General features: G+C 45.0%; 2 protein-coding genes across 2 annotated transcripts in view; one reads left to right on the forward strand and one right to left on the reverse strand.

Moving 5' to 3' along the window:
• Window positions 1-8,107: 8,107 nt before the first annotated feature.
• Window positions 8,108-38,959, forward strand: UPK1B (uroplakin 1B). Its single transcript, XM_077479713.1, has 8 exons — window positions 8,108-8,217; window positions 24,837-24,917; window positions 27,292-27,492; window positions 29,903-29,977; window positions 32,467-32,589; window positions 34,113-34,292; window positions 34,700-34,783; window positions 36,010-38,959. Exons 2-8 carry the CDS (start codon window positions 24,852-24,854, stop codon window positions 36,058-36,060), a joined length of 780 nt encoding a protein of 259 aa, XP_077335839.1. The 5' UTR covers window positions 8,108-8,217; window positions 24,837-24,851; the 3' UTR covers window positions 36,061-38,959.
• Window positions 38,960-60,270: 21,311 nt separating this feature from the next.
• ARHGAP31 (Rho GTPase activating protein 31) overlaps window positions 60,271-72,089 on the reverse strand; it is a 324,984-nt gene continuing 313,165 nt past the window's right edge. The window contains exon 12 of the mRNA XM_077479714.1: window positions 60,271-62,647. Within this exon, the coding sequence (XP_077335840.1) occupies window positions 60,458-62,647 (2,190 nt within the window). The 3' untranslated portion in view covers window positions 60,271-60,457. The remainder of the gene's footprint in view (window positions 62,648-72,089) is intronic.

Below are 72,089 nucleotides of genomic sequence, written 5' to 3' on the forward strand. Positions count from 1 at the left end.
GTAGACAAGTGTCATTTCTTCAGTGTTGTCACATGAAAAGATAGAATAAAATATTTTCAAAAATGTGAGGGGTGTACACACCTTTGTGAGATACTGTGTGTGTGTGTATATATATATATATAGTATATATTTACAGTATATCGATATAAATTATGTATTAATGAATACAGAGCAGCATCAATTCAGCTTTAAATGTGACAGAGAATGAAATATATTTTTTGTAATTTTATATACATTATAATGTGCATTCTATGTCCTGGTAAGTCCTGCGTCAGCCGCTCCCAATAACAAAGCTGTAAGAGCACTATTAAAGCAGAATGGCGCACACAGCAGACGTTAATGCATTCATAAATAAATAAGTTGCTCACAGTGTTGGCCATTTAATACCTACGAAAAGGGGCCACGGGATAACAGCGGAAGGACCGTATAAATATTTATAAAGGCACGAAACCCAGCGGAGGAAAATCAAAGCTGACAAAAAGCAGTTTCTGCCCTTAATTGCGTTGGCGTCCTGTAAAATAAAAAAATGTTTTATTACATTTCACTTCCCTCCGTATAGAGAAGATTACAGGAGGCGGCCCGGGTGACCGTCTCTGCTCCATGAAGGCCTTTTAAAGGAGATCTCTGCTGTAGCCCGCCATCTCTTTTATAACCCAACTCATCGATCCATCTTCAGCTGAACCAGGATCACACTTAAGGGAATATTTATATCGATAATATATTATTTTAATATAAAATATTAATAATTTGTTATATTAATAATTAAATATAATAATTTTTAATACTTTTTTTTAAAAAATATATCATATTTTATATTTATTTTTATTGATAATTTATTATTTTACTATAAAATATTAATATTTTATTATATTAATAATTCATATAACAATATGTATACTTATTTTTCAAAAATATATCATATTTTATATGTATGCTTATTAATAATATATTATTTTGAATATAAAATATTATGTTATATTAATATAATAATAATATTTATACTTATTTTTCAAAAATATAATATTTTATATTTTTATTGATAATATATTATTTTAATATAAAATATTAATAATTAATATAATAATAATATTTATACTTATTTTAAAAAAAAATATATTATTTAATTATATTAATTATTAATATAATATAATATTAATATTTTATATTAAAATAATATATTTTATGATATTAATAATTAATATAATAATATGTATACATTTTTTTCAAAAATATATCATATTTTATATTTATGTTTATTGATAATATATTATTTTAATATTAATATAATAATAGTATTTATACTTATTTTTAAAAAATATATATTTTATATTTATTTATATTGATATTAATATTGTATATAAAAATAATATATTATTTTATGATATTAATAATTAGTATAATAATATTCATTCTACTTTTTTTTTTAATATATCCATATATACTCTAAAGACATGCTGGTAGGTTAATTGACTTCTGTCCAAAATTGGCCCTAGTATATGAATGGGGACCTCGGATTGTGGGCTCCTTGAGGGTAGGGACCGATGTGAGTGTGCAATGTACAGGGATAGGGAAAATTGTAGACACCTCACTCAGGTTGAACTGGATGGACTGGTGTCTTTATTCAAACTTACTAAAAATGTAACTATATATAATATTTTATATTTATTTATATTTATATTGATAATATATTATTTTAACATACAATATTAATATTTTATTAATATTAATCTTATATATATAATATTAATATATTAATATTAATATTATAATACTAATAATAATATTGATGCTTATTTATAAACTAAAAAAAAAAATCATATAACAATTCACTCAGTGAAAGTGCATGTTCATCTATTCAGTGCAATTGTGGAATAAGAAGAAGCTTATTAGTCTATTTCCTGTGCTGGTCAAATGTTTTTCATTGATTTAAAATGGAAAATACCACATTTGGCAACTAGATGGCGATATCTCCATAGGAAATTCTTATAATACTTAGCACCATCTAGTGTCCCAAAAAATAAAAAAAGAGTGGCGTTTCTTGTTCTCCACTTTAAAATGTAATTATATTGTAGCTCACCAGTCATTGGATATGGTGGCTGCCTTTGTTTTCTTCTTCAGGCCCACTCCTCCGCTTACAAAGGCATTTTAATATTTGCATAACTCCTCCCAAAAGCCAGCCCACTGCTTGCATTAGGACTGAGGGCTGTTGAGAGGAGTACTGAGGCCGGGGGCCGCCAGCCCCTCCCACTAGCCATGGTCTGCCTGCATTGTATAGAAAAGCACAAAGACCCATTGATGACACAGAGAGCCCCACAAATGCCTCAACACAATGTGATTGCACTTCAACACATGTATGGTAACACACCCATCAAGTTTGTATGGGCTCTTGGAGATCTCCATCAAATGAATGGGTTGCCATACAACAACGCACATTAGACATGTGCAGAACGAAAACATTTTTTAGTTTAGTTTCGTTATTTACATAAATTTGTTTCGTTAAATTAGTTGAATCTGTTTGAGTCATTTTCGGAATTCGTTTTGTTTATTTATATATTCAATTTGAAAAGTTTTCAATTTCAAATCTTTTTCCAATTTCCAAAGAGAATAAAATAGAATAGAAAATAAAGGAACAGAATAGAAATAAAAATAGAATAGAATAGAAAGGAATTTAACAGAAAATAAAATAATGGAGTAAAACAGAACAAAATAGGATAGAAAATAAAAGAACGAAATAGAATGGAATATAGTAGAAAGGAATAGGATAGAATAAAAAAAATAAAAATGGATGAGCTCAGGCGTGTTCACATGGACCACGTGCAGAGCCCGCCAGGAAGTCGGCGCAGTGCTGCGCTAATCACAGGCAGTGAGACATTGCCCGATCTCTGCAGCCGCACATCGGGGCAATATCTCACTGCCTGTGATTAGCGCAGCGCTGTGCCGACTTCCTGGCGGGCTCTGCACGTAGTCCATGTGAACACGCCTGAGCTCATCACACATACACACATATATATATATATATATATATATATATATATATATATAAATTTAATAGATCATAACCATCTTCTGAAATTCAAAATAGAAAAAAAAACAATAGAATAGAATAGAAATAATATAACCATTTTCCAAAATTCAAATAGAATCAACTTGAATTTGAATAGAAAAGAAAATAACACAACAGTATAGAAAAAAAACAGAAGAGGATAGAATAGAATGAATATAACCATCTTCCTATTCTAATCTATTATTTTCTATTATATTCAAATTGATTCTATGTGAATTTGGGGAAATGGTTATATTCTTTCTATTCTATTCTATTGTTTTTATAATGATATTCTTTTCTATTTGTTTATTCTTTTCAATAAAATACTAGATTAGAATAGGAAGATGGTTATATTCAGTCTATTCTATTGTTTTTTTTTAAATGATGTTATTTTGTATTTGTTTATTTTATTCAATTCTTTTCTATTATTTTATTTTCTATTCTATTCTTTTCTATTCTTTTCATATTTGTTCTATTCAAAATTCGAATTTCGGAAGATGGTTATATTCTTTAGAAAAAACAACAGAATAAAATAGAAATATAACCATCTTCCGAAATTTGAATTTTGAATAGAACAAATATGAAAAGAATAGAAAATAAAATAAAATAATAGAATAGAAAAGAATTGAATAAAATAAACAAATACAAAATAACATCATTAAAAAAAAACAATAGGATAGAATAGAATGAATATAACCATCTTCCTATTCTAATCTATTATTTTCTATTCTATTTGAATTGATTCTATTTGAATTTTGGGAAATGGTTATTTTCTTTCTATTCTATTGTTTTTTTTTTAATGATATTCTTTTTTATTTGTTTATTCTATTCAATTATTTTCTATTCTATCATTTCATTTTCTATTTTATTCTCTTCTATTCTTTTCAAATTTGTTCTATTCAAAATTCGAATTTCGGAAGATGGTTATATTCTTTCTATTCTGTTGTTTTTTCTATACTATTTTGTTATTTTCTATTCTATTCAAATTCAAATTGATTCTATTTGAATTTTGGGAAATATTCTTTATAATATATTCTATACAAATTTTTTTTATTCCATTCTTTTCTATTCTATTATAGTCTATTTTTTTTATATTCTATTCTTTTCTTATGTATTCAAATTCAAATGTATTCTATTTTAAATGAGATTTTCAGAAGATGGTTATATTCTATGTTATTCTATTCTATTTCTTTCTATTATATTCTAGTTTATTCTGTTGTTTTGTTTTCTATTCTATTTTGTTCTGTTTTACTCTATTATATTATTTCTTCTTTTTTTTTTTCTATTCTTTTCCTTTATTTTCTATTCTATTTTATTCTCTTTGGAAATGGGAAAACGATTTGATTTCGAAAACTATGCAAAGTCAAATTTTGTCAGAATTATTTTCATTATTTTGGATTCGTTTAAATTCGGCACTAGCGTAATTCGTAAATTCGGATACATACTTTTCCCAAAAAAACTTAAAATTCGCCGGAATTAAAATTCAGAATGAAACGAACCGCACGTCGAAGCATGTGATTGATAACAGGACCAGGACACCGAGGTTTAGATGCACCCTTAGGGAGCCCATTTAAAATTTAATGGTGGCCCTAACACAACGCACACTAACGCACCTCAACTGAAGTGTGTGTATTCAACGCACCCGGACGCCAGGGTTTAGACACCACCCTTAGGGGGCCCTTTCAAATAATTGGCTGGTGCCAACACAACGCACATTAACGCACATCAATTAAAACACCCAGATGCCCAGGTTTGATCGGGCCCTCAGGGAGCCCCCCCCCCCCCCATACAATGAATGGGCTGGCCTAACACAACGCACATCGCTGCTGTAACATCTGGGTGGGCTCCAGACGCTCTGCGTCCCGAGCCCACCCTATTTTGAAGCCTATTAGAGCCTCTGGCTCTAAGCAGGTGCTTTAAAAAAAAAAAAACCCGCCCCCGCCGATGTAATTCACGCACACGCTGTCCTGAAAGGGGCCGGACTCATGGATAGGGAGCGGCGGCCGTGGAGAGATTCATTCATTCATTAATAGCATGAGCTCTATCTATTCATATAGTGGATAGAGGGGGTAGCGCCCGGGGCGCCCCCTAGAGGACGGGCCGCCTGCTGTAACGTAATACACCATGATGCCAGGGTTAGAAAGGAGCCCCATCAAATGAATGGGCTGCCATAACACAACGCACATTAACGTGCTTAGTAACGCATGTCAACGCACGTGCATGAACACAATGCACCAGGACGCCGAGGTGTGAACGGGTTCTTAGAGGGCCCTTTGAAATGAATGAGCTGCTCTAATACCACGTACGTTAAATGTGAAAAGTAACGCATGGCAACTCATGTGCATTAACACAATGAACCAGGCCTCCCCCCCCCGGGCTCCAAGGTTAGAAAGTGCCCATAGGGAGCCCTTTCAAATGCAGTCCAGTGCATTTATTTTTCTGCATCACAAACGCATGGATAGTAAGTTATATGGTTTTCAATGGCACAGTTCACACCAGAGCTTCCAGTTCCAGTTCCAGAAAAAAAAAAAAAAAACGTAGAACATGTGGCATTTTTCCTGCACTGGAATGCTGTAAAACGCATCAAACATGCAGTGGAACCCACATGTCCTTATTTAAGACCAGTTTACACCATAGAAATGCAGTCTGGATGCATTCTAGATTGTTTTCTGCATGCGCATTTTTGATGCAGTGCAGTGCATTCCCCCCCCCCCCCCCTCTTTTTTTCTTAAAGTGGAGTCCCACCCAAAAATGGAACTTCCACTTTAAGGGAGGTGACCCCCTCACATGCCACATTTGGCATGTCATTTTTTTGGGCGGGGGGCGCGACCCACTTTCCAGCTCCCACTTCCTACCGCGGCACCGGAAAGGAAGATCAGCTCTCCCCTCTCCCTCTTGTCAATCATCTGGGACACGTGACAAGTCCTAGATGATTGCGCAGCTAATCACGGCGCGTAGCGCGGCTCACGCACGCGCAGTGGGTGCCCAGCTGCAAAGCCACAGCCAGTGCGCCCACAGTTACAATGCCGGTGTCCTATCATATAGTGTCCCCCATCGGATAGTGTCCGCTGTCTACTGCGTATGCGCAGTACACAGGACGCACAGATTATGAAAATATCCGAAGATGAACGGCGCCTGCGCTGTGAGTCCAGGTTCAAGCCCCACCATCCAAGTGGACATAGAGCTAGAATAAAAAGAGCCGAGCGCAGAGAGGCCGTGCCCCGAAGCGTGGCGAGCGAAGAAAGCCCGCGAGGGGCCCTCTAATATCAGCAGCCCTATGTCCACCGTTCATCTTCGGAGATTTTCTGAATCTTCTTCTGCTCCGTACTGCGCCTGCGCAGTACAGGGCGGACACTATCCGATGGACAGACGATATATGGCAGAACACCGGCGCCACAGCTTCGTTCCCCCGCACCCCTGGACCCTGGGACAGGTAAGTGTCTGATTATTAAAAGTCAGCAGCTGCAGTATTTTTAGCTGCTGACTTTTCATTTTTTTATGCGGAACTCCGCTTTAACTTTAAATAAGAACATGTGCGTTCCAGTGCATTTTTTGGTGCTCTCCAGTGCGTTTTTGATGCATTTTGCAGCGTTCCAGTACAGTCCAGTGCAGGAAAAATGCCGCAGGGTCTACTTTTTTTTTTTATGGAACTGGAACGCACTGGAACTGCAAGCACTGGTGTGAACTTTGCCGTTGAAAACCATATAACCTACTTTCTATGCGTTTGTGAAGCAGGAATTTTTTTTTTTTTTTATAATAAACGCACTGGACTGCATGTGGTGTGAACTGGCCCTTAGGGCCGTCCACTCATTTGAAAGGGCTCCCTGTGGGCACTTTCAAACTTTGGAGCCCTGGTTCATTGTGTTAATGCACATGAGTTGCCATGCGTTGCTCAGTGCAGGAAAAATGCCGCAGGGTCTACTTTTTCTGGAACTGGAACGCAATGGAACTGTAATCACTGGTGTGAACTATGCAAATGAAAACCATAGAACCTACTTTATATGCGTTTTTGATGCAGGAAAAAAAAAAAAATAGGCAGTGGACTGCATGTGGTGTGAACTGGCCCTCAAAGTTAAGAAAAAAAAAAAAAAGAGGGGAAAAAAATGCGCTGGACTGCAAATATGCACCAAAACGCATCGAAAACACACTGGAACGTATCAAAAATGCATCAAAAACACGCATGTAGAAAAGCATCTGGAACCCATGCGGACTGCGTTTCCATGGCGTGAACCGGGCCTAACACAACACTAATTAAGGCACATCAACTGCAGTATGTTAACGCAATGCCCCAGGATGCCCATGTTTGAATGGGCCCCCCCATCAAATGAATGGGCTGGCCATAACACAACGCACATTAACATGTGAAATAATAACGCATGTCAATGCAGATGCAAGAACACGGTGAACCAGGAATGCCCATAGGGACCCCCTTCAAATGAATAAGGTGGCCCTAACACAACGCACGCCAACACATGTCAACTGTTAACGCAATGTAGCAGGACGCCAAGGTTTGAATGGGCCCCTTAGGAAGCCCCCCCCCTCCATGAAATGACTAGGCTGCCATAACACAACGCACATTATCGTGAGAAGTAACGCATGTCAACACGCATGCATTAACGCAATGAGATAAGCCCTTAGGGAGCCCATTCAATAAATGGGCACAATGCATTTTAACGCACTGTAAAAGTGTGAACCCAACCTTAAAAAAAATAAATTAATTAAAAAATGATCAGCATGACAGCCAGGCAACTAGCATTTTCAGCATTAGAGGTCAGCAATGCCCCCCCCCCCCCCGCCACCCCCGGTCATACACCTGTATAGATTTCCTCTTAGTCTGTACAGTCGCGCCCCGTATCCATTGTTTTTTTTTTTCCCCGTAGTCGGGGCAGCGTTGCCCTATCACTCAGTGAGTCACTCTCTAGCGGTGCGAGTTCGCTTTTAATGCGACATTCCTGCATAATAGTCAGATAGCTGAGATGCCTCCATCCACCTGAGACCAGAAACAGGTTGAGCAAGGTGAAGGGAGGAGGAGATCTGCCCGGGCCCCAGCCAATCACAGCCCTCCCTGAGCCAAGGCTGAGAGATCTTTAAAGAGTTGTTTGGAGGAAGGTTTGCAGAACAGGTGGATGTGATCACAGCCAAGGAGCCGAGCGCAGCAAGTCTTTGGTGGGCTGGTAAGGCTCAAAATTTATTATACACATCGATAGAAAAGAGATCTGATGACTTATAATACGATCGATCGAGAAGGTTTTATATCTATAGATTATAGAAATATTTTTTTGATTAAAAAGAATCTAAGGGCAGAAATGGGATTCTTAGTAGATCGTTCAAACATCTAAGATTTGGTAAAGATTGGGTGGTCAAAAAAAACAAAAACATCTAAGATTTGGTAAAGATTGGGTGGTCAAAAAAAAACAAAAAAACATCTAAAATTTGGTAAAGATTGGGTGGTCAGAACAAAACCTCTATGTGGTGTAAGGCAAGCAAGTCGTAGGTAGTAGCAAGACGTTTTTATCTGGGTACAGCGTACACCAGCCTTACTCAACTAGGGTTCCTTCATCAATGAGCACCTTCTGTTTCTCCGGTAAGTAACCACTGACCCCCAATTTTATCTTTTTAGCTATCTGTAAGGGGGGTTCTTCCTAATGGCCCTAAATGTAAAGTGGATTTTTTTTTTTTTTTTTTTTTTTTTGCTTTTGACCATCACACTAATGTACCGTGAGCACTAAGTATAGTAATAATTAGCAGGGGTTCTCTGAGACCAGAAGGGTATTTCAAGGTTTCCTCCATATTTTAAAAAAAGTTTGAGAGAGGCTGGCTTACACCATAGCAAACCATTTGGTTATCGGCACCAAAACCGGATGTATCATCTTCGGTAAACAGGTGTATTCCCTCCTGGCTGGAATCTTTCAAACCTTTTCCGATTCCGACCACTCGGGTCAGGGACCTTGGCATCATCTTTTTGACTCTAGGTTGAACTTGCTCCCTCAGTTAAATCCAAGTGGTGAGCTCAGGCCACTTTTATCTGAGGTTGACGTTTCGCTTTATTGCAGACTCTGACAAGATCGCACATGGTCAATGCCATTATCAGCAGGCGACTGGACTACTGTAATGCCCTGTTCCTGGGTCTGCCTGCTTGTAACATCTACAACAGGGGTGCCCAACCAGTGGCCCAGGGGCCACATGTGGCCCGCGGAGCCCTCTGATGTGGCCCGCGACCTCCTGTGCTGGGATGGCTGGTTGGTAAGCTTGGATCACTGATCCATCATCCTAGAGCCTCAGTGTTGTGAATTAATCCAGCCGTGGAGAAAGCAAGCGGCTGTGGTGCAGAGCCACATAAAGCGATGCTTCCTGTATAGTCCTGACTCCTGTCACAGACCGAGTGCTACCAAATAAGGCCATATCTGTTCTGCAGTGGGTACTGGACTGCTTTCAAACTGATCCGCAGGTGCACCACCTACCTCGGAGGGCCCATAGAGTAGAGTGGATTGTATCCATGTCTGCTCTCTATAGGCAGAGTGGACACAGACCTGTCATCCGCCCGCTCCACTCATTGTGGCCCGCGACTGGTTACCAAGTCACTTAAGTGGCCCTCACTCTTCGAAAGATTGGGCATCCCTGATCTACAAGCTCCAGTTGATTCAGGATGCCGCGGCAAGGTTACTGACGGGTGTTGGTCGTTGTGACCGCGTCACTCCAGCCCTTAGAGCCCTGCATTGGCTGCTCGTGAAAGAACGGGTTCTGTTCAGAACGGGACGTCTTGTCTATAAGGCATTGCATGTATGTGACCCAGAGTATCTGAAGGAAAAATTTTGTCAAGTATGTGCCTATCCGATCCTTGAGATCGGCGAACTTGGCCATACTGAAGATTCCAACATTTTTAAAAAGAAAACGTGCGGAGGGAGAACGGGTGACGTACAAGGAGCTGAATTTTGGAACTCCTTGCCTCTGAAACTGAGACTTGAGAATGAAATTGAAGACCGTACTTTTTGTACAAGCTTTTGGAGTCGCCTAATTTTAATTGAGGTGTGGTGGACAGACTCCCTGGCTTTTATGTTGGTTCTCTTAAGGTCTTTTAATGTCAAAGTCTTTTTGTTTTGCGCATCGAGGACTTCGGATAAGACTGTGTAGGTTAAGCATTTTAATAAATGTAGTCTCAGGTTTCCACCCCATCCTTTTAAACTCAAACACCTTTTTGAACTACACAGGTTCTCAGGCTAATTAAATGCAGATAAGGCACCAAGTGAGTTTAATTGCCACCTTAATCAGCCACAGAACCTGTGTAGTTTAAAGGGATGAGGGGGCAACCCTAAGTGCCCGTTCACACAGGGGCGACGCGACTTGCAGCGTGACTCACAGACGCGACCTGCACACGACTTCAGCGGCGACTTGCAAAATGACTTCTGTATAGAAGTCAATGCAAGTCGCCTGAAGTCGCCCCAAAAATAGTACAGGAACCTTTTTCTAAGTCGGAGCGACTTGAGTCGCTCCTATTAGAACGGTTCCATAGTACAGAATGGAGCGCGACTTGTCAGGCGGCTAAGTCGCCTGACAAGTCGCGGTAGTGTGAACGGGCACTAAATGTAGTCTAATCCATAGACCACTATTAACTATGTAGCCCACACCATAGATTGTCCATTCTCAACCAGGATTCTGTAGGACCCTGAAGTTCCTCCGGAGATTGATTGGGGTTCCTTGACCAGTGAGAAATTGATCTCCCCAACTTTGATGGCTACCAATATACAGGGAAGTTTCCCACTGACCCTTTTTTAATGTAAGGGGTCATGTCTACATTGACATCCAGTGCATGGAGGGGGGGGGCTTTTTCACAATGATCCTCAGTGTGTGGGAACATTTCTTCAGTGACCAGCAATCTAAGGAGGCATTTTTCCATTGACTAATGTAAGGAGGACATTTTTATTTTTTAATGGGCAAGAGGGCATAAAAGGACCTCTTATATGGTTTGTTTCTTCTCCGACCATTATATCATGTAATGTTTCTTATTCAAGTATAGAGCAAGGGAATGTTGTAAAATAATTGGCTCTAGGTGATAAATGCCCCCAGGTATGCCAAATTCTTATTGTAATTTTAAAAATTTCAACTTTTTCACCATGTTATGTAGGTAAAATAAATTTTAGGAGGGGTTCTCTAAGACCTCAAAATGACTTCAAGTGCTTCTCTAGGCTGCAGTGATGGTGAACCTTGGCACCCCCAGATGTTTTGGAACTACATTTCCCATGATGCTCATGCACTCTGCAGTGTAGTGGAGCATCATGGGAAATGTAGTTCCAAAACATCTGTGGGTGCCAAGGTTCTCCATCACTGCTCTAGGGTAAAAAGGTTGAAAGATGCTGCTATAGGGAGCCGTTTGATAGTCATAGTAGCTTACGCCATAAAAAGACATTTTATTGCAGCATATTCTACAGAGAGCAAATGGCTTGTAGCGTTTCGCATAGGGCGCCATTTTTCATGTATTTGATGCCATGGAGCGCCATTTGCTAGAGGTATAACTTGCGCCATGGAGATTTAATTTGTGTGTTTAGTTGTACTGCTAGAATCTAGACCCCTTTTACATTGGGGTGTTTTTCAGGCGCATTTGGGCTAATAATGGCACCTGAAAAACTCCTCCCCTGCAGTTGATGCGCTGGCAGGACGCTAAAAAAACTCCTGCAAGCAGGTGTATGCACCGCTGCTAAAGTGCTGCTACTCATTAAAATGAATGAGCAGCGCCACTGAACCGCCAGCAAATCGCTGCTGCAATGGTGCTTTGCGGGTCGTTTTAACGCTTTTTCAGCGGTGCTTTACCGTTGTTTCTGCGGAGGTTTTCAGCCGCTAGCGAGGAGCTTTTAACCCCTGCCATCGGCCGAAAACTGAAAGTAGGTTTGTTGGTGTGACCCCAAAAAAACTTGTTCTAGGGACAATGAAGGCGGCTATCTTATTCTTGAAAGGCTAGTTGCCTCGCTTGTTGTCCTGTTCAGTATTATCTGAGTTGGGCCTCTTGCATGAGTTCCAGGGGCCGTACTATGTTCTATGTGTAAAAAAAAAAAAAAAAAAAAATGTGGGCGTATTCCACACCCAGTAGCCATATGGCATATAACCTTGGGCATGGTCTGCGTCCAGTACTGGCATATAAGCAATTTGATTTCTATAGGGCGCTGTGGCCCCTGGAAATGGGGGGGGGGGGGGGAAATACACCCAAAGTTTATGTAGTATGGCCTCGGGCACCCGTGTACAGGAGGCCTTACTGACCTGGAAGAAGTATGCAGGACAGGAACATGGAGTGCTAGAAACCCAAAGTTGGATAGCGGGTTTCTCCTGTGCTCTGCAATATTATTTTTGCATGCAAACTCATAGCTCCCAACTGTCCCTGATTTCGAGAGACTGTCCCTAATTTGGAGCAATGTCCCTCATTCCTCCTCACTTGTCCCTCATTTTGGTCTGATCTATATAGCTGTATATAAAAATGCACAATGTATCTATCAAAAAGTGTTCCCAGTGCTAAACCTTTCATCCAACTTCTAAAATTGCCACCTAATGGCGATAGAAAGAGAGGTGTTCTGTAGTCCTGTTGCAGGGTGACAACACTGATCCTCTATAGATACAGTTCAGATATTATTATATTATAATTCTTATAAGTGTTACTGGCAGGATCATCATGTGAAAAATTAAAGGGAAGCCTGAAAAGAACTAATACAGCTCCCATATGTAAGGACTGGTGGTGTTTTGTTTTTTTGGGGTTTAGATGCATCATAATTTACATCATAATTTACAGCCTAGACCAGTGATGGAGAACCTTGGCCCCCCCAGATGTTTTGGAACTACATTTTCCCATGATGCTCAACTTCACTTCACTGTAGAGTGCATGAGTATTATGGGAAAAGTAGTTCCAAAACATGAGGGGCCAAGGTTCTCCATCACTGGCCTAGACCTTCTCTTGATCTCCCTGAGCCTGCGTGGGTTTCCTCCGGGTACTCCGGTTTCCTCCCACACTCCAAAGACATGCTGGTAGGTTAATTGGATCCTGTCTAAAATTGTCCCTAGTATGTATGAATGTGAGTTGGGGACCTTAGATTGTAAGCTCCTTGAGGGTAGGGACTGATGTGAATGTACAATGTGTATATGTAAAGCGCTGCGTAAATTGATGGCGCTATATAAGTAACTGAAATAAATAAAATGAATAAATTGACATTCCCCTTTGTGGCTGTTTTGCATTGCTTTGCAGTTGGGTCCAGGTTGCCTTGCATCCAACATACAGCTGTGCTTTAAAAGAGTGTAGATGACATTTTTGTTGGTGTCTATAATACGGATCGGAATCTCAGAGATGTTCACTATTTTTGTTTGACTGGTTAGCGCCATGACTTATTTTATTTTTTATTTTCCCCACTGCGCCCAGGTGATAGTTTGCCAAAGGCAAAGGAGTGGCCAAAGGCCTAGGAGTGGCATCCAATGGCCATTCTGCAACCTCTCTGGGTTGTAGGTTGAGAATGAGTCTTAAGGTGTAGCTCAAGCCTTGGGATTTATTCCAAAAGCCTCAACGTCAGCAACTATGAAATCAGTATAGAGAGATTTACATCAGTTTAATTTTTATATTTTAATTGTATTATTGCCACGTTGCCTGCCATACGTTGCAGATTGTCACCTGCTGTGTCACTGGTCTTTTGCTGTGTCCCAGAGTGAAGTTAGGCAGCAGAGAGATAATGTAATCTCTCTGCTGCCCACTGCTTCCTGCACAGTGCAAAACTGCAGAGATGCAGGGCAGTGAGAGATGTCATCTCCCTGCCCGCCAGCTTCCTGATTGGCCAGCAGCCCGCTCACACACTGAGCTGCCCCCTCCCCCCGCGGACCGCTTGCCTGCGCTGTCACCCGCAGAACCCACCCCCAGAACCACTCGCCTGCACTGTCACCTGTGGAACCGCCGGTCCGTGCTGTCACCCGCCACATTCTCGGAGGGGGCAGTTGCCCTGTTGCCTTCCCCCCCCCCCCCGATCTGCCCCTGAGTCTGCCAATGCCTGGGGTTGAAAATGCATTCTTTATTAATACATCATATCTAGTAATAGTTGGCCACATTCAACTAGACTTGTTCTGTGATGTTGGCTTGGAAGGCCCCATGTACAATGTAATCTCCTTAATTTAGACTGACTACTGCTCGCTATACCATGACCTGGATAAATGAGAACCTTCACTGGCATTGTTGGTACATCTGCAAAAAAAAATAAAAAATCCTGCACATACACTTTATTTATTTATTATTTTTTTGCAACCGTGTGCTCCAGTGCCAAGCCCTTCCCTCCCGAATCCAACAGTTCAGTACAGGTGCCTGTCTTGGCCACTAGGAGGCCTTTGGAGATGTATAGAGGTGAATGGAGGATTAGGATGTGATGGTTCCCCAACACACGTAACATGGTTTGGTGACTTAAACCCCCATACACACTATCGGTTCTTCTGCTGAGTTTTTTTCCTTCAGATTTACCAAAGCCATATAATATGAGGTCAAACCTTAGGAGTTTCAATTTGTATGCAATCAGGCAGGCCCTTGTACTACATGGTTTTGGTAAATCCTGAAGGAAAAACTCAGCAGAAAATCTGATAGTGTGTATGGGGCTTTATTTGCCTATGCCTGCTCTGTTGGAAGATGCCATTGTTCAATTTGGAAGATGGTTCAATTTTAGTTAAAAACTGAGCTCATGGCTGGATAATTATGTGCTTGGAAACCGTAGACCTGTGAATAAACATGGTCTGGTATTTGGCTCAAACCCTGGAAAACTGGATAAGCAAGGAACACTGGTGTCTCTGCTGAAGGAATAGAGATAATCAATAACCGTTTGACGTCTTCCAAGACCTAAAAGCAGCAATTCTTGAGTGGATTGACAACCTAAAATGGTCATATGAAGCTGTCTGGCTCTAGTCTATACCTCCACTCCCTGGTCTGTGACCTCTCCAAGCCATTGGCAAAGGTCTCAATGGTGTGGCCTGGAGCATATCAGTTAGTGCTAGCAAGGATATAAGAGCATTGTTGGCTGAGACCTCCTGGATCTTTTAAAATTTTGTACAATTTTACATTTTTACTACCCTGGGGGAAACTTGAGAAGTTAAAAATATTAATAGCTTTTAATTCAGTTTAAACTTTTGGGCTTTCCTTCAGCACTGGAGACTGATCCATTCTCCCTCTCAAGCCCCATACAGTATCAGATTTTCTGCTGATTTTCTTTATTTTTTTTTGTAAAATTTTATTTTATTTTTATATTTTTTTGTCTTCAGATTTACAAAAAACATATAATATGAGGTCAAACCTTAGGCATTTCAATTTGTATGCAGTCGGGCAGGCCCTTGTACTACATTGGTTTTGGTAAATCTGAAGACAAAAAACAAAAGAAAATCTGTGTGTATGGGGCTTTAGAACCGGCGATAGTTCCATGACAGTACCTGCCTCATGCAGAGTGGTCTGCCTACTTTGCCACTACCGCCAGCTTGGTGAGGGTCGCATATTGGCCTCTTGTTTTTTTTTTTTTTTTTTTTTTTTTTTTTTTTTGGTTAGGGGCCCTACCTGACACATCTGGGGGTTTCACTTTTTAGAAATTCAATTGACAACTTAAGCCGCGTACACACGGACGGACTGTCTGGCCAACTAAGTCCGTCAGACAATCCGACGGACAGTCCGTCCTACTTTTGAATGAACGGACTTGACCACACACGATGAACAGACAGTCCGTTGAAAGCTTGCGCGATGACGTGTACAGCACGTACGACGGGACTAGAAATACGATGTCCAATACACTGCAATGCAACCTTCGGCCGTGTAAATCCTTTCTGAGCATGCGCCATACTTAGTCCGTCCAACTTGCCTACTCACGAGCGGACTGTCCGCTGAAACCAAAGTTGGACGGACAATATTACGGAAATTCTGAAATACTTAGTCCGCCAGACTGTCCGCTGAAAAAGTCCGCTGAAGCCCACACACGAGCGGACTGTCCGCTGAAATGTGTTTCAGCGGACTAAGTTGGACAGACAGTCCGCCCGTGTGTACGCGGCTTTATTTTAATTTTTGTTTTTGGATCAAGTGGGGAAAGGTTTCGAATTTGTCATATTAGAGAGATTTCATCTCCTTATGCTACTGACAACGTTTTAACACAGTGGTTCTCAACTCCTGTCTTCGGGACCTAATAACGGGCCAGATTTGAAGTATTGCCTTGAAGTGATGCAGACTAGAATACTGCAATCACTGATATCATCTGTGGTGCATTTCAGTTCTCTTGCAAACCTGGTCTGCTACTGAGGAAAAAAGTTGAGAACCGCTGTTTTTAACCAGACAGGAAGTGGGGAGAGGAAATCTGTAGTGAGGTCAACAAAAGTCACTGCAGTTCTAGTTTTCCTCTACTGTACTAATAGTGTGTTTTGTCTGTCCCTGTTGAAAATTGCCAACTACCATTGTTGACCTCTCCTAAGAATGCCTGTTCCCTGGCCTTTGTGGTGACCCTCCTTGCTTCAACACTAGTTTCTGACTGCTAACAGAGATGGGGATTAGGGATCCTGACTCAACATTGTGCTAGCAGCAGATGGGGAAGTTGATGTACTGCTACCAGAACACAGCAATTGTGTACTATATGTAGCTGGTGAAAAAGTTTGGGCCAGCTTGGTCACAATTATTTTACCGTGAACGTTACTATGGAACTAAGCTTTAAACACTCTCTTCAATCCAGAGAGACTTTCTTCCAAAGTTCTCCATTAAAGTGTATGTAAAGCCAAAACTTATATAACATTTTTTTTAATATTATTGTATATGTCCTCTCTAGTGCTAACCAGGAAATGACTGACTGAGCTGAAAAAGACCTAGAGTGTTTTCCAGTAACCAGTCTTCTATATTTAACAAAGTATGAAAAGCCCAGGGCGTAGCTCTGTACATGAGAAGACTATTCATGGTGGCGGTGAGACACAAAACAACCATTTTATATTCTAAGACTTGTCAACTCCAACCTTTTTCAAGAAAACAAAGATATGGACAAGTATGACGTGCAGCTAATGGCTAGAAGCAACGTACTGGATTTCGGTTGGGCTCAGTTCACACTTATCTTTGTGTAGCAACTTAAACCAAATACAGAGTCGTGTGTGGTGTGGTGTTTTTATTTTAATTTTTTTTCTCAGTAAGGCAGCTAGCAAAGGAAGCAATATAAGCCAATCCCAATAAATATGTATATAAGTAAATATTGAATTGCAGGTTATGTAGTGTCACTCTGGAAACGAGAAGCAATACTTGTAGCTTTGGTGTGTTTATATATTTGTTTTTTTGTTAGGGGGATTAAACTTGGATGAGGAAGGGGTTATTATGGGATGCCCACTTGATCAGTAAGAAATCTTCAGGGACTCAACTATACACAATTTTCTTCTTCTACATCTCCCAGGGAATAGCTAGCACCTACACTATGGTCTGACAAGCATAATCGGACCATGGCAGATGCCCTTTGCAGGCGGGGATTGATGGCCTCTCTAGTAGTGTAGCAGAAAAGGGGTCCCAGTGCTCACCTGTCATAATTTTTATTTATTTTTTCCCCCTGTGGCTACTGATCCCAGAACCACCTCTTCAGGCATTGCCAGCACACCTGGCTGCAGTTGCCCCTTTCTCTAGCCCTTCTGGCTACTTCTCAATCCTCCCAGAGTGAACCTGCATCCATCCCAGACTGCTTGCACCCAGTCCATTCAGGCATTCCTCTCAGTCTTCGCAGTTCTGACTGTAAAGCCTCATACACCAGGGACGGATTTAGAGTCTAGTCTCGGGAGGGGAACTGCTAGAAAAATGTTTTTTGGGGGCAATTTATCGGGGAAATGGCTGGTATTGGCACTTCAATCATCTCGGCACCATGGTTATTATGGTGTCCAGGATGATTGAAGTGCATTATTTCTATTATTACATTGTAATATAAAATTAAATGGTTCAACTCACCATAATGCAGAATCAGTGGGAGCCCTGAGGGTGTCACTTTCCATGTCACTTGTCACCAAATGCGTATTGTCACTTGCCACACGTTGCGGATTGTCACTTGCCACAAAGCGTGCCACACGTTGCAGATTGTCACTTGCCATGTCACCTGCCACACATTGCGGAATGTTCCCAGAGTGAAATTAGGCAGCAGAGAGATAATGTAATCTCTCTGCTGCCCACTGCCTCCTCGCACAGTGAGGGCGGAACTGCAGAGATGTGAGAGATGTCATCTCCCTGCTCAAACACTGAGCCGACCAGCTGTCCCAACCTTACCCGCCCGCGCTGTCGCCCGCTGAGCCGCCCGACGGAACACTGCGGAACCGCTCGCGGGCTGTCAGACACGGACCCGCTCGCCAGATCACGCGCGGAGCCACCCGCATTCTCGGAGGGGGCAATTGTCCTGTTGCCACTTTCCCTTGGATTTTTGTACAAAGGGTGTCGGCCCCGAACTTGCATTGCATACACACTTTCTTCAGACTTTTTCAGCCAACTTTCAGCAAATCACGTGGTTTTTCTGCTCTTTACCGCCACCTTTGGTCAACTTCTGTATTGTTGTCTGTCTGATCTTTTGCATTGGCTCTGAGCATGCGTGTTTGTACTTTGTACAAAAGTCCTATGGTTTTCTGTACACACGATCAGACTTTGCTCCATCGGACTTTTGTTGCCAGAAAGTTTGTCCGTTCGCACAGCCAACAAAAGTCCGATTGAAAACCAAAAAGGTTTGTCCTATGGAGCGTACACACAGCGATTTGTGGCTCCAAAACAGCTAATTTGCATGTTTGTTGTCAAAAAGTCTGATCGTGTGTATGGGCCTTAACACTCCCCAGCCCTCCTGGCTGTCTTCCTCCCTGGAGATTTGCCCAGCAGTGTTCTCCTTCTTGCTCCCATGCCCCCTGGTCAGAATCCCTCCATGTGTCATAAGGGGTCCCTTTTGCCCCTAGCCCAGGCCTGAGTTCAGGATCTCTTTTAAAAACCACATTGGCAATAATGGTTCCTATATCTGAATGGGCACTGTAAATATACTACTGCTTAGGTTAGTTGTAACTGGGTAGGTGAAGGGCCACTGTTCTATAGATTTGGGGGCAGATCCAAAAACTGGAATATAAATAATTTTACAGTTGGGCCCATAAATATTGGGACATCAACACAACTCTAATCTTTTTGCCTCTATACACCACCACAATGGATTTGTAATGAAACGAACAAGATGTGCTTTAACTACAGACTTTCAGCTTTAGTTTGAGGGTATTTACCAAATCAGGTGAACGGTGTAGGAATTGCAACAGTTTGTATATGTGCTTCCCACTTTTTAAGGGACCAAAAGTAATGGGACAATTGGCTGCTCAGCTGTTCCATGGCCAGGTGTATTTATTTTCTCATTATCCCATTTACAAGGAGCAGATAAAAGGTCCAGAGTTTATTTCAAGTGTGCTATTTGCATTTGGAATCTGTTGCTGTCAACTCTCAATATGAGATCCAAAGAGCTGAAAAAACAAACCCACCAGAGAGATAGCAGAAACATTAGGGGTGGCCAAATTAACTGTTTGGAACATCCTTTAAAAAGAGCGAGTGCACCGGTGAGCTCAGCAACACTGAATGACCACGGAAAACAACTGTGGTGGATGACCGAAGAATTCTATCCCTGGTGAAGAAAACACCCTTCACAACAATCTGCCAGAATACTCTCCAGGAGATAGGTGTATGTGTCAAAGTCAAAAATCAAGAGAAGACTTCACCAGAGTGAATACAGAGGGTTCACCACAATATGTAAACCATTGGTGAGCCTCAAAAAGCAGGAAGGCCAGATTAGAGTTTGCGAAATGACATCTAAAAAAGCCTTCACAGTTCTGGAACAATATCCTACGGACAGATGAGACCAAGATCAACTTGTACCGGAGTGATGGGAAGAGAAGAGTATGGAGAAGGAAAGGAACTGCTCATGATCCAAAGCATACCACCTTATCAGTGAAGCATGGTGGTGGTAGTGTCATGGCGTGGGCATGTATGGCTGCCAATGGGACTGGTTCTCTTGTATGTATTGATGATCTGACTGCTGACAAAAGCAGCAGGATGAATTCTGAAGTGTTTCAGGCAATATTATCTGCTGCTCATATTCAGCAAAATGCTTCAGAACTCATTGGACGGCACTGCACAGTGCAGATGGACAATAACCCGAAGCATACTGCGGAAGCAACCAAAGAGTTTTTTTTTTAAGGGAAAGAAGTGGAATGTTATGCAATGGCCAAGTCAATCGCCTGACCTGAATCCGATTGAGCATGCATTTCACTTGCTGAAGACAACTGAAGGGAAAATGCCCCAAGAACTGAAGACAGTTCCAGTAGAGGCCTGGCAGGGCATCACCAGGGATGAAACCCAGCGTATGGTGATGTCTATGCATTCCAGACTTCAGGCTGTAATTGACTGCAAAGGATTTGCAACCAAGTATTGAAAAGTGAAAGTTTGATGGATGACTGTCACATTACTTTTGGTCCCTTTAAAAAGTGGGAGGCACATATACAAACTGTTGTAATTCCTACACCATTCACCTGATTTTTCAAATTCGTTGTGGTGGCATATGTATAGAGACAAAAAAGATTAGAATTGTGTCAATGACCTAATATTTATGGACATTACATATTATATACACACTGTGCCAAGTGTTTGTGTCCCCATTCACTTGACTAGGTCTTGTTTGGTGGCCGTACTGCCAAGCGTGATGGTTCATTTTTGCCGTGCTGTAATGCAAAGCACCATAGTATGTGTATACTCGCGTCCGGCGCAACCGTTTGGGGCCAGCTAAAAAATACATCTCAACCGCCCTGCACCTGAAAGTGTAAATGCTGCTGAACAACAAGTCCCAGAAAGATGAAAAGATAACTCCACCGGTGAAGTTTAGAAATATCAAGTGACTGGTGACAGACCCTCCACCTTCAATCTAAGTTCTACGCTCAACTCCGAGCATGGACCCCTGAGCTAACAAGTAGTCATGCACTCGGGTCCCACATAAAAAGTAGGCAGCAAAAACAGGTCAGTTTTAAACTTCTCCTCCAGATCGATAACGTCAGTGGGGACATCAAACCGTGTAAAGATTTAAAAAAAAAAAGAGGAAAAAAAAAAATAATAAAAAAAAAAAGAGATCGAAGTGCTCACTGTGCAACAGGTTAAAATTTTATTAAGGTCCAATACGGACTACTCGCATGAATAAGATCAAATACAGGCACATAGCATAAGATTGTGCTGAGTGTTTCCAAGTATGGCAGCGGGTGACGTCATCCGTGCGTGTCTCCTCCCCTGGGACAGGATGACGTCACCCGCTGCCATACTTGGAAACACTCAGCACAATCTTATGCTATATGCCTGTATTTGATCTTATTCATGTAAGTAGTCCGTATAGGACCTTGATAAATTTTTAATTGGTTGCACAGTGAGCACTTGGATCTCCCCTCCTTTTATCTATATACGGCTTGATGCCCCCACTGATGTTATTGATCTGGAGGAGAAGTTTAAACTGACCGGGGTCTTTTTTTTTTTTTTTTTTTTCTGCCTACCTGTTAGCCCAGCCTGGGTCCATGCTCCTGAGGTGAACGTAGAACTTAGATTGAAGGTAGAGGGTCTTTCACCATTCTTTTTGATATTGCTGATATTCACCGGTGGAGTCCTCTTCTTTCTGGGACTTGTTGTTCACCAGCATATTGGACTGTGTTTTATTGTGCTGCACTTCATGTTTTATTTTTTTATTAATAGTTTTAAAAATGTTTTTTTTTTTTTTGCCATTTTGTTATGGATTTTTGTGAAAGTCCTTTAGTGTTCAGCTTACATTCTGGTGGGGGGGTTATTTTTGCGGTGATTGCACATTCTATTTTACAAGCGTATACTAAGCTTTTCAGAAAGTGGACTTCAATAATTTGCCCATGGTGGTCACTTCTAGATCTGGGTATGCGCACACAATGGCTGCTTGGCTCCTACACTTATTCATCACCCCCCCCCTTTTTTTTTTTATCCACCTGGAACACAATATCACCTCCAGGGGTGTTGTACAACAATGAGACCTTCACTGGTGGTAATGTCATTGTCCTTCTGGTGAAATCTTATGAGAAGACTCTTCAGTCAATTGCAATCTTTTGTGTTCCCTGGAGATTGGCTCCTGGGGAGTACAGGGTAGTCAGCGTGTCATCCTCGCCAAGGAGCGGAAGATTGGGGGGGGGGGGGGGGGGCGCCATGAGGTTAAAGCTTAAGTTTGTGTATGGCTGTTTTCTACATGGTTACATTTAGTCCAACTTGGACCAATGTATGGACCACACCTGTGTACTAAGCACTGCTTCTCCCGTGAGCTCACTAGCTTCAAGGTCCTGTGCTAAGTGGCTTAGTGAACACCGGAGGTCACCAGCTTGGCACAGGTGCCATTTAGCAAATGCTTTGCATTTTCTGAATGGATAAACTGGGGTGGTGACATCACGATAATGGCTCCCTGTGATGCCTCATGCTGTTTGGGTAGCAGTCCACACGTTGCACTACAAAGCCCTGGAGTTAGTAGCCTTCATAATTCTCACAATGGTAAGAGCTCAACATGAATATGCTAACCAATGAGAAACCCTTATTACTTCTGCGACACCTTTTTTGGAAGAAGCCTCAGATGTTTCTCATTGGTCAACACAGTTGTTTGCTTTCCATTGCAAGTAATGCTGAGGGACACTCGCTCCAGGGCTGTGAAATCTGGTCAGGACTTTTTTTTTAATGCACGGGCACTGCCCATTATGATCTTGCATAACATACTTGTGTGGAAAGTCACACTTTTTACCAAGCTGTCCCAGGATGGCTATATCCCAAGCAGAATCCCAGGATGCAAGGACAGAGGCAGCCTGTCACTGGGATAAATCTACCATCAGAATGATCTCTTTCCTCTCTGCTGTCATCCTGGTCTTTTTGGTAGGAATGGCTGCCTGTATGGTACCTCTGCTGGTTTGATAGGGGTCCTGAGAAGCCTTCTCAATAGGAAAGGAATCTGAATTGGTGTGCACATAAGGTGTGGGTTGAGTGTACTCTCTTGGTGTGGAGAATTCCAATGTGCCTGGTGCCTCTTAATTTGAAAAGTGCTGTCTGGTTATAGGTTGGGAATGAAGAGAACCTGTGGTGTTTGTGACCCCAGCCCCGCCCCCACCCCCCCCCCCCAGGATTTGGTCACCCCAGGGGTCCTCTTAGTAATCCTTTGGGCCTAGCAAACCCACTGTTTGAGCACAAGGTCATGTGGGGTCAGGGTAGAGTCCTGCTTCTTGGGGAGGTGGACTAGTGCACCTTTTTTTTTTTTTTTTTTTAGTACAGTTAAGGTGTTTTTATTTTATTTTTTTTTGCGTACCACCGCAGGTTCAGGAAAAGTTTGTATGCATAAGGATGAAATGTAATGGCCAATTTTGGTCCATGTAGCTTGCTGACGCTACATAGTCAGCAACATTCCACCATAGCTCTCTGTGCATGGTTTACCCCACCATGTAGAGAGTATCTCCGGAATGTGGTGATAGGTGTTGGCTACCTTTTTCATTTCGGGTATGTAGGAATGCTGTAAGACTGGTCACTAAGCAGGTCCGGGGTCTCGCCTAACTGCTTTCTGCACAGCAGGTTGGTCAAGAAGTCCATGAATTGTTCTCTACATAAAGCTGCATGTCGTTCAATATTTACTTTTTTTCGATTTTGTATTATTTTTATTTATTTTTTTTCCCACGTTGTACGCTTTCCCGCACCAATCTAGCGCCTCCTACTTTAGGATCTACCGATTGCTTGTTGTTTGGGTCAATGTGCACAGGCATGGTGCTCCTATGTGGCCAGGCAAAAGGCTGCTGGACTCTTCATAAAGCTGGCCATGCACCACCAGATCTTCGAACAAACATTTTGTATGATAATTTTGAGTACATTCCATGACTTGATGAATGTTGTTTGAAAGTACTTCAAAATGTTGTTTTTAACAATTATGAAATTAATGAAATTTTCCCAAATGAAAACCACATTCACTGTTTAGAAATGTGTTCATTTGAGAGAATTTCCATCTCTCTTCTTCGCATTTTCTCATCGATTTTGTCAAAAACTAACATCTATTGAAAATCCACAAATGTTCCCAAAATTCTACGAGTGTATGGCCAGCTGTAGGCTGGATTCACACCTATGCAGTGTTAGTGCTTTTTGCATTTTGCAGATTTGCACTACAGTCCATTTAACTTGGTTTCCTATGGAACACGTTCTGTAGTGCAAAAAGCACTAAAATTGCATAGGTGTGAATCCAGCTTAAGGGGGCCCAACAGATCCAAATATTCACACTTTCTTTCCTGTACTGACTTTGCAAGCCACCAGTGGTTATCGCTAGGCCTTCATGCACCTCCTATGAAGAACGGAGGTTAAAGCGAGCAATCCCACATGTTTGGGTGTATGAAGGTCCACAAACTGGCAGATTACAGTTTTGGTCTGCAAACTTGAACACGCCTATATTGGTGCATCTTGTGGTGACCTCTACTCTTCATAGAACTGAAAGAATATCTAAAGTAACTTATGGGATTTATGGGCGCACTCCAGTAACAAATTAAAAAATTGAACTGTGGGATGTATGGATAGTATTCTTCAGTAAACCCTTAGCATTGGAGATTGTGTCCCTTTTTTAGTCTTTTCTTTCTATTGATGACTTGTGGATGATTGGGAGCCCACCGTGACGCCTCTCCTTGAAGTTACAGATACAAGAGGAGTGACTCCCCCTACTAATGGGGGGGGGGGGGGGGTGTAATTGTATTTCTTTGATTACCACAACTCAGTGTCTTTATGTTCTTCCATGTTTTATAGGTATCTCTTGGGACAATGGCAGGAGACTCAGGAGTTCGCTGTTTTCAGGTTGTCCTCATTTTTGGCAACGTGATAATTGGGGTAAGTAGACTTTTTGTCCATCGGTATTGTAAGGAAGACACATACAGGATGTGGCCTGGGGTAAGAAGTCTCTGGGGAAGCAAGCAGTAGCTTGCTAACTTTTAAAGGACCAGTGGACCAGTTCACCCAGATGTAGTATATTATTATTTTTTTATTTTATTTTTTTGCTAGAAGGGGGACTGGTACTGGTAGGATATGTTAGACTCTTGGTTTCTTACAGTATGTCCTGAAGACTCCATTGTCCTAATTCTGGTCTCTGTTCTGTACACCTGGAAGCTTTCGGTGTTTTCTGCTCACAGTTGTCCTGGCTCCTCCTGTTGGTCATGATTCTAAAGAAAAATCCAGCAAACAGAATGAGAACACCTCATAATGGCCTCAGAAGATGAGACTGCAGACCTCCAATATTGAAATATCAGTCCGGGTTGGGTGGACTGAAGCTTTTTTCTGTCTGCTGTAGTCTTTTTCAGTCATAAAACCATAAACTGTTTGTTTAATTTATATATATATATATATATATATATATATATATATATATATATATATATATATATATATATATATATATATATATATATATATATATATATAAATATAAATTTTTTTTTTTTTTTTTTTTTTTTTTAAACCTAAAATTATATCTCTGCATAATCTGTTTATTAAAGTTTGGGTATCCAGGCCAAGTTTTTAGCAGTGGCCGGTTAACCTGAGTTTACGTTAAACCAACATTTAGTCAAAAAAAGTTTCCCTCTATAGCAGTAGGCATAACGCTTACCTGTAACAAATTATGCCCCACATCCTGCAGGCTGCTGATTCATGAAGAAATCTTCTTCACAGGGTGCCTGGTCCTCTTCCTTGTGCTGAATTTCTAACATAGTGGGGGTTAATAGCTGTAAGTCTTTGGGCCGAACTGCATTCAAGACCATTGGAGTGGAACATGAGGGGGGGGATCCCTTCATCCACTGAGAAAAGTGCATGTATTGTTTTATGTAGCGCCTACCATGACTTTCCACAAGTCTAATGGTGACTACCGGCGGTAGGGAAGGCTGGCATACATCCTCAAGGTAGAGGTTTTTGGGCATGGTAGGATATGAACCAGAAAGGAATGTTGGGTGTCAAGTCACTTATGCTTAAACAGAAGAGAAGCTTATTTCTCAGAACAGGAAAAAATATGGGAGAGGGGGGGAATAGGGAACAGGACATCCTAAGTAACAATCAGTAAGTGACAGATTGGCAAAAAAATAATGTTAAGGAAGGCAGACGGCAGCACAGGAATAAGAACCTTTAAGCTTACCCAGCACATCTGTACTTTGTAGGACAAGCTGTCTCCTCTAGCAACTAAACTTTACTCGCTGCTTCATGCACTGATTCTCTTGGATGAGTTCCCTCTGAAGTCCTTCCAGCCAGTCCATAGCCTCCAGCTCATGAAAAGTTCCCACTGGTGCTTCTTTTAGAACTCCATTCCTCTAGAATCGCTTCTGGATCTTTAGCAGGCTTTTCTCTGCATGAACTTGAACACCCGGATAGGCCTAGCACTCGGCAGCCACCTGGATAATCCCCAGGCTTTGGGCCTAGCAGCCAGGGACTCTACATACACCATCCACCCAGGCCAAAGCCCTGGGGTGGGAATACCTGCCTGATCACCTGACTTCATTCCTTTTTAAATAACCTTTTCCAGCATGCTTAGCCGCAAATGTGATTGGTTAAGAAAGGTATGTTTATCATAACCTGAACTTCACTGTCGCTCATCATTCTAATATTAAAGCCAACAGCACCATGTACTGACAGAAGGGAGAAGCCACAACTTAAAATGGAATTTAACAGAAGTCATGTAATCACTAAAAACTACAAACTGGCCAGGTTGACTACCACCTGGCACACTAAATTTACCTGTAGCCCTATTCTAGGGACAAGAGTGCTACAGTTAAAATTAATATATAATTTGATCTATGAATGGAGGGAAGTCGGATGAATGGCAGGAGTCCCTCTTCCATTCAGACATTATAAATGTTTGTGTAAATCATGTATGGGATTAGCCCACTAGATAAGGGGAAGGGTCTATCAGACTATTTAGCTTGAAATTCAGTCCAAAAACCCAAAGCTAATAACTGCCTTGATGGAAGTTCAATGCCAGGAAGAGGACCGGGCACTCTGCAAAGAATTTCTACATTAAGAATTGCGTAACCTACCTGTAACTGCACAAATTTTTTATTAAACTTCAGCTGTAATTTGTCAGTTTTGACAAAGTCTGAAAACTAGAAACGTGCACATCTTTAGTTCATTGTGAAACTGTGCCTAAAGGACTTGGAAAGGCATTTTGCAGCCATGATGTGGTAACAAGAAATTTTGGCCTCATTGTTTCTCTTTGTGCCCTCAGCTTGCCGGACTCGCCTTGACAGCGGAGTGCATATTTTTCGTGACAGACCAGGATCGTCTCTACCCATTGCTTAATGCCACTGATAATGATGACCTCTTTGCAGCTGCCTGGATTGGTATCTTCACTGGTTTCTGCTTCTTCCTGCTTGCCCTCTTGGGTATTGTTGGCATCATGCATTCCAACAGGAGGATGTTAATGACGGTAGGTGCTTTGGGGTTGATTTTGAAATTAAGTTTTTGGGTATACTGATCATATTTTATTAAATTTTTTTTCAGACTAACAATTAAAAGCCCGTTATCAGCCAACATCTCACATTGTAGCTTATTTTGAAATGGAAATGTTGCAAGCCTTTTTGATGTTGACCCGGATTGTAGACTGCTTGTTCCTCCTTTTCATTGCACATTGTCATGTCTGTCAGAAGTGGCTTCAGTGGTCACAAGGGTCGTATGGTATGATGGAGTAGCCCTGAGACCCTAGGATGAGCCTGTTGCTAAAGGAGTTAAAGTAGTTTTAGGAAAAGTTGTCTCTGGGTTCTGTGTTGGCAGCTTCACCACACCAAATAATTTATACTGTTTCCTTGGCTTGTAACTAAGTGAATCCAAGATTGAAGGATTTACACCAGGAGGTAATTGTCAAAATTATAGATTTGTTCCAAAATGAGCCTCTCAGAGAGTTAATCAAGAGCCAATGTGTTCCATGGGCCGTAGAGTGTTCCCCCCTCCTCCATGGGCCGTAGAGTGTTCCCCCCTCCTCCATGGGCCGTAGAGTGTTCCCCCTCCTCCATGGGCCGTAGAGTGTTCCCCCCTCCTCCTCCATGGGCCGTAGAGTGTTCCCCCCTCCTCCTCCATGGGCCGTAGAGTGTTCCCCCCTCCTCCTCCATGGGCCGTAGAGTGTTCCCCCCTCCTCCTCCATGGGCCGTAGAGTGTTCCCCACCCTCCTCCATGGGCCGTAGAGTGTTCCCCCCCCTCCTCCATGGGCCGTAGAGTGTTCCCCCCCCTCCTCCATGGGCCGTAGAGTGTTCCCCCCCCTCCTCCATGGGCCGTAGGATACTAAATTATATTGTCTTTATAGACTTGATGAAGGGATGCTCTGACCTCCTGAAATGTGTTTGGTTCTATTTTGAAGTCCTCTTATATTTGGAATACATTTTATATGTGAATGATCCAGGTGTGGCTTACAAGTGAAACTGAAGCACTACTGCAGGAGGTAATGATATAGATTTATTCCAAAATGAAAAACTTTAAAGCTGAACACATGGAATGCAGCTTCTTTGTAAAAAGTGAAGGGTCGCTATGAGTTAAGTCCAATGAGGTGCATGATACCTCCTGGGCTCATCTCTTTTTTTTTCTTTAAATCTGACAACTCCCGGAAAACCACTTTTGCTGTAGTTCAGGAGCCTGGTGCTGGACTTTCTTGTATTCACAAAATACGGAAGCTTCTGTGAGTGGGCACAAAGTGGAGGGGCAGGAATAGCTGCTCTGTGTGCTTTTTGTCCTCTTCAAGTGTCCGATTTTAGATATCGAGATAAGCTTTGTTGGACTTGTAGTGTACCTTCACCTTTTTTACAAAGCGTTAAAACACATTGGCTCTGTGATGAAGTCTATCAGGGGCTGGGGAGGGGGCGTGGTACTTTCATTTGGGCTGTTGGGGGGGGGGGGGGGGGGGTTGGTACACTAATTCCAATAGGGGAGGGGGGGGGAAGAGCGCTGTTTCCTTTTGGGGGGGGGGGGGGGGCCCCACTTCATCAATGTGAGAATACTATTGTACATCTCCTATGTTGCATTTGTGTGTGGTTGGAATGTTAGAAGTGCACTCTACCTGGTGTGTGGGCTTTTATTTTTTTTTATTTTATTTTTCCTGTGGCAAACAAGCACCTATCAACACCCTCCACAACCAACCCCCCCCCCCCCCCCCCCTACTCATCGTGGTAGGCAGCATGTTACAATGGCTTGGCTATGAGTGTCCTCTCCTCCATGGAGGCTTCCAGCTCTCCCCCCCAGGTGTCCAATAGGATCACCTGTCCTGTGACCTGAGCCCACCCTATATTGAAGCCTATTAGAGCTTCTGGCTCTAATCGGTGCTTCAAAAAAAACAAAAAAAAACACTCCGCATTGGAATCCATGCGCAGGAGTCCTGAAAGGACGCATGAATAGGGGAAGTGGCACCCTTAACAGATGGGCCGCCCCTGTTTGCCATACCTAGCCTACCAAAGGATTATATCCTTCACTCACCACCCCCCCCCCCCCTTTTTTTTGGTGGTTTTTCAAAATTGTCCGGGCAATGTAAAAACTGCTTGTTGCAGCGACACTAGTGATTTACAAAAAAGCCAACCCTGAACCCTTTTACTTTCTGCCCCTATTTACAACTGTAATTCATAATTCACACTCCTAATATGTTTTCTGGAAGTCTTTTATAAGCCACAGTGTTGAATAGAATAACTGTCAACTGCCACCACCCTGCCCGAGGACATTCTGAAAACCCTGCTCAGTATTAGACTGTGATATTTGACTCTCAAGCTTCCTTGTGACTGCACCTGGTACAGTTAATAATGTGTGTTGTACAAATGCAAAAATAGAATCTTTAACGTGTAAATCTTCTGTATTTTTTATAGTATTTAATCCTGATGTTTATCGTCTATTGCTTTGAAGTGGCCTCTGCGATCACTGCAGCAACACAAAGGGACTTTGTGAGTATGGCTAGGAGTTGTATAAGGGTGAAACTTATTAAATTGGTTGTAAGATGGTGGGAGGTGTAGATGGATGTCTATTGCCACCACACTCTACCAGTAGTGGTCCCTTAAAGTGAGATGATAGGCCTGATCATTGTCTGAAACGTGGGACTGTCAGAGCCTTTGCTCTATAAAATCTTATGCCGTGTACACACGATCAAAATGTCCGGCGGACTTTTTACCGAACGGACTTGGACATACAAAGTCTGGCGTTTGCTAGCGCGATGATGTACAGCACGTACAACGGGACTAGAAAAGGGAAGTTCAATAGCCAGTAGCCAATAGCTTCCTTTTTGTACTTCTGAGCATGCGTCATTCTTAGTCCGCCGGACTAGCATACTCGCAAACGTATTGTCTGCTGAAACCCAAGTCCGGCGGAAAGATTGGACTGCAAAAATACTTTCTAAGTCCGTCGCACTTTGCACCGAGAAAGTCCGCTGAATCCCACACATGATCGGCTTGTCCGGTGAAATGCGTTTCGGCGGACTAAGTACGCCGGACTATTTGATCGTGTGTATGCGGCATTAGCAGGCAAAACCTATCATCTGCTTTCTCATTTCAGCAGACAACCCCCAACCTCATCCTGACTCCAGAATTCAACTAGTGTGCCAAGGAGGAATTTAGGGAAGTGGAGATATTGACAAAGTCTGAGCTATCTTGTTGATCATTGGAAGGAAGGCAGGCTATGTTGTCAGCACAGCCAGTAACTGACCACACTGGGATGGCTGTGTGCTCATGTCTAACGTGGTCAGTTAGGAAACCAGGGGGCTGGCATGATCACCAGATATTTCACACAAAGGAAGCAATAACAAGATACATTTTTAACACAAGTGGATGGTACACGCACATATCAGGAATGTGAAATGTTGGGGTAATGCATTCTTTAATCTAAAAGTCAGGTGGTTGGTTAATCTCCATTACTATTGAGTTTCATATTTGTGTCCAAATACAATTTTGACTTGGTTTTTCAGAATTCCTATTTGATCTGGACTGAAGTCAATGGGGCTCTGTATTTAGTTGTCTTTTGGAGGGCTGCTATACAATCTATCCTCTAGTGAGGAGCCCTCCGATGAGTGTTTTTTTGGGTTTCGCTTTGTTACTTGAGGCGTTCAGAAATTGGCAACCTTGAAAACTTAAATAGAGGAAAATTTCAGGCATGGATATTTTATAAATGGTTACATTGGACAAGCTTGGACCAACTATGGATATACCATACCTGGACAATGCCCTTGGAAGCTGGAAAATACTGAAGTGGACAGACAGTGGAGAGACGCAACCAAAAACTCCATACCTGGAATTCTTTAACTCGGGGTTGCCAAGCTTTCTAAACAAATGGCCAGTTGACTATCCTTTAGCCTTTCTGGTGGGCCAAAATGTGGCCAGAGGGAGTAGAGAAGGCCCCAAACGCGAGTAAATTATGCCTTAGGCTTGGTCAATGGGAGGAATTCCTCATTCCCCCATCTTTGCTGTTAGTGGGAAGAATAGTGCCACCTATCAATTTTCAGGAATAGTGTTTTGTATAGTTGGGAGGAATAGGGCTGGATAAAGGCAAGCAAATGGCTGCATCCAGCCCACAGGTTAGAGACCACTGCTTTTAACATATAAAATTAAGGCTTGGTGGTAGCAAAATAGGCAGTTGAGCCTCTTCTTTCCTCCACCAACCCCCCCCCCCCCCTTTTTTTTTTTTTTTTTTTTTTTTTTTTTTTTACACCACCTTACCTTTGGCGCTAGGCCTCCCAGCCCTTTAGGGGTTTAGGATGCTGGGGGGCAGGGTTTATGATCATATGACTGCCATGACATGATCGGAAAGCTCCTGATCTCAAGTAGCGAGTGGGGAGTTTCCTGTTAGCCACCGGTAACTGTGCCAGGAGCATGCAGGATGGACACTCTTGGCACAGCTGTATTCACGCAAATATGCGGCTGCTCGATGCCAAGGCCCACCTGCCGAGAGGCCGCATATTTCCATGCGGCCTGCCCCAACGGTTTGAGCTACAAGGGCAGCCAGACGGGAATGGACACATTCCATTGCCACAATGCTTTGGAGCACTATAAAAATGCTCCCCTCCTGGTTAAAAAAAAAAAAAAAAAAAAAAAATCCCCTCTATGACCTTTTGGTGACCTCCCTGCATCCAAACCAAAAATGATTGTGTTCATTGAGAAAAAATGCAAGGCGTTCACTTGAAAGACACTTGTGCAAAATGGGCAACCTCCAGTGATTAGTAAGCAGCAGGAAAGTCACTCATCGCAGGACCCAGAATCTAGTGGAGGTCACTGGATTTGCAATGCTTCCATGGAGGTCCCCCCAGATACGGCATATAGATGGTTACATTGGTCAAAGCTATACACCCAATGAATGCTTATATCGTTATAATTTACAAGGATGTATACAGATGGGAGCTGCATTATCGTTCTTATTGTAACATTTAATTTATTTTTATTCTTTTTAGTTCACGGTCAATCTCTTCCTGAGGCAAATGCTGGAATACTACCAGAACACCAATTCCGGGAACAACGACCAGCAGATTAAGGCCCAGGATGTAACCAAAACATGGAACTCTCTCATGCTTATGGTAACATCAATTCCCTTGCAGGATTTATTATTATATTTTATCACTTTTGTGTTCTTTAATGCAATCACTCTTAGACTGGTCTATGGGTGTAATCATCATCTCCATGTTAATGGCCGCTTCTGATGCAAAGCTGGTGGCATGGAGAGCTATTATAAGACAGTCGCCCCACAGATTTTTATGGGTGTTAGGAGTGATTTCTCAGTTGCACAAGAATCTTTCCTGCTCAACGACTTAAGTGAAAGCCTCCTGGATTGAAGCTTGGTATTTTAATTTGGGTCAAGACCAAATGTCTAGAAGCGGCACTGAGGGGTTGATTTACTAAAACTGGAGCGTGCAAAATCTGGTGCAGCTCTGCATAAAAACCAATCCGCTTCCAGGTGTGTGGGGTTTTTTTATTTATTTTTGTCAAACTTTAATTGAACAAACTGAAGTTAGCTGATTTGGCTACCATGCACAGCTGGTGTCTGTTGTGGCATTTCATATCCTGACTGCCTGGTGGATGACAAGTCATAGATGACTCATGTTGGGGCACTTTTCAACTTTTAGCTAGGAAAAAAACAAACTTGCAAGATGAGGTGTATACATGATCCCCCAGGGGGATTTTTTGGGTATCCTCAAGGGTCAGGCATGCTTGACCGCCCCCTATTACAGTGGTGGTCAACCTTTTCTTGATATGGGAGGCCTCAAGCATGGCTCCTGATGTCCTCAAAGGGCCACACATAAAATGAAGCAAACATTTTAATTCAGAGACCGCAGGCACACAACCGAATTTGGTCAGACCATGGAAATGATACAAGAGATGGTCAGTGTGGACATGTTGTTGTTGGAGACTGTAAACATGCTAAAGGAGTTCAACAAAATGGCAGTTGTCTACACACCAGTTGCACTGCCAGCTGTAGAGGGGAACAGGAGCTAAAGCCATCCTTTCACCCATTTCATTCACATCCATGCAACAGGTTTTCTGTGTGGCTGCCATTTTGTTGAAGTCTACTGGAGCCTGACCAGCTGATCCAGTCTGGCTTGCACCAATCTACCCAGATGCTTATCTGACTGATATAGGTATAAGCGGTATTATTTTTATTGTTTCATGCTAAAGGAGTTATTGGAGACTGGGGACATGCTTAAGCAAATGGTAGAAATCTCTACTATAACAGGGCAATAGGGAAACGGATTACTGGTTGAAGGGGCCCTAGGGGTCACTTAAAGTGACAAGGTTGAGCGCCAGGGCCCTATTAAATTTGAACATACAATATCCTCCTTGGTTGGCCCCAAGAGTATGTCATTAGTATTGTTTAGTAGATTTAGTGAGGTAACAATGTGGGTCTGTTACAAATTGCCAAGCCTATCAAGAACATTTTCTTGTAGGGTGAGGGGGACAATATGTATTTATATTTTTTATTTTATTTATTTTTTTAAGTGTGAAAAGGCATTCTGAGATCTTCTCAATCACTGTGTGCAAAATGTTATTATTTGGAGGTAGCAAAGCATTTTAATCTAAAGAGATGTTGCCATTGCTTTTGCAGAAGCAGTGCTGTGGTGTGAACAGCCCCTTGGACTGGCAAGTATATAACTCCACTTTTCGGACCATCAACAGTGACTCTGCCTTCCCCTGGCCTCAGCAGTGCTGCGTCATGACGAATCTAGGACAGCCTGTGAATCTTAATGGATGCAAGCTGGGCATCTCAGGATACCTCAATCTAAATGTAAGAAACTTCACTATAAATGCCACAAGATGATAGTCATCATGATCTAAATAAAGGGCAGGCTCTTGTACAGCTACCTTGTTTTTTTGGGCCCAAATATACCTGTGCCATTCAACTAACTAATCCTACCTCCTGAAATATTATTATTATTATTATCCACAAAAATGAATCTATTGTTGTTGCATTAGGAGGGAGATTCTCCCCAGTTGATGGGGAATCCTGCACCACATTGGTTGCCAGGACACGTAGCAGTTTTGAAATGTGCTTCTCCTTAGGTATGCCCTAATAGAAGTAGTCACCCTGGTTAACAATAAAATCCTCCCCCGCCCCCCCCCCCCCCCTTAATTTTTATTTTATTTTTATTTTATTTTAATTTTAATTAAATTTTTTCTCTTCCGTTTTTGTAGGGCTGTTACGACTTGATTGCTGGTCCATTGAATCGCCATGCCTGGGGTATTTGTTGGTTCGGATTTGCTATTCTGTGCTGGACGGTAAGTTTGCTCTCAGAAATATAAATGTGGATTAAGTAAAAATAAATTTTGAGATCTTTCCCTCCTCCAGAAAGGTTGATTTAAGCTTTTAAAAGTGAACTTCTAACGTTAATTCCTGGAGGCTACAAATTGAAGTCTACATTTGCTATCTTGCTCACTTACATCATCACTAACGCAGTACTAGTATCCTGTAAAGATATATATACCAGTTCACGGAGGACGTTGATGGACTGAATCAAAAACTGGCTTCCCATTACACTTGAGACTCCATTGGTGAGGTCCAGTGCTCTCATGCTGGGTCCTCAATGGAAAGTTAAAGTATATCTTGCATCCTCCCAAGGAAAGTTTATGTATTTCATGCTACACGTCCGAAATGGAAAGTCGGACACCTTTAAAATCGCAGAGGTGGAAACTGAGACTAGCCAGTCCAATCCTATGTTGCGGTACCCAAAAGATCAAGGCCAGCATTGGAGTTCGAAATTGGACAATTGGCAATGCCTCCCGGGGCTCTAATGCTGCGTATAGACACAGATAGTTTGTTGACTGAAAGTCCGACCGTGTGTATGCTCCAATCGAACATTTGTTGTCGGCCTTTCTGAATGTGTGTAAAGAAGTCGGTCGCACAAAAGTTCACGCATGTTCGGAATAGAGTACAAGCCGGAGGCGCTTGGTCTTGTAAAACTAGTATTCATAGTGACTGACTATTGAACCTCCTTTTTTATCGGCTTGTCGTACGTCGCCATGTTCTTAATTGTTGGCCAACATGTGTGTTGGAGCCAACAACCTTTGCACAAAAATCCAGCTTTAGGGCCCCCTTACAACAAAAGAAGTTGAGTATTCCTGCTAAATCTGTTCTCTGCTTTGCAGTTCGCATTGCCCGTAGACCTTGTTCTTGCTGTAATATTGTGTACCTGCTTCTACTCTCAAGACAACTGCGTCTGTACAGTTCCTGAGGCTTCCTTTTTGGTGCCCTGTTGTGTGCCTTGTCATGCAATAGCCTCATGAGAAGTTGGGGGTGAGCCCACTCCCTTTTACAATTTTGTTGGGTGCAGAAGTGTGACGTGGTGGTGTCTCAGATATTTTAAACCATTCCATTGCCTATGTATATGCCAACTATTTTTAAACATTGGGGGAGGGGGGGGGGGGGTGTCATAGTTTTAGTTTTTTTGTCTGTGGGCAATATTTGTTCTAATTGTATCTGTATCTATTTATTTATTTTTTTTTAGTTTTGGGTGCTGCTTGGAACCATGTTCTACTGGACCAGAATTGATTATTAAAAAAATCTTGCTGCTGTCGCCTCCTCTGCCAACTTTAGAGAGACCTGCCATCACTATGCCAATACGGAAGAAAGGAGCTAAATATACCCCGCCCCCAGATCACCCGGTTACTTGTTCTAACTAATGAAATATTGGCCAAAGGACTTGTGGGGACAAGGGTTTTTCTATGCTACCCATCACATGATGCAGAAATTTAAGGAGTCTTCTGACCATTTATTTTGGACTACTTTTTTGTTTTTTTTGTGTATATATAATAATTCCTAAATATAAACACCCCTATCCAAAATGAAGATGCACCTGATAATGTCTGTAAACTGTGAAAATTTAGAATTTAATGTTCTATAGTGTAAGACTAGGGCCTTGGCCACAGGAGCAATTTCCTCTTCTATTATGTAATCCAAAAAATGTCTACCACCATAATTACGGTTTTCTACGCATGGGAAGCCTATTGGCTGAGGTACACTCTAGCAAAGAGGCAATGGGCAAAGTGAAGTCCATGTTCAAATTTTGGTCACCTGGCTATAGTAATTGAGCACAGCTGGCTATGAGTTGCTCATCTTGACCACCATGGCTGGATGATGGCGCATACCAATATTTCCCGAAAAAACCAAGGGTGTACAACCTCAAATGATCAGGACAGTTCTATTGTGCAATTAATTGCATGATGCAAAATCTGATTTTGGGTTGTCTAGGGTATTGGGAAGGTACGCTCATGCAGTTCTATTGGCTGCGTTCACTGGTCGATGAACACGGATCACTGTAGACCTTATAAGTAGAGCAAACCCTTCCCTTTTTTTTTTTTTTTTTTTTTTTTTTGTGTATGTTCTGAGTCAATGGCACAAATTTAAAAGAGAAATAATCTAGAGCCACACCACATGTGGAAGGGACACTCCACCCAGCCCTCCAGTTGGAGTCAAGGGAAGGTGACGAGGCCCAGGGTTGGAATGGCACCAGCAGGTAGGAGCTTTGAGTGGTGGCCTCCTGGACCAGTGTTTCTCAACTCCAGTCCTCAAGGCGCCCCAACAGGTCATGTTTTCAGGCTTTCCTTTTATTTTGCACAGGTGATTTGATCAGTTTCACTACCTTAGTAATTACCACAGCTGTTTCATCTGAGGGGAATCCTGAAAACACGACCTGCTGGGGCGCCTTGAGGACTGGAGTTGAGAAACACTGGCCTGGACTATAAAATGAACGTGGTGATGTATGAACCTTGCTGACTTGATCTTTGCCCATTATAGACCGCCTCTGCCCTTTTTTTAATTGGTCAAAAGTACATATTTCGAACTGCAGTAACTCCAAGGCACTGACTTACTGCTTTACACTACAGTCCATGAAGAGCCCTGGCCACCATGTGTCCAATCAAAATTAATATTTCACTTTTTTTTTTCTGATTGCAAAGAATTGATGAAAGCTGATTTGATTATTGTAGGTCAGGGTGCATCGCTCCGATATAATGAAGCCCATTTTTCTTTCTTCTCCTTTTTTTTTTTTTTTTTTTTTTAAAAGGTCACCCATTGTATCTTCTGTTACATTTTAATTTTCTTTCCTCTTTTTTAATATTGGATTAAAGTTTGAGAACTCTGCTTGTTTTTATACAGCTGTGCTTATTCCTGTGTCAGTGTTATGGTGTTCTTTAAGTTCCATTGTTTCATAAATTGAGGTTTAATCCCAACCAAGAAAAATGACCCACAAAAAGAACTCTAAAGTTGTGGTGGGTTCTCCAACCCCCCCCCCCCCCCCCCTCCAAGATACTAAAACAATTTCTAAAATGTTGCTAAACCCACAACAGTAAAAAAAAAATCAGTCTGTATATGCAGTAAAGCAGGCTTGTTATACTTACTATGAAACCTAAGGGGTTAATTCCCTGAATTGTGTAAAAAGGCTGTTTGATCCTGTCTTCTCTGATCCTCCCCTCCTTCCCCGGTCCCTTAATTTCCTGATATATCTATGGAGCCACCCTGCACATGCTCAGTTTGGTGTGTATTGCTAAAGATTATTATTTTAAATTTTTTTTTCTTTAGTAAGCACAGGGCCAATCGGCACTGTCCAGACAGAGTCAGGGGTCTTGCAGTCTCATAGGACAGTCATAAAACTCCTCCTACAAGCTTTAACCAGATGCTGATAGTCACAAGACTGCTCTAACTGCTAATGAGAAAAGGTATTTAGCAGTTTATATTTACTAAAAAAATGTTGTGTGTACTGGGGGAGACCAGATATAGTGACTGCAGGCTCCCGGGTTTAGTAACACTTTAAAAATCATCTAAGATTCTTTTTTCCTTAGACACCTCAGTGAGGGATAACGTGTGTGTGTGTGGTATTAGCCACTTAAAGTGATGTAAACCCTGTTACACAACTTTGACTTATAGGTAAGGCTTGTCTGTAGGTACTGTAAATATCTCCTAAACTTGCACGGTTTAGGAGATGTTTACCATATTTGTTGGTCCTGACGTCATTGGCGCAGATGCACTAAAGAAACTACCTACTCGTGTGGTTTCCTCAGAGCCAATGTCATGACCGGTGGCTCCTGCGCACATGCGCGGGAGTGACTTTGTCGTGGCTCCGGCCAAATGCGGCTCCAGAGCCCGTGAACTCAAAAATAACTCCAGGAGACATGTCACCGGTCACAGCGGTGTATGGGGACCAATGCAACAGTTTAAAGCTAAGGTAACTATTTCATAATGAGCTAGTATGTGATGCATACTAGCTCATTATGCCTTTTTGTCTTGCAGGTTTTTTTTTTTTTTTTTTTATGGGTTTATAACACCATTGGGGGGAGGAGTAGCAAAAATACTCAGACTTAGGGGAAAAAATGTTCCACTTTTTAAAAAAATGTTGAATTTTGTTATATATTGTGAAACTAATAAAGTATGATTTTGTGTTGTAAATACACACTTCAGAATCATAATTGTCTGTCTGCTTTTTTTTTCAGTCTCTGCATAATAATTTAATAAAATATATAATGCAGTGCCCTTCTCCTTCTTCTTCTCCTTCTTCTTCTTCTCCTTCTTCTTCTTCTTCTCCTTCTTCTCCTTCTTCTCCTTCTTCTTCTTCTTCTTCTTCTCCTTCTTCTCCTTCTCCTTCTCCTTCTCCTTCTCCTTCTCCTTCTCCTTCTCCTTCTCCTTCTCCTTCTCCTTCTCCTTCTCCTTCTCCTTCTCCTTCTCCTTCTCCTTCTCCTTCTCCTTCTCCTTCTCCTTCTCCTTCTCCTTCTCCTTCTCCTTCTCCTTCTCCTCCTTCTTCTTCTTCTCCTTCTCCTCCTTCTCCTTCTCCTTCTCCTTCTCCTTCTCCTTCTCCTTCTCCTTCTCCTTCTCCTTCTCCTTCTCCTTCTCCTTCTCCTTCTCCTTCTCCTTCTCCTTCTCCTTCTCCTTCTCCTTCTCCTTCTCCTTCTCCTTCTCCTTCTCCTTCTCCTTCTCCTTCTCCTTCTCCTCCTTCTTCTTCTTCTTCTTCTTCTTCCACAAGGTTTAGGAGTGTGTTTATGGGGATGTTTGACCATTCTTCCAGAAGTGCATTTGTGAGGTTAGGCACTGATGTTGGACGAGGAGGCCTGTCTCGCAGTCTCCATTCTAATTCATCCCAAACGCATTCTATCAGGTTGAGGTCAGGACTCTGAGCAGGCCATTCAAGTTCCTCCACTCCAAACTCGCTCATCCATTTCTTTATGGACCTCGCTTTGTGCACTGGTGCGCAGTCATGTTGGTCAATCATTTGGTGGATTATGGTGTGGGGTTGTTTTTCAGGGGTTGGGCTTGGCCCCTTAGTACCAGTGAAGGGAACCCTTAGGATGTCGTCATACCAAAAACATTTTGGACAATTTCATGCTCCCAATTTTGTGGGAACAGTTTGGGGATGGCCCCTTCCTGTTCCAACATGACTGCGCACCAGTGCACAAAGCAAGGTCCGTAAAGACATGAATGAGTGAGTTTGGGGTGGAGGAAATTGACTGACTGAAAATGACAACCTTTGGGATGAATTGGAGCGAAGACCGAAAGTAATTTGAGGAACAACTCCAGACTCAAGGTAATTATTGCAGCAGAAGTTTGCACCTTTTATAGATGTTCAGCAGTGTTTGCCCACCTAAAGAACTGAATTTCAGTAAAGTTCCCTCTAAGTCTCAAAAAATGTCTCCTTTTTATGTGAAAACTTCCACATCCAAAAAATTATATATTACCCCCCCCCCCCCCCCCCCCCGGAAATAGCCCAACTCTGTCCAGTTGCATTCTTCAAACCTGTGGAACTGGTCCAGCTAACAAAACCTCCCCTTCTGTAAACATGTCAAGGTTTTTGTTTTTTTCTGAGGACCTCTTTTCATGACCTACAAAGAAATATCTCTTAGATAAGATGAAGGTGTGCATAACACCAATGGGTGTGATTGTGTTATCCTCTCACTCCCCCCCCCCCCCCCCCCTTTTCTTCATTCTAACAACCTTGTCAATAAAATACTAGAAAGCTCCAGCAATTTTCATTTAGTGCAGTGAAAGAGTTTAAGTATTTATTAAAGGGTTGGTCCACCTACAATTTCATATTTTCAGTGTTTGGTAGATGATGTATGTAGCACCCTCCTGGAGTAGAGTAGGCTGCTAGGTAAATTTAGTTGGCTGTCCTATAATCGGTGGAACAGAGGTTGATTATTTAGGGCTGCTGCTCTGTTACTTCTTCCTGTCTTCTAGAGGATTCTAGAATCATAGTGGGATGAAGTACAGGGCAAGGAACCTGAATATTTATGGAACTCCAGACAATCTCTGGGGGGCTGTCTCCAGGTGTTGGATAGAGAGACCATAAATGGTCTGAGACCTGAGCAGGAGGGTGCAGAGTTCCTGGGTCCAGTCCTACAGGAGGAGACCCTGTACAGGGGCCTCTGTCCCTGGGGCAGATTTCTACAAGAAGCCATTTAGGAAGACACCAGCTAGGGTGCCTATTCTCAAGCTTCAGTAAGTCCAGGGATCAAGTTGGGTCTGGAGAAGCTCACTGAAGGGAGACCAGAAGGAAGTTGTTGGGGAAGAGTCCAACTGTCCTATGATGGTGAGAGTCTACATCTCCCTCAGCGGGAAGAGCCTGGTGGATATTGGCAGAAGGCAACCAATGATCCTGTAGTTATGTGAGTAAGTGCTGATGGGTGACTGTGTTTTAGCTTTTAAACTCTGGAAGGACGAGGACAGCATAGAGATTGTGGGACTTTCATCTTCGTATTCTAAAACATAAATACAAAAATGCATATTCCACTCTAAAGAGTCTGAATGTTTCAACAGAGCATGAGCGTCCGCTATCGGGGTTTAATGTCACTTATTCGAAGTATGAGAGTTGGCCAGGCTGAATTCTTCCAAACTAGAAAAACTGGATTCCCTCCCTGAGCTGCGGCTGCACCCTGAGTGTAGAGAGGCACGTAACCAAAACAGATTCGGCCTCCTGTATGCACCAGAAAACTCTAAATCCGTATACAATGTAGTACAAGGTGCAGCTTCCACATTTCACAGGTGAGAACATTTTAGTAGGCATGTAAAGAAAACAACCCATGGTGAATCTGGGAACCAGGCCGTTTTAAAGAAGCCCCCTGCCCTCAGACCCCCCCACAGCCCAGGGTTGTTGGAAAGAGGCCCTTGTCCCCATAAACATGGGATCATCTTTCACCACATCCCTTCTGAGGACTGGTGATCAGAACTGAACGGAGTACTCCAGATGTGATCTAACCAGAGTTTTATAAAGTGGCAGGATTATCGTTCTATCTCTGGAGTATATCCCCTTTTTTATGCATGCTAATATTCTGCCGGTTTTGGTAGCTGCAGCTTGACATTTCATGCTATTGCTCAATCTGTCATCTACTAGGACCCCCAGATCCTTCTCCATCCTTGATTCCCCAGAGGTTCTCCCCCTAGTGAGTAGTTTTGCATTTGTTTTTTGCTCCCAAGTGCATTACTTTACATTTCTCCACATTAAACCTCATTTGCCATGTATTTGCCCACTCCGTTATTTTGTTCAGCTCCTTCTGTAAAATTTCTATATCCTGATGTTCCACACCCCACTCCAGACCAGTCTGAGTACACGTTATCGATAAAGGAGAAAAAGGAGAGAAAGGGGCGCCTCTGGGTGCAGATTTTTTTAAAAGGTTTTATTTTTCAGTGTAAAAAACATAAAATTTTGCACTCACATTTAGTAGGCAAAAAGTAAGCATTAAACACCAGGGGTCATCTGGTATATCTGATTTTTGGGACGTCAGCCAGTGGTCCGGTCCACATCTGTCATCTCATCGCGTTGTTCCTGTTCCTCTCACATGCTGTCCACTGCAGGTGTTTTGTATGAAGCAGCCGGCTTGTGGTGGACACGAGATGTGCGGTCTTCAAAACGATTCTGCCTGATGAAAGAGCGCGGTCGTCCGACAATCTCGACCCGCACGCTCAAGAAACGCGTCGCATACCCGCTGACGTCACAGCCCCGCTCCCTGGTCGTCTCTGCCTCCCAAGCCTCGTTTTGAAGACCGCACATCTCGTGTCCACCACAAGCCGGCTGCTTCATACAAAACACCTGCAGTGGACAGCATGTGAGAGGAACAGGAACAACGCGATGAGATGACAGATGTGGACCGGACCACTGGCTGACGTCCCAAAAATCAGATATACCAGATGACCCCTGTTGTTTAATGCTTACTTTTTGCCTACTAAATGTGAGTGCAAAATTTTATGTTTTTTACACTGAAAAATAAAACCTTTTAAAAAAATCTGCACCCAGAGGCGCCCCTTTCTCTCCTTTTTCTCCTTTATCTACAGCAATCCAGGAGCTCAAGTTTCAGCTCTTTTAAGGTGGCAGCCCTGCATGCGGATCCATCCCCCCCCTCCCCATCCCTTTTCCCCTCCCCCTCTCCATGAACTAAAGAACATTTATTCCCTCCTTTTTTTGGTCTGGACAAAGTAGTGCATTCCCTGCACTCACCATATGTAACCTTATAGACTCCTTTTTTTCAAGTGGGAACCTAATATCTTTGATTTGCGCCAAATACTTGTCTTATGAGTACATGTTATCAGTGGTGGCTCTTTAATTAGGCAAATTTAGGCAATCACTTAAGGCCTTGCGCTCACAGGGGCCTTGCGACTGCCTAATTTGCCTACTGAAGGAAGGGGGAGCACTGGCGTAACGTGGGCAGCTGGTGGACCCGCGCTGTCCCTGGGTCAGATGCCACAGCCGGCTGCGGGAGTCGGGACACTGCTAGCAACGCTGCCTGCACTGGACAGTGAGGGGGATTGCTGCAGTGGGGAACAATTACAGGAAACATGCCCTGTATCTGTGTCCATCCAGCTGCTGAAAGCTCTAAGACCCGCCCCCCCCCCTTTTCCCGCTGGACGCTGGTCGGACACAGATACAAGGCCCCATGGTTCCTGAATTGCTTCCTGGGCAGCCTCATCTCAGTCAAAGCCTTGTGGCAGGTGGAGTTTTCATCTCTGCCCGACACATCACATCATGTTGCTGATACAGAAAACAGGACCTGTGGGTGGAGATAGCGGGACTCTGAAGCCCTAGAAGAAATACACACACAGTGAGTAGAGGGCTGTGTGTGATAGCAGGGCGGGATTATGGGACTACAATCTCCAGCATGTCTACGGAGGATGAGCACTTATTGTGAGGCTGGGGGTGAAAGCATGGTATATCAGTCCCACTTGAAGTGCAGGTGACATGTCTGGATGGCAGGAGGAGGAGCTCAGAACTGATATTTATCTGCAATCAGTGGTGGCTGGTGTTTTCTTTGGGGGGGGGGGGGGGGGTGTGACTGACAATCCATCCCCCCGCCAACCCCCTGTCAGGTCGCAGATGGCACAGAGGCCCCCCCAGGTCACGGGCTGCACCCCCCACCCGTCGGTCAGGTTAGTCATTCAGGGCCCACACTTACCCCATCTAGCGAGCTTCTCATCCCTATGTTCCCCAGTGTCTACTCCCTCCTCCTCCTGGCAGCCAATCATATATCATCTTCGTTCGCCCAATTGAGTGACGGGTCTCATGACCTGCTTTCTGATTGGCTGGGAGGACAACTGGGTGGGCTTGGGGCGCAATGCTCTGCGCCCCAAGATCACCTTTTTTTGAAGCCTATTAGAGCTTCCAGCTCTAATCTCGTGCTTAAAAAAAAACACCCCCCCCCCCATTGGAATCCATTTATTCAGCACCCTGTATGTGGATCAGGGGGCCCGGGCACATAGATAGGGGGGTGGCGCCCATGAGCCCCTAATGGATGGGCTGTTACTGTATACGATCCCATTGTCTACGATCCTACAGTACAACCTGCCCACCTATCCTAATTATCCCGTCAGCCTCTCCCTCTCTTCTTATTCTACCTACCCTCCCCTTTATCCCCCCTCCCTCTGCCCTTTAACCCTCCTATACCCCCTCCCCCCCCCTATTATTTCCATCACCCCTCACTTTCTCTTCTCTCCTCCCTCCCCCTCTCTCTCTTTATCACCCCCCCCCATGTCCTCTCTCCTCCCTCCCTGTTTTCTTCACCTCTGTCCTTTCTGCCTCCCTCCCCCAGTCCACTCTCTCCTCTGCCCTCCCTCTCTTCTCTCCCCCCTCCCCCTCCTTCTCTCTCTCCCCCTCCCTCTCTCTCTTGTTCTGTTTCTCTGTCTATCCCCTCCATCCTCTCTCCCTTCCCTCCTTCTCTTTGTCCCCCCCCATTCTCTCTACCCTTTCTCCCTCCCCCCCTCACTGTCTTTCCCCTTTGTCCTCCCCCCCACCTTCTCTCTATCCTCTCCCCCCTCCCTCTGCCCGCTCTCTTCTCCCCCCCCCCCCCCCCCTCTCTCTATCCTGTCCCCCCTCCCTCTATCTTCTCTCCCCCTCCCTCTCTATCATCTTTCTCTCTCTCTCTGCCCCCATTCCCATTCTCCCCCCCTCCCCCCTCTCTCCCTCCCTTCTCTGCCCCCCTTGCTCTCTCTCCCCCCTCCTTCTGTCTTCTTTTCCCCACCCATATCCTCTCTACTCCCCTTCCTCTGTCCTCTCCTCCCTCCCTCCTCCTCCAGGGTCATGTACTGTGTAAAGACCACTGCCCTCTACACCGGAAGCATGGGGTCTCATGGGCACTATGAACAGTGAGGTCCAGAGGGGCGGCCAGGATACTTGGAGTTAGTTCAGCTTTTCCTTTTTTGTGAAAAGGTGAACTTGCCCTTTAAGCCTTCCAAACTATCTCGGGGCATAAGAGGCATTATAGGTGCCACATTCCTCTTACCTACCTAGGGGGAACATTCAGGAGACCTGAGTCCCCAAAAACTCTATCATATACAGATCTAGACCAGCCAGAGGAAGTGGTAAGGCTCAAATGGTTGTTATTGGCTTATAACTTTGATGTATGGCCAGTAGGATGGAGAGGGCAGGCCCAAGCATTCTACAACAGTGGCTGGTAAAAATTTGCATAATGGAGCATCCAAGGCTTAGGGGTCCAAAGGTATGTGACCTTAAAACCGCCAACACCAGATGGCTCCAGGATTTACCATCCATTGCCAAATGCTCTCTCCTCTCCCCTGCAGTCATCGATGACTGACACAGGGGATCATGTGACCAGACCAGAGCTAAAAGTCCATGGGTTAGGGAAGAGCAAATTACTTTCCTTGCCCCCAGGCGCTGACACCCCATGCTATGCCACTGGTGGGGAGATCCCAGCATCGGGAAGAAGGATGGCGCTGTCAATGTTATCTCTTTGTGCCGCTCACAAATGGCGGTCTGCTAACAAGACCCCCCCCCAGCGGAGAGAGAGCACAGCCGAGGAAAGGGAGGGATGGTCTGGATTAGCTCGCTGGTGTGAAATGATCCAATACCATACTGGAATCCTTCAGGACTGGCCATGGGTGGATTGCCATCAGTTCATTTTATACTGTACATTGCAATGTAGTATTACATTTTTATTGCTTTAATTATTCTTCCCATTATGGGCGTGAGAGGGCCTCATGTCTAATTTTTGCCTAAGGCCTCACAAAGCCTAGAGCCGCCTCTGCACGTTATCTATCACTACCTTTTGGACATGCCCCTGTAACCAGCTTTTTTTACCCAAGAACAAACCTTATGGTCGATGCCTGTAGACCTTAGCTTGTAGATTAAGTGTTTATTGGAAACAGTATGCCTTTGCAAAATCCATGTACACTAAATCCACGGGTCTTCCCCCAGTCTAGATGGCAGCTCACTTCCTCGTAGAATGTTAACAGATTGGTCTGGCAAGAACGACCTTTCGTAAACCTGTGCTGATTTCTACCTATGATATTTTTTTTCTTCTACTTTTGGATATAGTCCCTTACCATCCCCTCCAATAATTTACCAATGACTGATGTCAGGCTGACTGGCCTGTAGTTTCCAGGGATTTGTCCCTGTCCTTTTTTTTGAATATTGGCACCACATTTGCTTTACTCCAATAAGCTGGTACAAATCCTGTCAGGATGCTCTTCACAAAGATTAGGAACAGTAGCCTGGCTATAACCTGAGTTCTCAGAGGACTCTCGGGTGTAAGCCATCAGTACTGGTGATTTATTTGCATTATGTTTATTAAGTCCTGTAATGTGTCACTAACAATACTGTCACGGTCGGTATACCCCTCTTTTTTCTTGTGTAAAAACTGAGGAATAGAAGGCATTTAGTACAGTTGCCATGTCTGTGTCATCCGTAAACCATCCTTCCAGCCTCGTCTTTTACATTTGCAATATGCTCTGATCTTTCCTTTTTACTGTTAATGTATCTAAAACAAAATTTGGGGACCTTGGATTTTTTTAATTCTCCTGTGTGTCTTGTAATCTTTTTTTTTTGCTGCCCTGATTGTGCTTCTACACTTCTTATTGCATTCCTTGTAGTGTTGGAATGCTAAAGGTGACCCATCCCCTTTTGTTTAAAGGCCATTTTTTTCTCTTTAATGATGCTTTTTACATTATGGTTTAGCCACCCATATTTCACCTTCGCTCTTCTATATTTATTGCCCATTGGAATGCACTGTGCGATACCGTTTAATATGCTCTTAAAGCCTTTCCATTTTCTTGCATTTTTAATGTATTTAGGATTTGGTCCCAATTGATGTCATGTAGTAATGATCACAGTCCTGAAAAATTGGCTCATTTGAAATTTAGTTTTCTTGTGCTTCCCTCATCCCATCGCTCATGTGCTCTTTTGTTGCTGGAGGGGTCTATTGTTGCTGATGGGGTACATATCCTTGCTGAGAGAGTCTTATGTTGCTTGGGGATCAATTGTTGCTGTTGGTGGGGTATATATTGTTGCTGAGAGTATCTTAGGGGTCAATTGTTGCTGGGAGGATCTATTCTTGTGAGGGAGATGGTCCCTTTTGCTGGCTGAGGTGGATCTATTGTTGCTGGTGGGGTCTATTGTTGCTGGTGGGGCACCTATAGTTGCTGAGAGAGTGTTATATTGCTTTGGAGTCAATTGTTGCTGGTAGAGATTTTCTGTTGAGGGTGGGGATCTGTTTGCTGGGGGGATCTATTGTTGTGAGGGGGGTCTATTATTGCTGGCTGCAGGGGATCTATTTTACTGCCTTTCTTGTTATCATTAACACATTCCATAAAAATTACTTAGCATCACAAAATAATACTTGGTTCTTTATTCTCTAAAAGGGGCAGTACTGGGAGGTGGGTAGTGGTGGACCCGAGGGATGGTCCTCAGAGACGAGTAGTGGTTGAACCGAGGGACAGTTCTCAAGAGGTGGGTAGCGTGGAACTGAGGGATGGTCCTCAGAGGTGGGTAGCAGTGGAACAAGGGACGGTCCTCAGGTTGGGTAGTGGTGGAACCGAGGGACGCTCCTCAGAGGTGGGCAGTGGTGGAACTGAGGGATAGTCCTCAGAGGTGGGTAGGGGTGGAACCAAGGGATGGTCCTCGGAGGTGAGTAGCGGTGGAACGAGGGACGGTCCTCGGAGGTGGATAGGGTTAGAACCGAGGGACAGTCCTCAGAGGTGGGTAGCGGTGGAATGAGGGATGGTCCTCAGAAGTGAGTAGTGGTTGAACCGAGGGATGGTCCTCAAGAGGTGGAAAGAAATGGAACCGGGGGGGATGGTCCTCAGAGGTGGGTAGCGGTGGGACTGAGGGACGGTCCTCGGAGGTGGGTAGCGGTGGAACCGAGGGACGGTCCTCGGAGGTGGGTAGCGGTGGAACCGAGGGACGGTCCTCGGAGGTGGGTAGCGGTGGAACCGAGGGACGGTCCTCGGAGGTGGGTAGCGGTGGAACCGAGGGACGGTCCTCGGAGGTGGGTAGCGGTGGAACCGAGTTACGGTCCTCGGAGGTGGGTAGCGGTGGAACCGAGTTACGGTCCTCGGAGGTGGGTAGCGGTGGAACCGAGTTACGGTCCTCGGAGGTGGGTAGTGGTGGAACCGAGGGGTAGTCCTCGGAGGTGGATAGGGTTAGAACCGAGGGACAGTCCTCAGAGGTGGGTAGCGGTGGAATGAGGGATGGTCCTCAGAGGTGGATAGGGGTTGAACCGAGGGATGGTCCTCAAGAGGTGGAAAGCAATGGAACCAGGGGGATGGTACTCAGAGGTGGGTAGTGGTGAAACCGAGGAATGGTCCTCAGAGGTGGGTAGCGGTGGAACCGAGGGATGGTCCTCGGAGGAGGGTAGCGGTGGAACCGAGGGATGGTCCTCGGAGGAGGGTAGCGGTGGAACCGAGGGGTGGTCCTCGGAGGTGGGTAGCGGTGGAACCGAGGGGTGGTCCTTGGAAGTGGGTAGCGGTGGAACCAAGGGACGGTCCTCGGAGGTGGTTAGTGGTGGAACCTGAGTGGCGGTCCTGGGAGATGGGTAGGAGGTGGAGACAAGGGGTGACTTGGAAGGGGGAGGTCATGCACCTATTCTCTGGGGAAAAAAATCCCAAAGGGAAACAATACTGAAAGCTTAGGGTATCCCAAGCAAATGGTCACCAGTACTTAATATTTTGTCAGCTGCCATGTTTCCAAAAATTCCTCTGATCACGAAAAGAGAAAACTTCTCTATAATGATGCTTAATATCATTGTATCATATATGCAAATGCTTCATAAGTGATGCCTAAAATGAAACTATATCACATGCAAAAGTAATTTATTCAGTAATGTATCAGCAATGTGCCACAGGGTGGTCCCACAATCTAGAATTATATGAACAAGACTCAAGGCTATTTATATTCTATTGAACTGGATACAACTTGTACTCCTTCTTCTGGCACCTATAATAACTCTGTAATGCCGCGTACACACTGTCGGAAAATGTTCAATGGGAGCTTTTTGTCGGATATTCTGACCGTGTGTAGGCTTCATTGGACATTTTCCATCGGAATTTCCGACACACAAGATTTAAGGTCTGGATATCAAATTTTCCGACAACAAAATCCGTTGTTGGAAATTTCGATGTATGTATGCATGTACACAATTCTGACGCACATGCTCGGAATCATACAGTGGCTATTGAACTTCAATTTTCTTGGCTTGTCGTACGTCACCACGTTCTTGACGTTCGGAATTTCCGACAACATTATGTGACCATGTGTATGCAAGACAAGTTTGAGCCAACATCCGTCGGAAGAAAGATTTTGTTGTCAGAATGTCCGATTGTGTGTACGCGGCATTAGTCTTCTAGTGAGAAGAGGATCAGCTAGGTACAAGCATTGTGCAGTACTTTTTAGCAGGAAGCAGAGTCTGCCAATGTAATAAGCAAACATGTTTGCCCCCATATATTCAAAAATTACAAACACTATGAAGAAACAATGTTTAAAAAAAAAAAAATGAAAATATAAAAATAATATAAAAAATATAAAATTTGGACTCAACTCGAACAAATACATACAGGATTTAGGTCAGCAGAATTCCCCGCTAAAGGCAGAATGTAAAGTAAAGAAAATTTAAAAATGAGTTAAAAAAACAGTGTGCCATAAACCTTGTGGACGGCCTTCCCAGAATAGTTGAAGCTGTTATAGCTGCAAAGGGTGGGCCAACTCAATATTGAACCCTACGGACTAAGACTGGGGTGCCATTAAAGTTCATGTGTGTGGAAAGGCAGGTGTCCCAATACTTTCGGTAATATAGTGTCTGCCAAAACAGCACTCCCCTGCAATAGAAGAAGTAGTATATGCACCTCTCTGGTGGCTTGTGTCTTCTGCCTCCCCTCCATTTCAGTGCTGCAGCCTCCTTCAGTCTTTTAGGCATTTGATTTGGACCAGTGCACATAGCAAGGTCCATAAAGACATGGATGAGCGAGTTTGGGGGTGGAGGAACTTGACTGGCCTTCACATTAGAGCAGAGACTGCGAGCCAGAGCTTCTCGTCCAACATCAGTGCCTGACCTCACAAATGTGCTTATGGGAATATCTGACCCTTCTTCCAGGGACACACTCCTAATCCTTGTGGATGGCATTCCCAGAAGAGTTGAAGCTGTTATAGTTGCAAAGGGTGGGCCAACTCAATATTGAACCCTACGAACTAAGACTGGGATCCCATTAAAGTGGTTGTAAATCCTTACAACACACTTTCACCTACAGGTAAGCCTAGATTAAGGCTTACCTGTAGGTGCTGTAAATATCTCCTAAACCTACATGGTTTAGGAGATATTTACAATTCCCCGAACAAGGATTCCATCTGCACATGCGCTGATGTACTCGGCGCATGCGCACTTTAGAAGGGTCACGGCGTGCCGTTTTCATTAAACGAAATGCCGTGACTGGCGGCTCCCGCGCACACATGCAGGAGTAACAAGGGTGGACTGACCCATTGGTCATTCGGTCGCCGTCCGAGGGCCCGGAGCCATTAGGGGCCCGTGGCCGTCCCAACGAGAGGCCCCTTGAAGTGGCTGTAATAATACTGCTAACAGCGCGCTGCTCCCCGCCGGCTCCTCCTTCCCTCCCATCCGTCGCCGGTGCTTGTACTGTACACTACATCACCTTGGACGGACGAGAAGGGAGGAGGGGCCGGCGGGGAGCAGCACGCTGTTAGCGGTATTGATTACAGACCGGGGTGAGTGAAACTTTTTTTACTGGAGGGCCGCCATCGGAGGGAGGGGGTGACCAGTACAGATGTATGGAGCCCGGCCCGGGCCAGTCTTCAGTGTGCTCTCTCCCCTCTCCACACTAACCCCCTGTATGCTCTCCCCCCACAGTGTTGCCCTGTGTGTCCCCCTCCCCAGTGTCCCCCTGTTTGTCCTCCCCGTGTCCCCCTGTGTGTGTCCCCCCCAGTGTGTGTCCCCCCCAGTGTCTCCCTGTGTCCCCCTGTGTGTGTCCCCCTATGTGTCCCCCCAGTGTACCCTTGTGTGCCCCCTCCCCAGTGTTCCCCTGTGTCCCCCCAGTGTCCCCCCACCAGTGTTCCCCTGTGTCCACCCCAGTATTCCCCTGTGTGTGTCCCCCTGTGTGTCCCCTCCCCAGTGTCCCCCTGTGTGTTCCCCCCAGTGTCCCCTCCCCAGTGTCCCCCTGTGTGTCCCCTCCCCAGTATTCCCCTGTGTGTTCTCCCCCCCACCCAGTGTTTCCCAGTGTTCCCCTGTGTCCCCCCAGTGTCCCCCACCAGTATTCCCCTGTGTGTGTCCCCCTGTTTGTCCCCTCCCCAGTGTCCCCCTGTGTGTCCCCTCCCCAGTATTCCCCTGTGTCCCCCCCCGGTGTTCCCCTGTGTTCCCGTGTGTGTGTCCCCCAGTGTCCCCCTGTGTGTTCTCCCCCCACCCAGTGTTCCCCTGTGTGCTCCCCCCACAGGGTCCCCCGTGTCCCCCCAGTATTCCCCTGTGTGCTCCCCCCAGTGTTCCCAGTGTGCGCCCCCGCAGTGTCCCACTATGTGTCCCCCTGTGTGCTCTCCCCCCACAGTGTCCCACTGTGTTCTCCCCCCCAGATTTCCCCTGTGTGTCCCCCCAGTGTTTCTCTGTGTGCTCTCCCCCCCAAAGTGTCCCACTGTGTGCTCTCCCCCCCAAAGTGTTCCCCTGTGTGCTCCCCCCAGTGTTCCCCTGTGTGCTCCCCCCAGTGTTCCCCTGTGTGCTCCCCCCAGTGTCCTCCTGTGTGCTCCCCCCAGTGTCCTCCTGTGTGCTCCCCCCAGTGTTCCCCTGTGTGCTCCCCCCAGTGTCCTCCTGTGTGCTCCCCCCAGTGTCCTCCTGTGTGCTCCCCCCACAGTGTCCTCCTGTGTGCTCCCCCCACAGTGTCCTCCTGTGTGCTCCCCCCACAGTGTCCTCCTGTGTGCTCCCCCCACAGTGTCCTCCTGTGTGCTCCCCCCACAGTGTCCTCCTGTGTGCTCCCCCCAGTGTCCCCCTGTGCGCTCTCCCCCAGTGCCTCCCTGTGTGTGCCCCCCTCCAGTGTCCCCCTGTGTGCTCCCCACCCCCACAGTGTCCACCCTGTGTGCTTCCCTCCCTCCCCAGTGTCCCCCTGTGCCCCCTCCCCCTCCCAGGGCCACCTGTGTGCTCCCCACCCCATGCAGTGCCCCCCTGTGTGTTCCCCACCCCCACAGTGTCCCCCTGTGTGCTCCCCACCCCCCACAGTGTCTTCCTGTGTGCTCCCCACCCCCACAGTGTCTTCCTGTGTGCTCCCCACCCCCACAGTGTCTTCCTGTGTGCTCCCCACCCCCACAGTGTCTTCCTGTGTGCTCCCCACCCCCCACAGTGTCTTCCTGTGTGCTCCCCACCCCCCACAGTGTCTTCCTGTGTGCTCCCCACCCCCCACAGTGTGCTCCCCACCCCCCTCCCCCCCCAGGGCCCCCTGTGTGCTCCCCACCCCATGCAGTGCCCCCCTGTGTGTTCCCCACCCCCACAGTGTCCCCCCTGTGTGCTCCCCACCCCCCACAGTGTCCCCCTGTGTGCTCCCCACCCCCCACAGTGTCTTCCTGTGTGCTCCCCACCCCCACAGTGTCTTCCTGTGTGCTCCCCACCCCCCACAGTGTCTTCCTGTGTGCTCCCCACCCCCCACAGTGTCTTCCTGTGTGCTCCCCACCCCCCACAGTGTCTTCCTGTGTGCTCCCCACCCCCCACAGTGTCTTCCTGTGTGCTCCCCACCCCCCACAGTGTCTTCCTGTGTGCTCCCCACCCCCCCCCCCCACAGTGTCTTCCTGTGTGCTCCCCACCCCCCCCCCCCACAGTGTCTTCCTGTGTGCTCCCCACCCCCCCCCCACAGTGTCTTCCTGTGTGCTCCCCATCCCCCCCCCACAGTGTCTTGCTGTGTGTTCCCCACCCCCACAGTGTCTTCCTGTGTGTTCCCCCCCCCCCCCCAGTGTCTTCCTGTGTGTTCCCCACCCCCCACAGTGTCTTTCTGTGTACCCCCCCCACAGTGTCTTCCTGTGTGCTCCCCACCCCCCCCCCCCCACAGTGTCTTCCTGTGTGTTCCCCCCCCCCCCCACAGTGTCTTCCTGTGTGTTCCCCACCCCCCACAGTGTCTTCCTGTGTGTTCCCCACCCCCCACAGTGTCTTCCTGTGTGTTCCCCACCCCCCACAGTGTCTTCCTGTGTGTTCCCCACCCCCCACAGTGTCTTCCTGTGTGTTCCCCACCCCCCACAGTGTCTTCCTGTGTGTTCCCCCCCCAAGTGTCTTCCTGTGTGTTCCCCACCCCCCACAGTGTCTTTCTGTGTACCCCCCCACGGTGTCTTCCTGTGTGTTCCCCCCCCCCCAGTGTCTTCCTGTGTGTTCCCCACCCCCCACAGTGTCTTTCTGTGTACCCCCCCCACGGTGTCTTCCGGTGTGCTCCCCACCCCCTCAGTGTCCCCCTGTGTGCCTCCCCCTCCCAGGGTCTCCCTGTGTGCTCCCCCCAGTGTCCCCCTGTGTGCTTCCCCCCTACAGTGTCCCAGGTGTGGCTTGGGACGCAGGGGGGTCCCATGATCTTCTATTGCCCGGGGGCCCCATCAGTTGTCAGTCCACCCCTGAGGAGTAACGTCACGTGACTCCGGCCAGTCACAGAGCTGGAGTCCGTGACCCCGGAAGGAAGATGGACGCTTCCAGCCGGTGAGGAAATCGGGAATATCGCTGGCTCCTGTGTCAGGTAAGTGACACATAATGGGCTACTATGCGATGTATAGTAGCCCATTATGCTTTGCCTTTACAGAGAAACAAAGAGGATGTAAAACCTGATGGGTTTACTTCCTCTTTAAAGTTCATGTGTGTGTAAAGGCAGGCGTCCCAATACTTTTGGTAATATAGTGTATGTACAGTTTTCACTACTGTGTCAAAAAAAAGAAGAATAAAGACGGGTTTTTAAAGTTGACATTTGAAATCTTTCAAAAGGTGTGATTATGCTTCAAGATGAAAATAAAGAGGACAAAATTACACCCTTCACCCTGCTGGGATTCACGTTCGACGAGCGTACCGATTGAACTATTACCCATTTCACAATGGAACAAATAACCAGAACAATTTTTTATTTTTTTATTTTTATTTATTTTTTTTATAAAAATGTGTTTATTTTCCAGACCAAACTGCAGTAATAAACTGGACTGAAACAACAGGACATTGCAAACAAATAATCGAGCGGCTAAACAGTCAGTTCTAATCACCTTCAATGTACAGAGCCCAGATTTCAATGGAAAAAGAACTCTGCGTGCTTCTTCAGAGGCTGGACAATCAGAAAGGCCTGCTGACCTCAGCATTGTTTTGCACATTTCCCCGCCTCTGAGGAACCCTTCAATAGCTCATTTACATATTCCAGTTTTATTAGAAGGTAATGGATGTGCGAAATACAAGTTAAATTAGCACCTCATTTCTGCATGACTTCTGGTCCAGTTTTTAAAGGTCTTCTTCACAGCCCTCCATTCTTTTATATATATTTACTTATATTCTTCATATTTATATTATTGTACAAATACGATTCTAGAACACTGCTTAGATACAACAAATATAGTTACAATAACATAGTATACTCCATTTTACCTGTGTACATATAATACAGCCATACCCCACTGTCAGCTGAGCTTGCTACTGGAATATTAGCAATGGCTTTCTGCTTCTGATACATCAAGATAAATTAGTTAAAAAATAAAATAAAAATTAAAGCTGAACCCCAGACAAATATTAAAAAAAACAAAAACAAAAACAACAATTTAATCCAGTTTAATCATTAAAGTCTTAAAAAGTATTTTTTCAATCAAGGACAGCTATTCAAGCTCTACTGCTCCTGCCAGTACTGTCAGTATAATGCTGAAAGTTTGCGGACAAGAGGAGAGAGCAGAGTGATGGCTTCATGTGTGTGCTGCTGCTCCTTGACCTTCCAATCAGCACCCTGGAAGCGGTTCCATAGCCAAGCTGCATTGCTTGGCAGAAGAAGGAGGTCACCAACTTGCCATGTGGTGTGACAGAGCTGCCTTCATCACAAAACTGGATAAATTAACTTTGGCATGTAAAATAGATCTTGTATATGTATGTAAATAGCTGTTTGCTAGAGTTTGGCTTTAAATGGATGTTATGGCTACCTGAATCTTTTTAATAAAGCGTAAGTTGAAATACAATGCACATTTCAGCTTTTGGGTAGATGCCATCAGGATGAAACATGCACGGTCTTCTTATATGTCTTGAGGATTAGTCAAGAACTCTGCATTTTCCAACTCCGCCCAACTGCCACAGCCTAAGCCCCTGTACACACGGTCGGAGATTTCCACAACCAAATCCGTCGGATTTTGCCCGTCGGATCTTGTCCGAAACTGTTGCATACACACGGTCGGACAAAGTTGGGGGAAAATCCGATCTTTCAGAACGTGATGACGTAATTTCGTTACGATGGGACTACGTTCAGGCTAGTAGCCAATAGCTTTGATATAGGTATTTGATCTGAGTATGCGTGGCACTTGGTCCGATCAAAATTCTCTACACATGATTGTAGTATGTCCGATCGGCCCAGTTGGTCGGGAAATATTTCCAACATGTTGGAAAATTGGGTCCGACGGATATTCAGACGGAATCAGTCCGATGCATACCACACACAGTCGGATTATCCGACGACACGGTCCGATAGGACACATTCCGACGGATTCTCCGACCATGTGCACAAGGGCTAAAAGTTAGTGGATTGATGGAGCCTAGAGCCTTAGGTAGATATTGCTTGGTACATGAGTTTAGTGTTATCAAAACTATACCGATAATGCCCCAATGGGGAATCTGGGTGATAGGTTGGTTGCCTCAGTGTGTAGGCAGGTGCAGTCTATATTCTGCACCGCAGGTGGCACTCGACCTTAGTGGCAATGCAGCTAGGGGGAGGAAGTTGAGAGAAACTGGGTTTCTCTATGACTTCCTCGGTCACTTGGGGCAGTGATCTGGTTGGATGCTCTTGACCCTGGTGGCCAACTTAGACCAAGCAGAGTCTATTTAAGCCTCTGCTCCCGGGTTTTGGCGATTTATGCGAGGGGGTAGTGTAAAGACAGGTCACCCCATCTTACAGGGGCTGCACTAGCGGTAGGGAAAGGTTCCAGTTGAGTAGGGAAAGAGCAGGGACTATGCCTACCTTCTCAGGATGCTCTTGACCCTGGTAGCCAACTTAGACCAAGCAGAGTCTATTTAAGCCTCTGCCCCCGGGTTTTGGCGATTTATGTGAGGGGATAGTGTAAAGACAGGTCACCCCATCTTACAGGGGCTGCACTAGTGGTAGGGAAAGGTTACAGTTGAGTAGGGAAAGAGCAGGGACTATGTCTACCTTCTCAGGAAGCTTCCCCATTGAGTTGGACTAGCAGGGCCGCACTATGCTCCTTGTGGCAGACTCTGTCGGCAGCTCTGAGTCCACACACAGCTGTCTCTGCACTGAACTATTGTAAGTGCCCAAGTCGGGCGAGCCTCTCCGCTGGGCCTGTTTGTACTGTTCTGCTATTTCCGCAAAACACTGCTTTTGTTACATCTGGACTCTGCGTGCTTATTGCCTGCCACACCACCCTGCACCTATCTAACACGTGCACCCATGAACTTCCACAGAAACCTCAGGATGCAGATGTAATAATTGGTTCAGAAGTTTGGAGCGCCACACAAATTCTGGAGCCCAAAAGGAGATTTTATTCCAAATATAGGATAAAACTTGGATCCATCTAAAATTTAACGGTGACCCACAGATTTGATCTAAGTGCCAGCATCCCCATCTATACTAGACAACTTTACCACCAAAGAAATTGGGACTTTTTAGGCATTAAAACAATGCAACCAAGTATGACTAAAATACAAGATTAATCTTACAATACTCTTGTAAAATAATAAAATAATATTGTATTTTATTCATACTTGATTTTATTGTTTGTAGTGCCTAAAAAGTCCCAGTTTCTTTGGTAGTAAAGATGTCTAGAATGGCCTTTTTTCAACCAGAGTGCCTTTAGGTTTCTTTAAGCGTGCCTTAAAATAATATCTAAAAAATGCCCAAAAATTGTATACATATCAGCCGGTGGGTCAAGCTTTCCTTCTAGTTACGCAAAGCCAATGGTTTTAAATGTGTTCCTTTACAACGTCCTAACAACCAATGATGCCATCAGTGAAAGTCTCTATCAAAAAATGTACAAGCCCTTTCAAAGGTTCTAACAAGGTCCTCTACGCTCAACTGCTAGCCTCCTAGAGCAATGTGTAAAATGCATTGCGAATGATCATTTGCCCCCATTTATGGCTACCTGATACATCTTAATGTGTGAAAGTTGAGAAAATTTATTTAAAAATAATCAAGCTTGCCTTCTAGTTACGCAAAGCCAAAGGTTTTAATTGTGTTCCTTTACAACATCCTAACAACCAATGATGCCATCAGTTGATAAGGAGGACGTTGTGGGGCCTTCACAGCATCCTTGTTTGACCCTGCCCTGCCCCTCTCAGCACTGGGGTTACATTATCTGAGTGAGGCAGAGCAGCTGAGGGAGAAGAGAAACACTGGAATAATAGTCAGTAGCAGTTTGCAAAGATGTGTTTGGTTTCACCTCCAACATTGGGTGTCCTACATGTGTGTATGTTGCTGTTGGTTTAGCTTAGTTAGAATGGGATCCCTTGAGATTGTGCAGAATTTTATGGGGTGCCCTGGCTGAAAAAATGTTGAGAAGCATTGGTCAAGAATAAAACTTGGACGGAATCACTAACTGCTGAGCAACTAACCAATTGCCCTTGTACACACGGTCGGACATTCCGATGGACAATGTCCGATAGGACCGTGTTGTTGGATAATCCAACAGTGTGTGGGCTCCATTGGACTGTTTCCGTCGGAGTATCCGACGGACCAAGTTTTCCAGCTGGGCTATAAAATTTTCCGACAACATGATCCGATCGGACTTTGTCTGATCATGTGTAGAGAATTCCGATCGGACAAAGTGCCACGCATGCTCAGATCAAATTCCTAGACCAAAGCTATTGGCTACTAGCCCGTCGTAATGAAATAACGCCATCACGATAAGTACGATCGGATTTTCCGACAACTTTGTCCGACCGTGTGTATGCAACAGTTTCGGACAAAATCCGTCGGACAAAATCCAACGGATTTGGTTGTCAGAATGTCTGACCGTGTGTACAAGGGCATTGTGTTTCTAATATAAGTCTATGGAGTCACTGTTTTTTCTGAGCTCATCTAAGTTTTATCCTGTGTTGACTCCTTATGAACTGTTTTCTTAAGCCCCAATAAAAGGGGCAAAGTATGGCCCCCCGGAAACATGTTTGAGGTTACGTTCACTATGTGTTTGGAATAAAATCTCATTTTGACCACCAACATTTCAGTATGCCGCTCCAATCTTGTGATCCAAATATTACAGCCACTAAAAAAGGAGGTTCGCTCTTGATGCACGTTTCTTCATCTACAGTATTTTACATTACAGAGAATGAACTAGAAGGAAGAAAATGTCCTTTCTTGGCTTTGCCATGGCTCAAAGACTAAGTTGGAACTGTGGCAGGGAGATCTTTGAAGAAAAGTGCATAATACTTTAACTACCAGAGATTTTCCATCATGAAAATCTCTACCAAAAAAAATAAGCCCTTTCAAAGGCTCTAATAAGGTCCTCTATGCTTAACTGCCAACCTCCCAGAGCAATGTGTGAAATGCATTGTGAGTGATCATTTGCCCCATTTATGGCTACCTGATACATCTTATTCTGTAAAAGTTGTGAAAACGAATTTAAAAATAATAAATTAAATTCAACAAAAAGTGTTGTGACCCCCCCCCCCCCCCATTACTTAACATATTACAATGCTAATTACCCCCTAAAGACTGCCATAGTTCAGCATTGTACTGGCAACTTTAACATTTATTTTGCTAAAGGGACATATTTGAACAGAGTTTGAGGTGGATCTTATGGCTGGGGAAAAAAAAAACTAAAAAAAAAAACTACTGAAATATTAATATAATATAATTCTCCGCCACGAGATCTTTTTCTGATAAAATACAAAGGGTTTTAAAAAACAATTAAAAACATAAAGTGGGCCTACTCATTTTGAAGGTCATCTAATCTAGCTCATACTTCAGTTCAGTCATCATATCTTTACTAGGATACATGGCAAAACATGGTCATTTAGCGTGGGGAACAATGTTTGGTTTTGTTAAATAAGTTTTGCATAGTCGATATTTTGCAAAGTGCTGTCAAGTTAAGATCTTTAATTCCATGTGTCTTATCAAATGTCATCACAGGGCTGCTGTAAAAAATGTTACCATGCTACTTTTTGATTACTTTAAGTCAGTGGTCTCCAAACTGCAGCCCATGGGAGGTGGCCCTTTGCTTGCCTTTATCTGGCCATTGGGGCACCATGCCATCCACTGACACCAATGATGGGGCATTATTCCTCCCACAGACACCAACGATGGGGCACCATTCTTCCCACAGATACCAATGATTGGGTACTATTTCTCACACAGACACCAACGATGGGGCACCATTCTTCCCACAGATACCAATGATTGGGTACTATTCCTCACACAGACACCAACGATGGGGCACCATTCTTCCCACAGATACCAATGATTGGGTACTATTCCTCGCACAGACACCAACGATAGGGCACCATTCCTACCTTGAATACCAACAATGAGACACTTTTCCTCCCACTGATACCAATAATATAACACTATTCCTTCCACTAAAACCATTGATGGGTCCCCGTTTACTCTCAATGACACCAGGGCATTTTATAAACCTACTGCTCACAGTTTGCCCCCCCCTAAAGCCTCAAGGACACTAAACTGGCCCTTTGTTCAGAAAGTTTGGAGACCCCGGCTTTAAGCAAACATTGACATCTTTGGTTCAATCAGACTGGATAAACTGCACTGCAGCTGTATAATATTGTTAATATTACAAATAATAAAGAGTACTGTCCATCATTAGGTAGACAAAGAAAACAACCAACACAAAAAAAAATCTCCTTCACTATATCAATGTTTTAAAGATTGGATTCTTGGTTCTTTTGGATCTTTTAATTATTTACATATGGCTTTGCCATCATTGGAGGGTATAAATTGACCCAAAAATGTAGCAAAATATGTTAGCTGTAGCAGTGAAAGATCCAAAGATCAACAACATTCTTTCTTTTGCATAAAAATGTATATACCCTAGTATCCATCTGCTACTCAATTTGTCTACCACTCCGGCTGTCCAAGATGACAGACCTCCGTTGTGGTTGGTAGAAGCAACTGGTTGATGTCTCAAGTCTTTGCCCGTTTTTGGGGATTGTCATTTTATTCCTGAGAATGACCCCATCTGGAGTCCTCTGGTTTTCTCCCGCAGACTCCTGTGATGTGGTTTGAGTTGGGCTTTTAATAGGAGTTAGAAGAATTCTGGAATCAATTGAAGGATGGTCCATAATGGGAAAAGGTGGGCTAAACAGTATGAGACTTTGAGGTCTTCCTGGTCGGGACCTAAAAGACTTTGAAATTCCAGAAGGGCGTTCCAATTTAGATGAAAAAGGTGTGTCCCCAGAAGCCTCCCCATCTGACGTTCGCTTGCGGCGAAGAACTGGAACATCTTGAGAAACACCACGGTTGTTGTCTGAAGAGGAATTCATAGTGGAATGATGAGTAGCATCTGTAGAAACTGGATCACTATTCTCCTTTTCCTCCACAGCTTTAACCTCAGTCTTTGGTGTCTTTGGAATGTCATTATGTCCTGTAACTTGAGGTGAAGCTTCCTTTACTGTCGAATCAGGTTCACTATCTTTTTTCTCAACAGGAAGAACTTCTGAATCTGCATTTAACACTTGTAATGGCTGAGGAATTTGAGTGTACTGAACCTTTGGTGGCACTACTGGAACAGCTTTGGCTTGGCACATTTTTATCATAAACGAAGCTCTAACTGCTGAGACGCTCACTGGAGCGGAGTTACGACGTCCCGTTGGGGCATGATTTGCCAATGAGTTATCCAAATCATTATTTTGGTGAGAACACGGCTTCTCATTCAAACTTTTTGATCGATCATACAAAGATAGTGTGGTAGTTGTAGTTGATTGATGAATCTGCTGATGTTTTGTACCATCAGGATTCTGGGCGGACGTGTTTTCAAATGTAAAAATTGCTCCAGATGAAGAGGATGAATTTGATTTTAAGGATGAAGGTTGACTTTGAGATTCCTCTGATGATCCTTCATTGGCAATACCACTGTCATTTGGTTGATGATTATTACAGATATGAGTTGAAGGCTTTATCTCCTGAACATTGACATTAGGCAAACTATCTAAGGAATTTAACGTCTCTCTTGGAGTTACTACTGTAGTATCCAAAAATTCATTGTCCTTCACCAATAAAAGATCAGTTACAGGTTCTGTACATTGACTTCTATCATCGTCTTCGGTTTTAAGCGAAGAATCAACTTCATTTCCACCCACCAACATTTCAGGATATCTGGATATCATTTGTCCATGCTGTGGTTCGTGTTTAAGAGTTTGGTTTATTAGTTGATCGTTCTTTGATCTAATGTAACAGCCTCCTTCCGCTTTAATGCCAGCCATTTTCAACGTCCACTGACTCGTTCGAGTGTCTTTACTGTCCAGGGATAAGCTACGTGTAAACTCTGGCCTTTTATATAGTTCCCCCGTAGTTCCTCTCCTCTTTGGTGGTATGGCTGGTGCCTCAGTCTCTACAACAGTCTTTAATTTTGGAGAATGCAAAGGGCTTGTTACCCATAGGTGGTCTTCCCATAGTTCTTCAAGCTCAAATGTCTGTGCACTGTCCCCTCCAAGATCATCATCATTATCTAAAGACTCACTCGATTTTCTTTCTTCTGACTTATCATCCGTGTCATCTCCTTTGCTTACAGTCATTATATCAGAAATCACTTGCACATCTTCACTTTCATTTTCTTTTACAACAGCCATCCTTCTCTCTTTATCAGCAGCCATAGGCCTTTGAAGGGCAATCTCCTCAGCTGGCGCTTCATCGGTGGATCTTGAATCGTGCTCATCAACAAGTCTTTGTTCCTGCTGTGTACATTCATGGGCTTCTTGAGGTAGGGTGCTGTCATTTTCCAGTTCTGTATTTGGAGGAATTTCATTTTCTTCTTGGTTCCTGCTTTCCTCTGCCGTATTACCACTGTCTTCATCTAGCGAATGAGGAATGTCCTTCCCTATATCCAGTTCAGGCGCTCCATCGCAAGAGCTGTCTTCTTTTACAGCTTCACTGCTTTGAGAAAATGGTGATGGAGCTCTGTTGGAATCTGCTGCAGTTCCTGCAGAAGTAGAAAGTTCCTCTTCTGACTCAATAATCTTCAGCTCTTGTATATCTGACCAAAGTGGATCCACGAGAGTAATAGATGCTTCATCCTCCTACAAAGAAAAAAAGAAGAAAAACATCAGCACAAAACCACTTGAAGACAAGTTTTTTTTCTGGCACGTTTTGTTTACAAGTTTAAATCAGTATTTTTTGCTAGAAAATTACTTATAACCCCCAAATATTATACATTTATTTATTTATTTATTTTAGCAGAGATCCTAGAGAATAAAATGTTGATAGTTGCAATTTTTATGTCACACAGTATTTGCGCTGCATTTTTGTAAACGCAATTTTTGTGGAAAAAATACACATTAATGAATTAACCTCTTCCCGTCCCCGCTATAGCGGAAAGACAGCTACCGCATGGACCTATTTTGCCGGGAGGGTGTCAATGAACGTCCTCCCGTGCTCGAGCTGCCTGCGCACCCCCTTCAGGCACGCTCTCTGATCAGCGAGTCTATGAGACTCGGGTGATCACAGATCGGGGTAAGGGCGTCAATCCCGACCCCTTACCACGTGATCAGCTGTCAGTCAATGACAGCTGATCATGTGATGTAAACAGAGCCGGTAATCGGCTATTTTTTCTCCTCACGCTAAAAAAAAAGGCTTCTATGCCCACCTGTGCCAACTACCAGTGCCCACAGTGCCACCTACCAGTGCCCACTAGCGCCACCTACCAGTGCCCACACTACCATCCATCAGTGCCCACACTACCACCCATCAGTGCCCACAGTACCACCCATCAGTGCCCACAGTGTCACCTATAAATTTCACCAATCAGTGCCTCATCACCAGTGCTGCCCATCAGTGCCACCTACAAGTGCCACCTACCAGTGTCCATCAGTGCCACCCATCAGCGCTCTCTTATCAGTGCCCATCCGTGTCGCCTTATCTGTGCCTATCAGTGCAGTCCATCAGTGCCATCTTATCAGTGCAGCCCATCAGTGTAGCCTGAGCAGTGAATATCAATGAAGGAGAAAAAAATTGCCTGTTTGCAAAATTTTCTAACAAACTATGCCCAAGCGTATGGCTTTCTTTACTCCGCTGCTATGGGCTCTAGCCCCAGATCTTTTGTAGACCTAGCAGCGCCCCTGGCTCCCTGTATGATAACCTGGCACTGGGAATTGTTTGTAAGCTGCTTCCTCCTTCCCATCTTCATTTTCAGTAGATATCTGCAATTCATGTACATTTCTTCCCAAAGTTCTATCTCTTTAGAAAGGCACAGCAAGTACAGAAAAATATTGGTTGATCTATCAGAAATCTGGTGTGCTCCTAAAATCCTTGTTGGGCTGCCAACACAGCACCTCTGTCGCACCGAAATCCTGAGCAGCGTAGTCATCTCTGTCTACTGGACTACAGAACTCCTTCTGCCCCCATCCCTTCCTGTACCTCTCCACATGCATGCAATAAATTCTGGTGCCGTGACTCCCAACAGCCTGTCTACACATTGCGTGTAGAGAAAAGGCTCTTGGGATATGTCGTTTTGGGAGTGTGCCTACATCAATAGGAATTAAGCTCAGAGCAGCTGCCCTCGTAAAAATCTTGCTGCCCTGACTCCCTAGAGCCTTTCTAGACACTATGTTTTGGGAAAGAGCTCTTGGGGGATGTAGTTCTGGGAATGTGCCTATATCAGTGATGGCGAACCTTGGCACCCCAGTTGTTTTAGAACTACATTTCCCATGATGCTCCACTACACTGCAGAGTGCATGAGCTTCATGGGAAATGTAGTTCCAAAACATCTGGGGTGCCAAAGTTCACCATCACTGGCCTATATCAACAGGAACTAAGCTCCCAGCAGCTACCCTTGAAAGAATCTTGCCACCTTGAGACCTAAAAGCCTGTCTACATGTTGTGTGTAGGGAAAGTGCTCTTGGGAGATGTAGTTCTGGGAGTGCGCCTACATTTATTGGAACTGAGCTCCCAACAGCTGCTCCTGCAAGAAATTTTGCTGCCTTGACTCCTAAGAGCCTATCTACACATTCTTCCCAGGAAAAAGGCTCTTGGGAGATGTAGTTCTGGTGATGTGTCGAGCCTCCGTTTCAGACTCTGTGTTTATAAGTTAAAAACATTTTTTTTTGCTAGAAAATTACTTACAACCCCCAAACATTATACATTTCTTTTTCTAACATCCTAGAGAATAAAATGGTGGTCATTGCAATACTTTTTGTCACACCATATTTGGCAGTAGTCTTACAAGCGCACTTTTTTTGGAAAAAATTCACTTTTTTGAATAAAAAAAATAAGACAACAGTAAAGTTACCTCAATTTTTTTTTTTATATATATTGTGAAAGATAATGTTACGCCAAGTAAATTGATACCCAACATGTCACGCTTCAAAATAGTGCCTGCTTGTGGAATGGCGTCAAACTTTTACCCTTAAAAATCTCCATAGGCGACGTTTAAAAAATTCTACAGGTTGCATGTTTTGAGTTACAGAGGAAGTCTTGGGCTAGAATTATTGCTCTCGCTCTAACGATTGCGACGATAACTCACCCGCCGCCGATAACGGTGATCTTGCGGTGAATCCGCCGCAGAGACCCCCATTATCGTAAACAGGACCGCCCGCTGAAAAGATGGACACCTCGGTTGTGGCAGCAGCTTTAAAGTGCCGACGTATATGTACAAGAGCCTGTTGGAAAGTGGCTAAGACCCCTTTCACACCGAGCTGCTTAGGGCGCCAGCGGTAATGCGGCGCTATTTTTAGTGCCGCTTTACCGTCGTTTTAGCAGCACCATTCGGCCACTAGCAGGGCGGTTTTAACCCCCCGCTAGCATGCAAAAAGGGGTTAAATGCACCCACACAACACCGCCAGAGAGGCATTTTGCCAGTGGTATTGCAGCGCTGCCCCATTGATTTCAATGGGGAGCAGCGGTGGAGGAGCGACAAGTTCACCGCTCCAAAGAAACTGCTGGCAGGACTTTTTCTGACGCCCTGCCAGCGCACAACTCCAGTGTGAAAGCCCAAATCCAAAACAGCTCACCATCCAAATAACATCATTCCTACAGTAAAGCGTGAAGTTGGTTATATCCTGTTATGGGGGTGTTTCTCTGCAGCAGGGACTGGAGCATTTGTCAGGATAGAAGGAAGAATCGATGGGGCAAAATACCGTCAAATCGTCTTGAGAAAAATCTGCTGTCCTCTGCCGGAAAGTTGTTAATAGGAAGAAGGTTTGCTTTCCAACATGACAATGACCCAAAGCTCACAGCAACAAAGAGCACACAGTGGGTTGAAGGCAGAGGCAGACTGACAACTCATGGGGCCCACGGGCAATAGGAGATTATGGGGCCCCCAGTAGGGTTGCCACCTTTTCTTCAAGTCAAATCCGAACACTTTAGCGGCGCACAGCAATCTTTTTTTATAGTATAAACTTTACATATATTTTTCAATTAAATAACATTTCTAATCAAATGAAGTTAATCACAAGAATCCCCCTTTACATCAGAGTCCACAGAGTTCCTCTTTTATATCTGAACTCACGGAGTTCCCTTACACTGTAAGGGGGGACTCTGCAGACTCTGGTGTAAAGGGGAACACTGATGTAAGGGGTGCATTGAGAACCCTGATTTACCTTAGTTTACTCACTCAGAGGCAGGAGGGAGAAGGGGGGAAGACTTCAGTCATGGACAGGGATGGGTGGTGAGCTCACTCACCCCTTGGCAGTCAGCACCTCTAATATAGTTGTAGCTGAGGCTGCTGGACTTCACATTTCTGGCCCCCATTTTCCTTTTCTGAGGCACAGCGCCAGTGATTGAAGTGTGGGCAGACAAAGAGGGGTAGGGGTGGGAGGAAGAGGAGCAGATCAAGCCCCCTTTGCTCTCCTGTCTGTATGGGGGGGGGTATACACAGACACAGAAGGTACTGGAGAGGTGGGGCAGCTATAATCTCAGGATTTTTAGACCAAAAGTATGTCGGTAAGGGATATTTCAGACACAGATGTAAATAAACACAGATTTTTACATACTGTCCCTGGTTTTACTGAGGTTGGCAACCTTGACGGGGCCCCCTAGTGGCCTGGGGCCCTCGGGCAGTGCCCGAGTTGCCAAATGGTCAGTCCGCCCCTGGTTGAAGGAGCAAAAGATGAAAGTCCCTGAATGGCCTAGTCAGAGCCAAGACCTAAACCCCATTGAAACTCTGTGGAATAACTTGAAGACAGGCCCAATCAAATGTAACTGAACTTGAGCAGTTTTGCAAAGAAGAGCCGGCAAAGTCTAGATGTGCAAAGTTAGTAGAGACAAATGCCAACAGACTAAAGGCTGGAATTAAAGCAAAAGGTGGTCCAACAAAATACTGACACAAGGGGGGGGGGGGGGGGGGGTGATCCCTTTTCCAACTCAGTAATAGTGATGGACGAACTTCCGACGGGACGTTTCGCGAACGCGAAACGCGAACGGACACAAACGTTCGCGAAAACGACCGTTCGCCGCGGGCTCCATTGACTTCAATGGGAGGCGAATTTCGCAAACCTTTAGGTCGAATTTGCGGCCACGGGGTAATTATTAGGGGGTAGCACGTAGTCCCACCACCTGGACAATAGCATAATACATGTATGAGGTGAATTTGGGATCGATAACTACAAGCATTTTTTTTTTATTTGGGAAATTGTTCTGACAATTCAGGACTATGGAGCTAATGAAGGCAATGGAGGAGAGGGAAGGTCAGGGACCAGGGTAGGCAAACAAGAGGGTGCAGGAGATACAGAGCACTGACAGCAGCACCGTAATACAGAGCACTGACATCAGCACCGTGACATACAGCGCTGACAGCAGCTCCGTGACATACAGCGCTGACAGCAGCTCCGTGACATACAGCGCTGACAGCAGCTCCGTGACATACAGCGCTGACAGCAGCTCCGTGACATACAGCGCTGACAGCAGCTCCGTGACATACAGCGCTGACAGCAGCACCGTGACATACAGCGCTGACAGCAGCTCCGTGACATACAGCGCTGACAGCAGCTCCGTGACATACAGCGCTGACAGCAGCTCCGTGACATACAGCACTGACAGCAGCTCCGTGACATACAGCGCTGACAGCAGCTCCGTGACATACAGCGCTGACAGCAGCACCGTGACATACAGCGCTGACAGCAGCTCCGTGACATACAGCGCTGACAGCAGCTCCGTGACATACAGCGCTGACAGCAGCTCCGTGACATACAGCGCTGACAGCAGCTCCGTGACATACAGCGCTGACAGCAGCTCCGTGACATACAGCGCTGACAGCAGCACCGTGACATACAGCGCTGACAGCAGCTCCGTGACATACAGCGCTGACAGCAGCTCCGTGACATACAGCGCTGACAGCAGCTCCGTGACATACAGCACTGACAGCAGCTCCGTGACATACAGCGCTGACAGCAGCTCCGTGACATACAGCGCTGACAGCAGCACCGTGACATACAGCGCTGACAGCAGCTCCGTGACATACAGCGCTGACAGCAGCTCCGTGACATACAGCGCTGACAGCAGCTCCGTGACATACAGCGCTGACAGCAGCTCCGTGACATACAGCGCTGACAGCAGCTCCGTGACATACAGCGCTGACAGCAGCTCCGTGACATACAGCGCTGACAGCAGCTCCGTGACATACAGCGCTGACAGCAGCTCCGTGACATACAGCGCTGACAGCAGCTCCGTGACATACAGCGCTGACAGCAGCTCCGTGACATACAGCGCTGACAGCAGCTCCGTGACATACAGCGCTGACAGCAGCTCCGTGACATACAGCGCTGACAGCAGCACCGTAAGCAGCCCCAGGAGGAAGTCAGCACAGCACAGGGATGGTGTGATCCCCTCATAATAAGAACCCCCAGGAGGAAGTCAGCACAGCACAGGGATGGTGGGAGCCCCTCATAATAAGAACACCCAGGAGGAAGTCAGCACAGCACAGGGATGGTGGGAACCCCTCATAATAAGCAGCCCCAGTAGAAATATGACACCGCTCAACCTCTTCAAAGAGGAGGGTAGGGGCATATAGTACGGTGTGCTTTTTTGGGTCAGGGAAGTGAGCCAAATGAATTAAGAAGGTCTGTGTGCTTGATTCCAAAAATTGTTTATAGACATATACATGGTCTACTGATCACATGTGTTGAATTCCTCCGAGATCCATGCCTCATTCATTTTTAGAAATGTGAGGTAGTTAACACTGTGGTGAGCTAGGCGAGTACGCTTATCGGTCACAATCCCCCCTGCTGCGCTGAACGTCCTTTCGGACAGGACACTGGATGAGGGGCAAGCCAACAGTTCGATTGCAAATTGGGCAAGCTCTGGCCAGAGGTCAAGCCTGCCCACCCAGTAGTCTAGGGGTTCATCACTCCTCAGAGCGTCCACATCGGCCGTTAACCCAATGTAGTCGGACACCTGACGGTCTAGGCGTTCCCTGATGCTGGATCCGGATGACACCTGTCGATGGGTCGGCTGAAAGAATGACCTCATATCCGAAGTCACCAACACATCTTCAAACCGGCCTCTTCTTGCAGGCGCTGTTGGATTGGTACCCGCAAATCCTTCTCTGGGAGTGGGAATTGCTCCTCTGCCAGCGCACGCAAAAGCAGAATGCAGCATTTCTCGAAGCAAGGCCTGGAAGTGCTGCATTCTGACAGCCCTCTGCGACGGCGGTAACATTTCCGCCATTTTGTGTTTGTACCGGGGGTCTAAGTACGTTGCCACCCAGTACTGGTCCTTGACCCTCATGCTTTTTATACGGGGGTCCCTATTAAAACACTGGAGCATGAAGGCCCCCATTTGCACTAAAGTGGAAGCGGTGTGGTGGCCTGGCTCCTGCTCATCATCCAGGATAATGTCGTCCTCTTCATTCTCCTCTCCCCATCCTCGCACAACAGGGATCCCAGAAAGGTTTAAAGCATGCTCTTCTTGCTCCTGCTCATCCGCCCCGGCACCATCCTCCTCTGACTCCTCATCAGACTCCTGTTGTTGACTTGTCTCAGATAGAGTAGCCCCCCCTGGGAATTCATCCAGCATTGCGACTTCCTCATCTTCCCGCTCCTGCTCCTCCACAGCCTGATCAATGACACGACGCAATGCACGCTCCAGAAAGAAGGCATAAGGTACCATGTCACTGATGGCGCCATGGCTGCGACTGACCAGTTTGGTGATCTCCTCAAATGGCCGCAGAAGTCTGCATGTGTCGCGCATGAGCAGCCACTGGCGCGGTGAAAAAAAACCCAGCTCCCCAGAACCGTTTCTTTCGCAGAGTTCATACAGGTAGACGTTAACTGCACGTTTCTGCTGGAGCAGCCTATCAAGCATATAGAAGGTTGAGTTCCATCGCGTCGGGCAATCGCAAATAAGACGTCTGACCGGCAGATGGTGTCGCCGCTGAATGTCAGCAAGGCGAGCCATGGCCGTGTAAGATCTTCTGAAATGGGCCGAGATTTTCCTTGCCTGCCGCAAGATGTCCTGGACCCCAGGGTATTTGACAAGGAATCGCTGCACGACCAAGTTTAAGACGTGTGCCATGCACGGCACGTGCGTGATTTTGCCCTGTTTCAATGCGCTAAGCAGATTGGCACCGTTGTCACACACCACTTTACCAACTGTCAAATTGAGCGGTGTTAGCCACTCATCTGCCTGTGAACGCAAAGCTGAAAGGAGTGCCGGGCCAGTGTGGCTCTTTGCTTCCAGGCACAACAGACGCAGCACGGCATGGCAACGTCTCACCTGGCATGTGGAATAGGTTCTGGGGAGCTTGGGCGGTGCAGTGGAAGAGACGCTAGCAGCGGAAAAGGAGGAGGCAGCTGAGGAGGAGAGGGAGGAGGATGGAGTAGGAGGAGGAGAAGAAGAGTCAGGCCTGCATGCAATCCGTGGCGGTAAAACCAAATCTACACGGGTGCCACGGGTTACATGCTTGACGGCCGTCAGAAGGTTCACCCAGTGGGCAGTAAAACTGATATACCTTCCCTGCCCGTGTTTGCTAGACCACGTGTCTGTGGTCAGATGTATCTTGGCACCGACACTGTGTGCCAGAGATACATTCACTTGCCGCTGAACATGGCCATATAGCTCTGGGATGCCCTTCTCTGAGAAATACTTCCTTCCTGGGACCTTCCATTGTGGTGTTCCAATGGCCACAAATTTGCGAAAGGCCTCCGAGTCCACCAGTTTATATGGCAGTAGTTGGCGGGCTATGAGTTCTGACAAGCCAGCCGCCAACCGTTGGGCAAGAGGGTTATCCGGCGTCATCATTTTTTTACGCTCAAACATTAGGCCCACGGAAGCCTGCCTTTTTGCAGAAAAATGTGAGCTTGGCGTGATGGAAGGTGGAGTGGAGGACAATTGTGAGGAGAGAGGAGAAGGAGAAGTAGAAGACGAGGCTGGACGGTGAGAGCCTGCAGTGTGGCTTTGTGTGTTCCGTTGCTCCCACTGGGCTCGGTGATGGCTGCTCATGTGCCTTCTTAAGGCGGTCGTCCCTAGGTGAGTATTGGGCTTACCGCGACTAACGCGTTGACTGCAAAGATTGCAGATGGCAACGCTATTGTCAGCAGCGGACACGTTAAAAAAAGCCCACACTGCGGAGCCATGTGCCGGTGTCCTGGGAGCGCCAGATGTGACCGTACATGGTCGATGACTCGCTCCTGATACATTTGCAGTCTGCTTTGTCCCTGCTGTGCAATGTAAGTCATTGCTGCTTCTCCTCCCTATCTGCTGGTCCATATCTCCCTCTGAACTCCCCTCCTCTTCCTCTCTTGTGGGCACCCACGTGACATCACTAGACACGTCATCATCAACGTCACCTTCCCCACCGCTATAAGTAGAGTAGGCAGCAACACCGGGGACCAACCTCCTCCTTGGGCTGATCTGGGTACTGGCGTCAGACTGCTGAGTAGCGCTTGTTGCTACCTCCTCTTCCTGATCCAATACCAAGAGTGGCTGCGCATCAGAAATGTCCTCTTGATATGGATCGGAAAATAATTCCAGTGACTCAAGCGGAAGGTATGTGGTGGTGGTGGTGGTGGTCGTGTTGTTGGTGGTAGTGTCTTTGGGGGTGCACATAGCAGAGAGTGAAGAAGAGGGTGCAGATCGAGAGGATGAGGAGGGTGCAGAAGAGTAAGGCTGAGCGAGCCACTCAACCAAGTCTGGTGCATCCTTTAAAGTAATTGAACGCACCTTCTGCAACTTCCCACTTTGGCTCAAGCCTGTTGCTCCTGCCCTACCCCTACCACCCCTGCGGAAGGGCCTGCCTCTTCCTCTGCATGTCATTTTTTAAATGACCCTGTGACAAAACTCTTAGTCCCTATACCGCTGAAGGACTGCTGCAGTATAGGTGAGCGGTCAGCAGTGGTGCACGTCAACCCTATCTATTGTGGACCTATAGCGGTCCTTACAGAACAGCAGACTGTACCGCACTCAAGCCTATGTACCGTAGCACCCTATACCAAGTTACCAGTCCTTATAAGAACTTTTGTGGACCAAGCAGGTTGTGTATTAGTGTTTAGCAGACTGTACGTCAGTCCCTATACCGCTGAAGGACTGCTG

Source organism: Lithobates pipiens, unplaced genomic scaffold (assembly GCF_037356315.1).
Source record: "Lithobates pipiens isolate NorthernLeopardFrog02 unplaced genomic scaffold, aLitPip1_a1.2 Scaffold_16, whole genome shotgun sequence".
NCBI lineage: Eukaryota > Metazoa > Chordata > Amphibia > Anura > Ranidae > Lithobates > Lithobates pipiens.

What these genes read in the sequence shown, in the direction of transcription:
- UPK1B (XM_077479713.1), top strand. Translation starts at nt 24,852, where the DNA reads ATGGCAGGAGACTCAGGAGTTCGCTGTTTTCAGGTTGTCCTCATTTTT. An exon ending in GGAACTCTCTCATGCTTATG is followed by an intron (nt 32,590 to 34,112) that starts GTAACATCAATT and finishes TTGCTTTTGCAG; the next exon opens with AAGCAGTGCTGTGGTGTGAA. An exon ending in TTGCTATTCTGTGCTGGACG is followed by an intron (nt 34,784 to 36,009) that starts GTAAGTTTGCTC and finishes ATTTTTTTTTAG; the next exon opens with TTTTGGGTGCTGCTTGGAAC.